Raw genomic sequence first — 72,089 nt, forward strand, 5'->3', positions numbered from 1 at the left:
TTTCTCATGCTTATAGTTTGTAATTCATAGACTATACATACTGAATTGTACTATGTATTCTTACAAATATATCACACATTCTTTTGAGACAAAGAGTGACTGGATGGCGTTACCTATTTTTCTGTAGTAGCAGAACACTTTTTTATTTTTATATTATTTTTTACTCTATTAAATATTGTTTCAAATCCCCATATTTTTTAAGGAGCATAAAATAGATAAGCTTATTTAAGCCCTGTTCTTTTGTATCTTAAATATATAACATTGCATAAAAGTATAAAATAACACAATATAACATATTTGGCTATGTGTTTATGTAATTTCAATATAAGGGAAATCAATTTTACAAAAATTATGTGACTTAGTTAAGTCTACAGGCTAGTGAATGGCAGAGCTAGGACTTAAACTAAATTTTTCTCACTTCTAATTTGGTGTCCTTTTAGTGGCCTCACAGTTTTAAAACAAAAGTATACTCCTTTTAGGACTGTAAGATAAGAATGAAACTGGTCCATTGAACTGAATAGGGGGAAAGCAATAGGAAAACAGGATAAATTCCTTCTTATTGGATGGCTCAACAATAGCTTCTTAACCTTTATAGATAGGATCTGAGTTAAGTCTGCAAAGAGGCAAGGACTTGGACAGAAGTCTTTGAGAAAGAATATTTTAATTAAAGATGTAAAAAATCTGGAAATAGCAAAATTAAAATCGCCAAATAAATAGTATTTTGTAAGAGTTTTTGTGCATATAAGAACAGTTTGAGGTAGGAGCTTTCAAGTTTAAAACTGATATAAAGCTTGGGGCATGATGTTTGATGATGGCTTATAAAGTAAAAATGAGGTAGCTATTTAATCTTTACAGTGATTGGTTGTTATAATGAGGGTTTTCAATAGTAGGGGACTGATTAAAGCTGATTATCTTCTTATACCATCTGGGGGAAGAGAACTTGTTTCTTTTAGGATTATCAGAGGCATTTACAAGAAATGACCTAATTTAAGTTTCACTTAGGTCTATGAAATAAGCTAGATTTAGTTTTGTATAGGTGGTTTAAGTGGTTTTATCTGATCAGGGAATTTCCAGTTCCACTCTGCATTTTGTATTTAATTTTAACAAAGGAATAAACTCCAGAAAAATGAATAGAAGGATCTGAAAAATTCAACTTGTTTTAACTGAGTTGGGAATGGGATTGGAATAATAAGATCTTAGCATTTGGAGGCTTAAAGACAAATTTAAATATAGGCAAAATATAGGGGAGTTAATTTCAGTTCCATTTATGTCATAAAGAACCTACTTGAACTAGGCAGCCAGGCAGTCTCCTGGGCTTTGAGAGGACAAAGAAAAACATACAGTGTTCCTTCTGTGAAAATAATTGGCAAATTTATTAATGGTTTCAGTATAACATGGTTAGAAATATGTTGCAGTAATGCTCAAGAGACAGGAGTCAAAAGGAGTGGCACATAGCACAACTTGGGAATTCCAAAACAGCCTTCCAGTAGGAAATGTTACCTCCAATGTTTTGTGAAGAGGAGAAGTCAGATTAACAAGATAGTGGGAGTAACACATGAAGTTTAGAGATGCTAAACCCCAAAGATGCTGGAGGGGTCCCTTGAGGCCTCCTGGGACACATCTTCCACTTCTTGTCCAGAAGCTGTGATTAGGACAACAGAATGTCTTTTAGATATCTTTCACATTTGGGAAACTTGTGCCTTAAATTGTATGCTCACAGCATTCCTTCTTTATGGTTCCTTATCCATGGGTATGAAATCTGTCTTCCCACACCCTCTTTGCAATTGCTCTTTCCTTTCGTAAAATATTCTCCTGAGGCTCTATGCTCTCTCTACTTCCTGGCTATGCTCTGGAGGTTATTTGTCTGACCTAAATGAACAGTGATGCAATTATTAAAGAGGGAGGAATTTATCCTGGTGATTTTGAAAGAATTTTTAAACACAGTAATCTTTATAATTCACAAGGGAAAAAAAGTATTATTGTGTCCATGTTATCAGTGGAGAGACAGAGCTTCAGAAGGGTAAAATGCCTGTGTACATGTAGCTCGTAACTGATGATGACATAGCAGGAGAGTAGGGTAACCTAGACTCCATCCCTTGGCTTCTGTATGTCTAAGCCTGTGCAGGGATGGATGCCACTCTCTCACTTTATCCCAGCTTACCCTTCCCCCTCCACGTGTCCTCAAGTCCATTCTCTATGTCTGCATCTTTATTCCTGTCCTGCCCCTAGGTTCTTCAGAACCTTTTTTTTTTTTTTCAGATTCCATATTTATGTGGAATTTTAATTAGAATCTTCATCTTTTCTGGATATATGCTCAGGAGTGGGATTACAGGATCATAGAGCAGCTCTATTTTTAGTTTTTTAAGGAACCACCACACTGTTTTCCACAGTGGCTGCACCAATTTACATTCCCACCAACAGTGTAGGAGGGTTCCCTTTTCCCCACAATCTCTCCAACATTTATTACTTGTAGACTTTTAATGATGGCTATTCTGACCAGTGTAAGGAGATGGCTCACTGTCGTTTTGATTTGCATTTCTCTAATAATTAGTAATGTTGAGCATTTTTCTTGTGCCTATTGGCCATCTGTATCTCTTCTCTGGAGAAGTGTCTATTGGGTCTTCTGCCCATTTTTTAATTTTATTTTTTGTTGTTGTTATTGAGTTGTATGAGCTGTTTAGATACTTTGGAAATTAATCCCTTGTTGGTCACATCATTTGCAAATATTTTCTACCAGTTTGTAGGGTGTATTTTCCTTTGTTTATGGTTTCCTTTGCTGTGCAAAAGCTTATAAGTTTGATTAGGTCCCATTTGTGTATTTTTGCTTTTATTTCTATTACCTTGGGAGACTGCCCTAAGAGAACATCGGTATGATTTATGTCCGAGGATGTTTTGCTTATGTTCTCTTTTAGGAGTTTATGGTGTCATGTTTAAGACTTTAAACCATTTTGTGTTTATTTTTGTGTATGGTGTAAGCAAGTGTTCTAATTTCATTGATTTACATGTGGTTCTCCAGCTTTCCCAACACCATTTGCTGAAGAGATGTTCTTTTCTCCATTGTATGTTCTTGCCTCCTTTGTCAAAGATTAATTGACCTTAGGTTTGGGGGCTTACTTCTGGACTCTCTATTCTGTTCCATTGATCCATATGTCTATTTTTGTGCCAATACCACACTGTTTTGATTATTGTAGCTTTGTAATATGGTCTGAAGTCTGGGAGTGTTATTCCTCCAGCTTATTCTTTTCCCTCAGCATTGCTTTGGCAATTCTGGGTATTTTATGGTTCCATATAAATTTTAGGATTATTTTTTCTAGTTCTGTGAAAAATGTCATAGGTAATTTGAAAGAGATTAAATCTATAGATTTCTTTTGGTAATATGGCCATTTTGACAATACTATTTCTTCCAATATAGAATGTGGGGTAAATTTCAGTTTTTGAATCATCTTCAGTTTCTTTTACCAATGTTTTATACTTCTCAGTATATAAGTCTTTCACCTCCTAGGTCAGGTTTATTCCTAAGTATTTTATTTTTGATGAAATTTTAAAAGGGTTTTTTTTTTTAACTTTCCCTTTATGATAGTTCATGTTAGTGTAAAGAAATGGAACAGATTTCTGTATGTTACTCTTGTATCCTGCTACCTTGCTGAATTTATCAGTTCCAATAGTTTTTGTGTGGAGTCTTTTTTTTTTTTCCTTTTTTTCAGCATCTTTATTGGAGTATAATTGCTCTACAATGCTGCATTAGCTTCTGCTGTATAACAAAGTGAATCAGCCACACATATACACATATCTCCATATCCCTTCCCTCTTGTGTCTCCCTCCCACCTTCCCTATCCCACCCCTCTAGGTGGTCACAAAGCACCGAGCCGATCTCCCTCTGCTATGCAGCTGGTTCCCACCAGCCAGCCATTATACATTTGGTAGTGTTTATATGTCCATGCCACTCTCTCACCTCATCTGGCCCACCCCTCCCCGTCTCCATGTCCTCAGTACACTCTCCACCTCTGCATCTTTATTCCTGTCCTGCCCCTAGGTTCTTCAGAACCTTTTTTTTTTTTTTTTAGATTCCATATATATGTGTTAGCATACAGTATTTGATTTTCTCTTTCTGACTGACTTCACTCTGTATGACAGACTCTAGGTCCATCCACCTCAATACAAATAACTCAATTTCGTTTCTTCTTATGGCTGAGTAATATTCCATTGTGTATATATGCCACATCTTCTTTACCCATTCATCTGTCAGTGGACACTTAAGTTGCTACCATGTCCTGGCTATTATAAATAGTGCTGCAATGAATATTGTGGTACATGACTCTTTTTGAATTACAGTTTTCTCAGGGTATATGTCCAGTAGTGGGATTTCTGGGTCATATGGTAGTTCTATTTTTAGTTTTTTAAGGAACCTCCATACTGTTCTCCATAGTGTCTGTATCAATTTACATTCCTATCAGCAGTGCAAGAGGGTTCCCTTTTCTCCACACCCTCTCCAGCATTTATTGTTTGTAGATTTTTTGATGATGGTCATTCTGACCGGTGTGAGGAGATACCTCATTGTAGTTTTGATTCGCATTTCCCTAATGATTAGTGATGTTGAGCATCCTTTCATGTGTTTGTTGGCAATCTGTATATCTTCTTTGGAGAAATGTCTATTTAGGTCTTCTGCCCATTTTAGGATTGGGTTGTTTGTTTTTTTGATATTGAACTGCATGAGCTCCTTGTGTATTTTGGAGATTAATCCATTGTCAGTTGCTTCATTTGCAAATATTTTCTCCCATTCTGAGCGTTGTTTTTTCATCCTGTTTATGGTTTCCTTCGCTGTGCAAAATCTTTTAAGTTTCATTAGGTTCCATTTGTTTATTTTTGTTTTTATTTCTCTTTCTCTAGGAGGTAGGACAAAAAGGATCTTGCTGTGATTTATGTCATAGAGTGTTCTGCCTATATTTTCCTCTAAGAGTTTGATAGTTTCTGGCCTTACATTTAGGTCTTTAATCCATTTTGAGTTTATTTTTGTGTATGGTGTTAGGGAGTGTTCTAATTCCATTCTTTTACATGTAGCTGTCCAGTTTCACCAGCACCACATATTGAAGAGGCTCTCTTTTCTCCATTGTATATTCCTGCCTCCTTTATCAAAGATAAGGTGACCATATGTGCGTGGGTTTATCTCTGGGCATTCTAACCTGTTCCACTCATATATATTTCAGTTTTTGTGCCAGTACCATAATGTCTTGATTACTGTAGCTTTGTAATGTAGTCTGAAGTCAGGGAGCCTGATTCCTCCAGCTCTGTTTTTCTTTCTCAAAATTGCTTTGGTTATTTGATGTCTTTTGTGTTTCCATACAAATTGTGAAATTTTTTGTTCTAATTCTGTAAAAAATGCCATTGGTAGTTTGATAGGGATTGCACTGAATCTGTAGATTGCTTTGGATAGTATAGTCATTTTCACAACGTTGATTCTTCCAATCCAAGAACATGGTATATCTCTCCATATATTTGTAGCATATTTAATATCTTTCATCAGTGTCTTATAGTTTTCAGCATACAGGTCTTTTGTCTCCTTAGGTAGGTTTATTCCTAGGTATTTTATTTTTTTGTTGCACTAGTAAATGGCAGTGTTTCCTTAATTTCTCTTTCAAATTTTTCATCATTAGTGTATAACAATGCAAGAGATTTCTGTGCATTAATTTTGTATTCTGCTATGTTACCAAATTCATTGATTAGCTCTAGTATTTTCTGGTAGCATCTTTAGGATTCTCTATGTATAGTATCATGTCACCTGCAAACAGTGACACTTTTATTTCTTCTTCTCCAATTTGGATTCCTTTCATTTCATTTTCTTCTCTGATTGCTATGGCTAAAACTTGCAAAATTATGCTGAATAATAGTGGTGAGAATGGGCAACCTTGTCTTGTTCCTGATCTTAGTGGAAATGGTTTCAGTTTTTCACCATTTAGAATGATGTTGGCTGTGGCTTTGTCATATATGGCCTTTATTATGTTGAGGTAAGTCCCCTCTATGCCTACTGTCTGGAGGGTTTTTATCATAAATCTGTGCTGAATTTCATTGAAAACTTTTTCTACATCTATTTTCATCATCATATGCTTTTTCTCCTTCAATTTGTTAATGTCTTTCTCACATTGATTGACATGCATATATTGAAGAATCCTTGCATTCCTGGGATAAACTCCACTTGGTCAGAATATATGATCCTTTTAATGTGCTGTTGAGTTTTGTTTGCTACTATTTTGTTGAGGATTTTTGCATCTATATTCATCAGTGATATTGGTATGTAGTTTTCTTTTTTTGTGATATCCTTGTCTGGTTTTGTTATCAGGGTGATGTCCTTGTAGAATGAGTTTGGGCGTTTTTCCCCCTCTGTTATATTCTGGAAGAGTTTGAGAAGGATAGGTGTTAGCTCTTCTCTAAACGTTTAATAGAATTTGCCTGTTAAGCCATCTGGTCCTGGGCTTTTGTTTGTTGGAAGATTTTTAATCACAATTTCAATTTCAGTGCTTCTGATTGGTCTGTTTATATTTTCTCTTTCTTCCTGGTTCAGTCTCAGAAGGTTGTGCTTTTCTAAGAATGTGTCCATTTCTTTCAGGTTGTCCATTTTATTGGCATAGAGTTGCTTGTAGTAATCTCTCATGATCCTTTGTATTTCTGTAGTGTCAATTGTTACTTCTCCTTTTTCATTTCTAATTCTATTGATTTGAGTCTTCTTTTTTCTTGATGAGTCTGGCTAATGGTTTATCAATTTTGTTTATCTTCTCAAAGAACCAGCTTTTAGTTTTATTGATCTTTGCTATTGTTTCCTTCATTTCTTTTTCATTTATTTCTGATATGATCTTTATGATTTCTTCTGCTAACTTTGAGGTTTTTTGGTTCTTCTTTCTCTAATTGTTTTAGGTGTAAGGTAAGGTTGTTTATTTGAGATGTTTCTTGTTTCTTGAGGTAGGAATTTATTGCTATAAATTTTGCTCTTTAAACTGCTTTTGCTGTGTCCCATAGGATTAGGGTCATCATGTTTTCATTGTCATTTGTTTCTAGATATTTTTTGATTTCCTCTTTGATTTCTTCAGTGATCTCTTGGTTATTTAGTATTGTATTGTTTAGCCTCCATGTGTTCATTTTTTTTACAGATGTTTTCCTGTAATTGATATCTAGTCTTAGTAGCATTGTGTTCAGAAAAGATACTTGATACGATTTCAATTTTCTTAAATTTACCAAGGCTTCATTTGTGACCCAGGATATGATCTATCCTGGTGAATGTTCCATGAGCACTTGGGAAGAAAGTGTATTCTGTTGTTTTTGGATGGAATGTCCTATAAATATCAATTAAGTCCATCTTGTTTAATGTGTCATTTAAAGCTTGTGTTTCCTTATTTATTTACATATTGGATGATCTGTCCATTTATGAAAGTGGGGTGTTAAAGTCCCCTACAATGATTGTGTTACTGTCGATTTCCCCTTTTATGGCTGTTAACATTTGCCTTATATATTGAGGTGCTTTTATATTGTGTGCATAAATATTTACAATTGTTATATCTTATTCTTGGATCGATCCCTTGATCATTATGTAGTGTCCTTCTTTGTCACTTGTAATAGTCTTTATTTTATAGTCTATTTTGTCTGATATGAGAATTGCTACTGCAGCTTTCTTTTGATTTCTATTTGCATGGAATATCTTTTTCCATCCCCTCACTTTCAGTCTGTATGTGTCCCTAGGTCTGAAGTAGGTCTGTAGACAGCATATATATGGGTCTTGTTTTTTTTTATCCATTCAGACAGTCTATATCTTTTGGTTGGAGCATCTAATCCATTTACATTTAAGGTAATTATCGATATGTATGTTCCTATTACCATTTTCTTAATTATTTTGGGTTTGATATTTTAGGTGTTTTCCTTTTCCTGTGTTCCCTGCTTAGAGAAGTTCCTTTAGCATTTGTTGTAAAGCTGGTTTGGTAGTGCTGAATCCTGTTAGATTTTGTTTTTCTGTAAAGTTTTGAATTTCTCTGTCAAATCTGAATGAGATCCTTGCTGGGTAGAGTAATCTTGGTTGTTGGTTTTATCCTTTCATCACTTTAAATATGTCTTGCCACACCATTCTGGCTTGCCGAGCTTGTGCTGAAAGATCAGCTGTTAACCTTATGGGGATTTCCTAATATGTTATTTGTTGCTTTTCCCTTACTGCTTTTATTATTTTTTCTTTGTATTTAATTTTTGATAGTTTGGTTAATATGTGTCTTAACATGTTCCTCCTTTGATTTATCCTAATGGGACTCTCTGCACTTCCTGGACTTGACTGACTATTTTCTCTCCCATGTTAAGGAGGTTTTCAACTGTAATCTCTTCAAATATTTTCTCAGACACTTTCTTTTTGTTTTCTTCTTCTTCTTCAAACCTTATAATTCGAATGCTGGTGCATTTAATGTTGTCCCAGAGGGACAGTCTGAGACTGTCCTCAATTCTTTTCATTCTTTTTTCTTTATTCTGCTCTGTGGTAGTTATTTCCACTGTTTTATCTTTCAGTTCACTTCTCTGTTCTTCTGCATCAGTTACTCTGCTAGTGTTTCCTGCCAGAGAATTTTTAATTTCATTTATTGCATTCTTCATCATTGTTAGTTTGCTGTTTAGTTCTTGTATGTCCTTGTTAAATGTTTCTTGTTATTTTCTCCATTCTATTTCCATGAATTTGAGTCATCTTTACTATCATTACTCTGAATTCTTTTTCAGTAGGCTGCCTATTTCCTCTTCATTTGTTTGGTCTGGTGGTTTTTTACCTTGCTCCTTCTTCTGCTGCATATTTCTCTGTCTTCTCATTTTGCTTAGCTTACTGTGTTTGGATCTCCTTTTCACAGGCTGCAGGTTTGTAGTTCCTCTTGTTTTTGGTGTTTGTCCAGTGGGTAAGGTTGGTTCAGTGGCTTGTTTATGCTTCCTGGTCGAGGGGACTGGTGCCTGTGTTCTGGTGTATGGGGCTGGATCTTGTCTTTTTGGTGGGCAGGGATGTGTCTGGTGGTGTGTTTTGGGGTGTCTGTGAACTTAGTATGATTTTAGGCAGCCTCTGTGCTAATGGGTGTAGTTGTGTTCCTGTCTTGCTAGTTGTTTGGCATGGGGCATCCAGCACTGAACCTTGCTGGCCGTTGGGTAGAGCTGGGTCTTAGCATTGAGATGGAAATCTCTGGGAGAGCTCTTGCTGATTGCTATTACCTGGGGCTGGGAGGTCTCTGGTGGTCCAATGTCCTGAACTCGGGCCTACCACCTCAAAGTCTCAGACCTGACACCAGGCCAGAGCACCAAGAGCTTGTCAGCCACACAGCTTGTGGAAAATAAGATTTCTATTCCATGTAAGGGGCTTGGGAGTAATGTATGGCAGTAATCTGTTCATCCTAATAGGCAGTGCTGCTAATTAAAAGTGTTAGGAAGGCACATCCATCCACCAGTCTGTGATTCATTCGGCATTATCCCTTTGTGTTGTGCAAAAGGGTCCCTCAGTCATGAAGATGTAGAGTCAGAGTTCACCACCATGTCTTGCTGAATGGCGTGTGCTAGGAAACCATTGGGTCATTGAGTCCAGGCTGGGTGGGGGTGATGCTGGGGAAAGGGAGGCCCCAGGATCTGGATCCAAGAAACTGGATGATGTTTTCCCAAGATTGCCAGTGCCACAAGTCAGGAATCATCATAAAGTGAAGCCAAGGACATTGTTGGGGATCTTGTTAAAAGGCAGGTTCTGATTCAGGAGGTCCGGAGTGGAGCCTGAGATTCTACATTCCTAACAAGCCCCAAATTTTTCTGACACTGCTGGTGCAGGTATCCCACCCACTTAAATTTTAAATAGAGACTCCTATCCTTAATGAAACTTGATTTTGATTCTTTAAAATAAGTTGTACATTTATGGAGAGTGCTAAAAACTGAATACAAATGTTCAGTTCAAATGTTTCTTATATCGTGTATTATGTTACAACAATATATAATTTCTTGTGCAGTCATAAGTAAGATGATGAAAAAAATTTCAAAGATGGTCGTATATTAGTAGAATCTGATTCAAAATTTCATTTTGCAATGGGGAAATTTACTTATCTTCTATAAATCCTATTTGCTCCAAATATAAAAATTGCTATTTCCTTTATTAAACTGATATGACATGAAATATACCTAAGAAATATAGGACAAAATAAACACTCATATGATATGCATTGACATTGTTTTATCCTATTTGTTAGTTTACATACAACTTTTTGCTAACTATAAACTATTCAAGGAAACTGGTAATGTGTCTTCACCCTGTGGTCCTCTACAACCAACACAGTATGGCCATATAATAAGATAATTTATGCTATTTGGAAAAGTTAGAGTCAAAACTAATATAAACAGTGCTAATGCTTGGAATTATGAAATTTTTCTCTGTGACAACAAGTGAGTAGTAGTTTTAAGGAGCCAAGGACTTTCTTTTTCATCTTTGTTACAAGTTTGCTGCTTTGTTAAAAAAATGCAGTTTTACCATCAACATTCTCAAAATATTAATAAATATTTTGAGTAAACCATATATAGCAGTGGAACTGAAAAATGTTTTAGGATGAAGGTATGAGCAGAATGTTTGGCAATGCAAATGAGCATATTATATTCAAATAAGCTTCATTTCATAATGTATTTTATGGAATTAGATGGTACAGTGCTTTTATATAATTATTATGATGATAGATATGGGACAGTGCCTTTTAGAGTAAATTTTGGCAGGAGATCTAGAACTGAGGTAGAGAATCGAGCAGGGAGGGTGTATTGACATTGGTTCTGAGTTATCTAGGAGATAAAAGGAATATGGACAGTTTATCCCATCATTAAACTTCCTACATATGGTCATTCATATTAACATCTCAATTACAATATCTTCATAACAATTACAATGCAAGAACTAATGCTGCCAACTAATCTGTTTCCTGCTCTCAAAGGAGGATTCCCTGGTGACCTAGGCATCTTCATTCTTTATAGATGTGAAGGTAGTGATTTATCTCAGTTTATAACTTGTTTGCTGCTGAGTTTCAGATTTCAGTTAATACTTTCAAGGAAGAAAGCAAATGTGGCAAAATGACCAAGCTAATATGGTGTTTGCACTAATTATGTTAGTTTTTGTAGCTATTGGTAAGCTTCAGTAATTAAAGATACATGGAAAAGAGATACTATCTCTCCTACAATATCACTACCAGGTATCATATTAAAAGTAAAATATAAGAGTGATTTTTTAAAATAAATCCAACCATTTATTAAAAAGCAGTTTGGATACACACACACACACACACACACATACACATATTCATTAGCTTTACAGTCTCATCTAGACGGTCACATACTTGTTCTTGTAGACACTGCCAAGCCTCTAGGGGAAAAAAGTTTGTTTAAGGCAAAGAGATGATGGTTTAGTTGTAAAATTCAGTAAAAGTTTATTAGAGTCAGATGATAGTCTCCAAATGTGGAATGCTCCTGGAAAGAAGGTGTATCTTGGACCAAGGATAATTTCCATGGAGGGAGTCAGTTTTGTGCCCTCAGTAGCCAATAATCCCAATAATCTGGGGCATGCATGCCTCAGTCCTGAAGGGTAATCTAAGTAAAACATGACAATATTCACTGCAGCCTATGCTTTGAACCACTTGAATTCGCTTGTATAATAATTTCAGTACATCTGGGAAGGCATCTCCAGACATTTTGGTTAGTCTCTTTTTCTGGAGAAACTTAAAAAAATAAATTTAGTGGGGGAAACTGAAGTCCTCACTACCATAGCTGGTTTCAAAATCCTCATTATCCCCCTCCTCTAATATCAAATCTAAATCCCCCTGATTGTAAGCTCCCACCTCTGCTGATCTAAGTGGCTTACCTAGTAAAGAGACCCAGACTCTCATCTCTGTGGTCTCTGAGCTTCTCATCACCAACTCCTTAGCATGCTGTGACTGTTGAACTAAGTGATTTAAAATTAATATTAGTCAAGGAAGTACAAAGTGATGGCCTAGAAGCTCACCTGGTTGAAATTATGTGCTGACAAAGGCAAACTTTAGCTCTCTGGAAAGAAAGAAAATCAAATCCCTGCTTTAAAGCACTTGCTGATTTCTGTAGTAAAATTCTCCAACCATGGCTACTTTAAAGCTACCAGTATTGCTTAATGAAAAGCTGGGAAGGGACAGGAATAATAAGCTTTGATGAACAGGTTCGAGAGCCACACCAGCACACCGCTGCCCTAATGCCAAGTGTCTTCCTGCCTGCCCGCTGTGTAGCAGCTGCTGTACTCCTTCTGATGATTGGAGTCAATAATCTGCCAGGGTAATGTCTTCTTTCCTTGCCTGCTGGTCCCTTGGCACAAAGAGTCCAGATAATTGAGTGGCAGCCATAGCATAAAGTTTATTTCTTGCTCTGTCCACTGATGGAAGCGATCACCCTCTGGGAAAGAGGAATTTTAAATTTTCTCAGCCCAGAATGCAAAGACAGGAAGCAAAACCCCCCTAATGCATCACGAAGAGTTACCAGACCTTGTGTTCCACATACTGGGGACAGAGCACTATACAGTTGCCAGTGAGCATAGCAGCTAATCCTCTCAAGGGATCATCTCCAAGCTGGCACCACAACAATGTCTTCAAAAGGCTTACATTGCTCTATCAGAATGGCCGATTTTCAGAGGTATGGCATGTGGAATAATTAAATCCCATAATCATGTATGCAATACCATATTTCCTTAAAAAAATCGTTTCCTTGGTCTATATTTATGTTACATATGATCCCTTATCAGTAAATCAAATACTCTGTAAGTCTCCAAATTGTAGTACTGTCAGAAGAACTGTGAGAAGTAAAGTCAAATCCATATCTAGAAATATGTGTTTATTTCAGTCAAAATGAATCAGTCCTCCCTCCAGTGTGGAAAGATTGCACTATAATTAACTCTTCAGCAAATGGCATCTTTATCTGAGAAACTGAATTCGGGGTTTACCATTAGACTCTGTTGCTGGCAAGTTTGACATTGGACAGCAGTACTAGTTAGATCAGACTTGGTGACTAGGCTGTTAGGGCCATTCACATCCTCCACTCCTGCCCCCAAAGTTCCTGTATTTGTGAACCCACTGCAACTGCAAAACCAGCTCAAACTGGCCCTATCCTGTTTCTAACCAGAATGCTCAATTTTTTGTCAGAGAAAACAGAGCAAATACATAAATCATGGAGCGAGGGCACATGCAGAGGAGAAAATTTTGACTCAACAGCTGCAACCAAAGTTTTACCCCTCCCATGGAGCCAAAGGGCCTGAATATGACCAGAACTTGAATGTCAGATCTCTTTCAGAAGCAAAGCGTCCACTGTACAAGAGGCCTCTTTACTACCTTACTGTAAATGACTGAGTTCCAAAGCCCTCCAAAGGAAACCTGCACCACCACCACTTCAGCATACCAACCTATTCTCCCTGACTCATAAAAGTTTGAACAGATCCTAGATCGGGGAGACGAATTTGAGCCCTGCCTCCTGTCTTCTTCCTGTTGACACCTTGCAATAAAGCTCTTTCTTTTCTCAAAATCCTGTGCCATAATATTGGCTTTTATGCGTATCAGGACAGTGAGCCCCTTGCTCTGTAACTATGTGCCAGCCTGCAGTAGTCAATGACAGATTGCTGATGTCAACTAGCATAGTCATTCTGTCTACCTGGTTGGTTTGTAGCTCTTGTATGGTAGATGATTTCTGGTGGGTGATAACATATGATAAGAAGATTTTCACATTTTGTTGAAAGAGCACTCAAGTTCAAATATATTCTTACATTTAAAAAAACTAACGTCAAGGTCTTTTTAAGACTTCATAACCCAAAGGTACTAACAATTGGAAACATCCCTCCATATTAAGCATATCACAGAAATCTATATTAGATAGGATATTTTGGCCAGAAAATATTGAAATTATTTTTATAACTTTGCTTCTGAAATTATTTGACTACAAGTTACATTAAATTCACAGTTGGTTAACTTTTGGCCGTCATTTTGCCTATTCAGAAATTGTTTCAAAGTAGGAACAATGGAATTAAAATTGGTTTTCAAATATACTGACATGCTTAAAAATTTAAACAACTAAAGCTTTTTGCATCACGTTACTTTTTGTAGACCTTTTGTACTTTACATGATTTTGGTTGTTAGACTACTTTTTTGTATTCTGAAGAACATAATTCATTTTTTAAGCCCCAGTTTTTTGTTTATTTGTTTGTGTGTTTGTTTTAGAAGGGCAGGAATAGCTCAAAGTCCTGTGCCCTGTGTGACTCAGGGGCAGATTGTCCTGTTTGTAGTGGTCATGGCCTTCTCTCCAATTTACTCTTTTCTTCTCACTAATTATTCACTGTTTATTTCATTCATAACAAAAGTTTCCCTATCATTTGATTTTTCAGGTATTTTGCTTTCTGTACAACATTGAACATATTGCAATGCAAGCTTGTTGAGTTTGGCAAATGTATCAAACCTGAATTTTCTCTTTATAAAAATCCTCTTATAAATTCTAAAAAGTAATCTCTAAAATATGCACTTGGAGAATAATTCAGTGCAGTATAGTATTATTTTCTGAAGTCAGTTACCCCTTTTCTAGTGGTCTTGAGGTTTCGCTGTTTGTGGGAATAAGTGTAATCAAAAGTAGGAAGATTTGCTGCAAAAATAGAGTGGGTCTGCTCTGAATTCTTTCTTCCTTTGACTTAACATTTGTTGGCATCTTTATGATGTAGGTTTGTTGATAAAATTCCTCTGGATGACCTACAGCGTATGTAAAGACTTTCACATATATTATGAAACTCTCCATAAAAGTGTCTCCAACACTGTAAACCACATATTATTCATGTTCTGAAAATGCAAAGATGAATAGGACCATTATACAGGAAGGCTTTACTTTGGGGATCAATAACAATGACAAAAATATAAACTGTACAACACCAGTGTACTTCCAATAGCAGTTTGTATAGTTAATCAGCAACATCAAAATATACAAATTAAATCATTGGGAATTATAACCTTATTATGTCTTAGCCATGGCCATATGCAACTATATATATGTATATATACTCTCCACAACCCATAGGGTTTTATGGTTGTTTATGATGACTGGAATAAAGAGACACTTATCCTTTTGAAGACTACATTTATTTGCTGTGATTAGAACTTTTGTTCTTTTATGACAAAGTAAAGGTTTTTGTCTCCCAAATGCTTGGATACAAAAAGATAAAGAAGTTAAAAATAGGGTATGCTAGTAATAGAAATAGTGTTTTAACCTACCAAGATTCATCCTGTGGATGATTAATAAATGGTGTGTCCTTAACTACTATTCCAAGTCAATGCCATAGGAAACTGGTAGTATGAGAAACTTGCACTGAAAATAGAAAAATGCATTGGAAATAGCTCATATAAGAATTAGAGCTTTCCATATATATTGTTGTAGAACTTTGCAGTTATAAAGCAACACTATGTGCAACAATCTACAGATTATTTAAAAGCTTCTCTCCTTAAAAGAACAAAAAAATAGTGTATGTGACTATTAGAAATGACCTTTTGTGCAATTCGTATTATATCTATCTGACTATTTAAAATTCTAAGTAATTAATTTAAATAATATGTTACAATTATTTGTAACATTCAGAATGTTTTTATTAGAATAACATTACTTCACTATTTATTCATATATTTATTCCACATTCAAAATAATTTTTAAAATATTTATTTAGTGCCTTTCATATATGCAAAACAATGAACTGTGTCCTGGGAGGGCTATATAAGTGAATAAACTCAGTCTTATCACTTGTAATGCTTTTAATAGAGTGGACATTAAACAATAGACTCTGAATTGATAGTAATACAAATCAGAATGTGGTGTATATTGTGAATGGAAAAACCATAAGTAGTTGAAAAGGAAGAATGAGGTAAATAATAAAGCTCTAAATGAAGAAAAGGGGATTTTATCTTGTCACTAAATAATGGGATCATTTTTCAACTGGAAAGATGCTCTAGGACAAGAGCACATGAATAAATACATGGAGATGGGAACTGTAAGGTGTTCTAGAAACAGCAAGTTTCATGATTTGGCTGGTGTATAAGTATTGGGAAAATTTTTTTAAATGAGCAAATGATGGTTGAGCCCTGACTACTATCAAGAGGAGAGGAGAACATTTAATATTGTAAAATTTATCTTTATTTATTTGTCTTGGGAAGTCACTGAAATATTTGAAGGCCAAAAAAATTTTTTCCTTTACATTTCACAAATATTTATTGAAAAAAACATTACATTGAAGATTCTATAAAATTTTTTGGAAGATGGGAAGGGTCTCAAAGTAGGCAAAATGTATCCTTCTCCATAAGAAGATCTTACCATCATAGGGAGGTAAGTCTATTCCACTGACAACCACAATATAAGAAACATGACAAGAAGTCTCACAAGAGAAAGACAAAGATAGCTGGGTGGAAGAATCAGAAAAAGTTTTTTGAAGGATGACATCTGAGATAAATGTTTGAGGATTTTAAAAGTTGATGGGAGGTAGAGGAGAGTGGTACATTTCAGGTCCAAGTAGTAATCTGTAGAAACTAGTAGAGAATAAACTTGCAGGATGATATTAGGTAATAGATAATGGCTCTATGGTTAGAGCAGAGGTTATATGCAGAGTAATAGAAGGCAACAAGTTTGGAAACTGGTGTGTGGCATACTGCAGAGTTATTTACAGGGGCTTTGGATTAATTCAGTTACTGAGATAGTGATAAAAATTAATGTTATAAAAGCTTAGTAATCAAAGGATAAATTAGGGTTTGAAGAATTCTTCTTGAAAATGATGATGTAAAGCTGAATCACAAAAGTTTCCTCTTCTAAAACCTTATGAACTAATAAAAAATAATAATACCACTACTACTAGCACCAGCTATGAATGTCTGCTTGAATTTTTAATGCAACTTATATTATTTTATAAAAACAATGTAAGAAAAAGAAAGAAAAGAGATTCTGCTAGTGCAAAGGTTAATTTGGAAGTTATTATATAATGCATTGGGTAGGGGGTGGGTGACAGTTTGTATTGAAAAGAAAACAGTCCATAATTTTAACCTGTAGTTCAAAGGAAAAAAAATAACTTCAATAATGGACTAACAGATTTTTTAAAATTGGATACAGTAATAAGGAGAATTACTACTATGGAAAATTAAATTAGTGGCGGTAAGGAAAATTCTTGGAAGTGCAGAAGAAATGTAGAATAAAAATGAAAGCAAAGAGAGAGCATATGATAAATATGTAGGGAACCAATGCAGTTCAAACATTTTTTATAAACAATTTTAAAAGGAAATTAATAAAACGAAATGATCAACTGGAACAGAAGGAAAAAAATCAAAGGCTTAAATAAAAAAAGAATTTTCCTGAGATAAAGGAGAGGCTGGAATGCGGATGGGGAAAGGAATCACAAGTATATGGGCTAATTATCCACAAAGTATCAAAATCTAAATGGTCATTTCAAAAGATAAGGGAGGGAAAATACTGTTATCCATCAACTGTATTATCATTCAAGTTGTCTTTTTTGGGTGAAAATAAAAGAAAGATGTTTTAAAGATAATTAAGGCTTCAGAAAACATCCTACACACAGGTAAACATGTAAGGCACAGACAATATTTATTTTATTTATCACTTCACCACCAGCTATTAATGGGGAACCTAATAAATAATGGCTCTCTATAACCCCTTTATTGTATGCTACTGAGGTTTTCTATTGGTTATACTGCGTTCTGAGGTATAGATAGCTGACCCAGAGTAAATATATAATGTTTCAGACAGTGATAATTTCCAGGAAAAAAATAATAAAGCAGGGCAATGGGGACACGAAGCACTACAAGCAGGAGAATGTTGCATTTAATAGAGAGTGGCCAGGAAAAGCAAAATAAGTGAAGTGACATTTGAGTAGAAATAGGAAGAAAGTGAGAATTCCAACCAAGGTAACCTTAATGTTCCTCATACTGACTACATATGAGACATTTCTTTCTGCCTTTAGGCCTCTGAACTCCCTTTTCTTAGAACATATACTTTAGAAAACTTATAAATCCTTTCACCGCTCTTTTTGAGATACAAATCTTTTTTAAAAGCTTCTTTTCAGTTTTACAACTAGGAATGTCTTTTTCAAGGACCTGGGAGGCATCCCTTTGAATGCACTCTTCAAGGAAGACAGTGCCCCTACCTCCCAATTTTTTTGGGAGGGTAGGTGCCAAACTTTGGCAGATACCTTTCTTCAAACTTTCTCCAAGTTATAAAGCTACTTCTTGTCACGAAGGTAGGAGAAAGTTTACTTTTAAAGGTTCTACCTGATTTGCATATAGAAATTCTTATACTGGTATTTGGAAACCAGTACTAAATGTAAGTCATAGTGATTCTCAAAATGCTTTATTTATTTCTTAGTGCAGGAACATGATAGTAGGATGTGAATGTACTTTTCTTAGAAGATTAAATCTCTGAAATAATAATATTAATATTAAGTTTTATTATTAATAATATTATTAATATTAATTTTAGAAAAATAACCATATTCAAGTATAGGTCCAAGAAGTAAGCAGTGTGGTGTTGGTGCTGTTGGATTGTCCTCTGCACAAACCTTCCACATAACTTCACCTTAAAAAAGAAGGTACCTATCAAGATACAGATAGGGTAAAATTTTAACTAATTGGAGCCATTCATAGGGAAGCTATAGTCAAGTTTGGGTCCAGACAAAAAGACAGATAGGGAAGTTATTAGAAAGAGGAGTTCAAATGATTAGAATATGAGGTGTTTTTGAATTACATATGAGATATTATGGGCATGAGAGTATTGAGCATTTGGAGTAGCTGAGAGTAAATTAAAGGTATTGGAAAGGAGATGAAGATACAAAGCGGAGAGTAGAGAATCATTGAGGAAAACATTTTCACTATGGCAGGGTTAGAGTTTTCCTTTCAAAAAAAAAAAAACTACTTTCAGTGTACTACATTAAATCAGTCAACATATTTACCTTGTCTCCACTATCCGAGAGCCTATTAGGGAAATATTAATATCACTCTGCATACTATTTCCATGGACTTCATTTTCTTTATATCAACTAGTTAATTTTTCTCATGATACATTAGCATTCATTAAATATTATATATTTTCAGTAAACGTGTTATTTCATAAGGTTACAGTTGCCTTGTAATGATATGAACAGCATTAAGAAATCTTGTAGAATAGTGATCTGACCTAGTTTGAGTTTAGGCCTCACCTAATGCGTATTTACATACCTGTTTTCCGGGCTACAGCAGCCCTCCTAAAGAAGCAGAGATACTTAGCAACAATGTGTGCTGTGGGGTGGGGAGGGCAGCTGGACAGCCCCTTGGAGCAGCTACTCTTAGGTGCACTTTACCTGTGGTTCATTATACCTGTTTCCCAACTGCTAAGTATTGACTCCTAAAGGCTTCTCCTTGATTGTTACTCTCAGCTGAAGGGAATCACCTCAACTGGAAACTTATCCCTTCTACCCCTCCCAGGACAACCTACTGCCAAGGATAGACTGATATGTGGATTCAGAAGTCAAACTCCCTTGCCTCAAGGGAAGAAGGGCAACTGTGTAGTGCTTATGTGTTGAACCTTCTCCTTGTGGGTCAGACCAAGGCTGAGATTCCACCACTTCTCATCTCTTTCTCCTCCCATAGCCTGCTCTACTCCATAACTTAAAGGTTTATACTGAAGAGCACTCCCTCAATTAATGTGTAACAGAACCCCTATCTCACATCCTGTTCTTGGGAATTTCACGTGAAAAGATAATTTTTCGTGTTGCTTGTGGACACAACACAATGCTTCTCCTCCTACCTACAACAGGAGACTCTGTGCTCTTACTCCAAGACTTCTCTTGGAGCTCTTGGGGCACAAGATACTCTTAAGCTCATTTAACATCTATGAGTGAAAGACTAGAAAGTAGAGTGTGGGGGAATTAATGCCCTGTGGGTCAGATTTTACTAATGGGAGAAAGAATGCTATAGATAAGGTATTATTCCTTCTTTCTGCCTTGCCTTCTCCTGCCCGTGGATTGTTGGGAGATGCAGTCTTCATTTTGCTCTCTAAATACATCCCTAAACATAATGTAAAATCAAATAATCAGCTTGTCAAAAGGTGGCGCTCTCTCTCTCTCCCTCTCCCTCTCTCCCCCTCTCCCCCTCTCCCTCCCTCCCTCCCTCTCTGACCTCACTCTTCAGCAAGGGATACCATACCAAATCATAACCTACAATCTATGACAAAATTTGTTTTCGGTAATTTTTCTGAGTATAGCATTCATATTATTCCCAAAATGACCATTGTTCTACAGGTAATAAAGTAAGAAGGTAAAAGGCAAGAAGAAGAAAATGAAAAAAAAAAAAAGAAAATTCTGGGCAAAAGAAAGTTAAAAATTGAAGATAATTAAAGGGAATCAGAATAGTTAAAAAAGGGACACTCGTGGAGAAAAGATACATATATATGCTGTAATAGAAAAGTAAAAGAAAATATTGTATTTCTCATAGATGGAAACCAAACTGACATTGAAATAGGTTCAGACACACATTAGCATGACTGAGGCCAGTGATTTCTTGGGACTCTCTTTGGATGAAAGGTGACATTCTGAATAAGGATGCATTTTCCTTGAATGGAGAATTAACATATAGGTAAATTACATACATATATAAAGGCAATGCCTCAGTATAAGAGAGATGCCACCATTCTGAGCAAAACATAGTGTCTAACACTCAACTCATAAGAACTTGCCTGAGCCTTATGAAGACTCAGAGTAAAGGAGAAAAAGTTACTTGCTGGTACACACTGACTAGGAACATACCACCGAACTTCTTTGTAGCCTGCGAGTAAGTGCAGCACTCTAGAGGTTAATGTACATTTTCTCTATTTGCGGGTAACAATCACAGCAAGTGGGGAAACAAAAAAAGGTGAATTTAAAGGCTTACAGCACAGACTAGAGATACCATGAAGCAGGAAAGGATATAATTTTCAGTACCCTTTAAGGAGGAAATGATTGAAACCGTTTAAGTGGCAGAGATAATAACTTTTGATAACATTAACAGCATCTTCAGTTTCTCAAAGGATGTTTACACTTTTATTCTAGTTGTGTTGTTATTATTTTCTTGTCTATAGTGAGCATCTATCCTTTAGAGTGAACTGTGTGCCAAGAAACTTTGGCCCACATGAGAGACCCCAGGTGTCCACCAAGAAGCAGGACATAGCAGTAAAACAAGAGAGAGGACAGGAGCAATGGAAAATGATAGATATCATGCCAAATGCAATAGGAGTGTTTATAAATATAGTGAGACAACTGCCAGAGATTTCTACCAAAGGAAACAGAAAGGCATCCATCATGAACAGAACTAGTAAAAAAGATATTGAGTCGAAGAGAGGAAAAGTCTTGGCTTTCTCACGGTAATTACACTTTTTTATTTGGTCAATTTGAAATTTTCCCTCTATAATTTTCTAACACATTTTGTGTCAACGGAAGAGGACTGGATCCTCACCTAAAAGAAGGAGAAAAGGGAGTTAATTGATGCTGTTGTCAGGTTTCCAACATGGAGTCAGAAATATGAAAATCAACATTCTTTTTAATCATAGATAACGTGAGGTAAGCATGGGGGCACAAGCAACCACAGTCAGGACTGTTCATGTTCAGGATTTCTTACGTGCAGCTGCAGGAGCTGGAAAAATGATGCTGTTTAGGCTAATGAGCCAAAACAGAATAAAGGTCAAAGTCACAGCAGAGAGGGTCTTAAATGAACAGCCGTAACTACTTCTGTCTCTTTTCCCACCTGGTCTTCAATTGCAGGTTAATTTTTTCTCTGTGCAATCAGTTTGCTTCCTTACAGGGCCCCCTAACATTTTCTGAGTTCGTACCAAGCTGCTATTGATAATTTATTGTGAGTACCGTTACTGATAAAAATTGATTTTCTCCTATTGGTGGGTCCTGAGCTGAAGTTAACTGTGTTCGTCAAATCCCAAATTTCACGTTAGATACAACATCACCCTAAGTTGTAAAAGTCCATTTTAACCATCAAACATGATTTGGCTTGAAACTATGCACGCGCGCACGCATACACACACACACACACTTCACTTATTATAAAAGGTATACAATAGATAAACAAGGCATGAGCTGGAGTTTTAAAAGACAATAAATAATTTTTCTTTATCATATTTGGAACAAATTGATGTATATAGGAGATGAACAGATGGCTATATTGCTGTCAATGCTGTTTTGGAAATGTGGCTTTAGGTTATGGCCAAATGGGCATGCTCATATTTGATGTTTGAATAAGAAAGACTTCCTATCTTATTGACTGGTGGAAATGGACAACTTGGGTTTCTCATGGTAGGTCAGAGATTTTACCACGAAGCTCACTCAAAAGAATATGTTGTCTACAGAAAAGATAATAATTACTATATAATAATAATAATAATAATAACAGTAATAATACTAAAACTATAGCACCAAAAATAAATTTTCACAATGTCCCTTGAGAGCCTGAAGTGAACATGTTGTGGATGTTCCTCCTCCCCCAGTAAAGTCTGAGAAAAAAAAAAGAAAGTAATGAAACTAGAGTTTTACTCCTGAAGTAGAAATGTCCTCCTCTCCCTGGAACCTTGAGGAAGGAAGGACTGTTTCCCCTTCTGTCTTCCTCCCAACAGGGCAGGGTTCCTCCTGCATGGAGGAGCCTCTACACAAGCTAAGGACATAAATGGTGCAGTCCAGAAGACCCAGGACACAAGAATGGACACTTGCATGTGGCAGATTTCCCACCAGGCCTCCCTCCCATCCTTTGAGTCTAGGGCAGTGTTCAGGCAAAGCAGCTGAACAGGAGTCACCTTCCTATCACCCTGAGAGCTGTTTCCTCGTGGGATATTTATGACATCAATGCATACACACAGAAACTCCTATTGCACACACATCTTTAGCCTTCTGTTAGCATATGCTTCAACCAGTCTTTGCAAAGAACAGATTTCTAATTCCCCTGAGGTAAACTGCAAGCACATCTTATTGAAGAGTTTTTAGTAAGCTCAGTTTCTATCGTAAGTTATGTGAATTCTTGAGTTCCTCAGAATTTAAATCCTTCATTTACTCTTAACTCATACTAAAGTGAGGTTTAATGACTGAAGCCACCTTGATTTTCCTAGATTACTCTTTTAAATTATAATGAATATATCCTCATGACAAATTCTTCTAGTCTCTTGTTTCTAACAAAACTCTCTACCTGGCAAATATTTTAAAACATTTTTAATTTCAAATTTGGGGAGATTTTTGATGCAGTTCGATATGAGTAGGAGAACATGAATTATTTTTCATAAGCCTGATGACTCAGGTGTAGAAAAATATAACATTATCTTTGATATTTCAACTTAATTACTATACTGAGTCTCCATTTCACCTGAAGAAAACAATTAGTCAACTCTAGGTAAACTCAGTTGCTTTGGTGCTTTTTATGAGCATTTAATTATAGTCAACTGAGACTTTTTCCTTGTTTGCTCTAATTTCCCAGGGTGGTATCTAGGTTTTAGAAGTTTATGTATTGAGAGTGTCTGAACAAATAAATGGTTGATGGCCATCTTTTTTTTTTTTTTTTTTTTTTCTTTTTGCGGTATGCGGGCCTCTCACTGTTGTGGCCTCTCCCGTTGCGGAGCACAGGCTCCGGATGCGCAGGCCCAGCGGCCATGGCTCACGGGCCCAGCCGCTCCGCGGCATATGGGATCCTCCCAGACCGGGGCACGAACCCGTATCCCCTGCATCGGCAGGAGGACTCTCAACCACTGCGCCACCAGGGAGGCCCTGATGGCCATCTTTGATACTAAGCTGGTGAGATAACACTCGTAGTCTCTGATTTATCCCTTTAGAGCTTATCTTCAGTGTCACCCCTTGAGCTATATGTAGTCCTGCCATGGTTTTCAGTCATCAGACCTTGTATCTTCCTCATTTAGTCCTCAGGATTCATGAGGATTTGCTAGCCATGTCACTAGCCTTTATTCTCTTTCCAAGGGAAGTTTGAATTTTTCAGTTATTCCCCCCTACCTCTGTGGGGCAGCAGGAGACTTGGGGAACTATCTCAGCTCTCTGCCCAGACTTTTTTTAAACCAACATTTTTACTTCTTATGCTCCCTAATGTGAACAGAACTTTTGTGAAAATCACTGCCTTCTCAAAAAAGTAGAAGCACAGTTGTCTGACAAATTTCCCAAACATTTGTGATTTCCATTCTCCCTCCATCAGTGGGATTTTGAGGAGAACTAGGGGGAAATAATAGTAAAGGGAATAAAGCCCAGGATGAGTAAATGACATTTATAAGAAGCCTAGGGTAATAAATTTAGACCAAATCTCAATTCAGAGATAACTCACATTCCAAAACCAAACTGTTAAACAATAAGAAAGGAGCGTAGCAGGGAATATTTGAATAGAGTGAAACTAAGAACTATTCCTTATTTTTTCTACAAATAGAAAGAAAGTTCAGCCAGAGTACCAAAGGTGAAGAGCAGAGGGTACAGGTCTGGTACAGTCAGAAAGTATTGGGTACAGGTCTGGTACAGTCAGAAAGTATTATGTACAGGTCTATTTTTTTTCAAATGTAAATTATAAAACCTGAGTATTTTTGCATGGAAAAAATTTAGTATTAAGCTAGTCTTAAAAACAGAATATGTTGACTCAAATTTATAAAAGTTTTTAAAAAAATTATTTCATTTACTTTCAATGGAAGAAGGTTGTGAAATTTTGTTTTGCTTTTTCATTTTGTTGCTGAAATCACTCTACTAATGAATTGTAAAGATATAAAGCAGTATCTTAAATTAAAAAAAAGAAAATATGTATTTCTAATTTAAAACACATTGTGTAGCATTTATTATTTTGCTATTTAAAAAGGAATGCAGCTGAAGTTTCCAGATCGCGCAGCCAGTAACCTGAAGTTGGGTATATTCAGGGGAAACCTTAGGCCCAAAGAGCTTTCTTTGACCTCGGCCAATTCTTAACGGCACCTCACTTGGCTGACATTAGCTTTCTTATTCACATTGTATAGAACAAAGTTAGGGACTGATCTTTCTCTTTTTAACATTTCTGTCTTTCCAGTTGTGCATTTAATGTAACCCACCTTTGGTATATGAACAATTCATAAAGGAATCTATATAACAATTTTGTAAAACATGAATCCAGAATTTCTAAATATCTAGCTCAAACTTCATGTGAGGCTATTACAAAAGAAACATTGCTTTTATTTTCTTCATAATTGTTCTTTATAGAAGGAAAAATAAAACCCATTATAAAATGGGAAGAAGAAAACAGCCCAATGAATCAGTTAATAATTTTTCTCCAATTCTTTATCTTTAAAGGAAAACGAATACTCTTACAGCAAATTGCTTTAATCTGTGTTTACTAGCAGAGACTCTAACAATCATCTTTCAGGTGGTCAGTTCCACTCCATGAAACCAACATAACATGTGAATTTAACCAATCTCATACAATTGTATTAAAATCCTTCAGATTACATATGTTATTGAAATAAGATTCAATTTTTTAAAATATTGGTTTTCACTAAAAACATTCTCATATGTATTTTAGAGGGAAATTGGAAAATAATATTTCACGAACTGCCAGCCAAGTGTTATTTGAAACAGATAAATTTAAAATAGGTATCAAACCAAATTATTATATCATGATTCAGTTTTCTCTAAGATATTTTATTGTCTAAATATCAGAAATGGGATAAAATAAAAATACTTTTATCAGTATTTATCTCAATTGATGAAACATTTGAAATTTTTATTTGAAAATGTGAAAACTATTTTGAAACCCTTAAATTTTCTATAAATACAATGTATATAAATAGAAAAATACAATATTATTTGAACTGCAGACAAACATTTTTATTCTAAAGGATTATTGCCAGGTTGTCTTATAAAAATTATTTCTTCCTATCACAGAAACTTTGTTTATTATAAATGTCAGAAAAAATGAATATCAAATATCTATTTTTCTATCTAGTTATGAAGTTCATTAGAGACTTTGGTAATTTTTTTCATGATATATCAATAAAATTCTAAAATGAACTTTAGTAAAGACAATGGATTCTAGCAAGGTATCATAAAGAACTGGGTAATTGAGCATCTAGATTAGTAAATGCTAAAATATTCAAAGTTCTGACATGCTTCATGAAAGCCTGTCATTCTGTAGTTAGTTGTTAATGTAAATATGACTTCTATGTGGACCTCCATAAAAAATTGCTTCTTGGAATTATAGAATAACATAGAGCATTTGAAATAATCTCATATAATCTTCCATTTTGGAAAAGAAATAAATGCACACACATTAAGAGCACAGTTGAATGCCTCAAAGTTGGTATATATGGAGAGTAATGTATAAAACCCAGGTAATCTATCCCCCAAGAAGATATTTTTAAAAGTGATAAAGTTTTATGTCATTCATTTTGCCACTTAAATATATTTATTTTAATATATATAGTAACATTGTTGGTAATAAATATATTGACTGAATATGCAAATAAAATCTTTCTAAGTTTTATTCCAATGGGTCATTAACTATTTCATGTATGACTCAATGATTAGGATTATTAAAATTAATAGTTACAACATAACATTTTTAATAATAAATTGATACTATGAACTCAGTCTAAAATTAAGATATACAATGTTTATAAATTTTAGAGTCGCATTCATTAAACTACATATATTATCAATTAATAACATTCTAAAGTTATTTTTGAGATTTAGATAAGTAAAGGTATTTTTATTTAAAGTTCTTAATATTTTAAAAAATAGTTCAAGTATCTGTTTATTTTAATATTCAAAAATTATTTTTAAAAATAGTGCAAATAATTCCAAAATTAGAAATTTTCCACTAAATATGTCTTTGACAGCATGTTTAATATATACTTCAATGTATATTTAATATATGTTATAACATATAGTGTAATGTTTACATAACATATAACAATCATAAAAATAATATAAAGTATAATTGAGGGATTTGACTTAGGAGGAATGATTGACAGTGGTTAAAAAATGAAAGAAATAGGGGCTTCCCTGGTGGCGCAGTGGTTGAGAGTCCGCCTGCCGATGCAGGGGACACGGGTTCATGCCCCAGTCTGGGAAGATCCCACATGCTGCGGAGCAGCTAGGCCCGTGAGCCATGGCCACTGAGCCCGCGCATCCGGAGCCTGTGTTCCACAACGGGAGAGGCCACAACAGTGAGAGGCCCACGTACCACAGAAAAAAAAGAAAGAAAGAAAGAAAGAAAGAAATGGTTGAATTAGTGTACTAGTCTGTGTATTCACATCACATTAAATGAGTTTTGTTTGAATTTTTACTTAAGATGTCTTTTTTTTCTCAAAAGACATTGCTGTTTTAATAGAATGGCAATTTCCTTGTTCTTCTTTTCAAGATGTCTTGCATTTTTCCTTTAATATATCTTATCTCAACTGATAGAATAATACAAAAAAAGAAACCAACCAAAAGAATAATAATTTCCAAGAAGAAATGGATATATAAAAATATGAATCATTTTTCTAGAGTATCTCATTAAACACTATCTGAAATACAAACATCTCTACCACAATTTGCATCTGTATGATAGTGGATTTAATACTAAAAATGGAGTTAGAGAACTAGTTCCAGAAATACCTGTAAGTCTTAGTGAGAACTTGGGCATGCCACAGATTCTTCAATATAAGGTTATTTATATTTAAAAATGTATATAATGGCACTGCATCTATCTATAGGTTTTTGTGATTAGTATGTGGAATCAAGTATGAGAAAATGCTAATAAGCTAAAAATCTAAAACTACATCTGCTATTAGGAGTTTTCCAAAATTAATATTTATTCATTTATCTATAGACCTGTTTATGATATTCATATATTCTTGGTCACTGAAAAAAAACAAATGGTATATAAAATTTTTCATACTGAAAATGTCTGGCTTAATGATGCTTGAAGCTTATATAAATGGTACATTTAGATATATAAAATTAGTGAATCATTTTTTTTTAGTATTAAAGGAGGCAATGTATATAAATTACTTAAGCTAATTCCCTGCATGTATTATGTACTCAGTAATATGCTAAAATCATACTATTGGTCCCAATAGAATCGAAAAATTTTTAATGCTTCTGGAATTAGTGTGAGGAGGTTAAAATTCAACATTTGCTCCCTTTAATATATAAAGCATTTCTTGCTTAATCACCTTTTACTCTTCAGTTAAGAAACTGAATACAAACTAAACAAGTATGGTTGAATGTGAAAGGCAATTTAAAAATGCCTCCAGAACTTTTTGTTGTCTTTAATAGAAGCCAAAAAACAATACCAAGAGTTTATTGGCATATGTAATACTTTGAAATTTGTAATCACCTTTGTTCTCTAGTTCCAGAGTTGTTTAGTGAGGGTCTTGCTATTTTATGATTTGATAGGAAAATTAATCTCCTGAAAGTCCTCAAACTTGTTTCTTACCTGAAGTATGAGTTCAGAGAGTTGTAGGTTTTACTGCATCATAAAAAATTTAAGAGTACCAACTGGACCTGAAAGCTGCTTAGAGTTTTCACTGAGCCTAAATTCTGTAGTTACCTGATTACCACCATTTACATATTCAGTTTATGCAAAATAGAAAAGTCTTAAAATCAAAACTAAATATACTTAACATTCATTACAATTTTCTCAGAATTTGCATTCCAGAATCATTTATGTTTTAGTTAAAAGAAATGTAATTTATATGAAATTAGCTGCATTCTTTAATAATAAAGTTAATCCAATATTTTTTTTTAATTTTTAATTTAATTTTATTTTTTTTATACAGCAGGTTCTTATTAGTCATCAATTTTATACAAATCAGTGTACACATGTCAATCCCACTCGCCCAATTCATCACACCACCAGTCCCACCCCCATGCCGCTTTCCCAGTTTGGTGTCCATATGTTTGTTCTCTACATCTGTGTCTCAATTTCTGCCCTTCAAACTGGTTCATCTGTACCATTTTTCTAGGTTCCACATATATGCGTTAATATATGATATTTGTTTTTCTCTTTCTGACTTACTTCACTCTGTATGACAATCTCGAGATCCATTCACGTCTCAACAAATGACCCAATTTCGTTCCTTTTTATGGCTGAGTAATACTCCTTTGTATATATGTACCACAACTTCTTGATCCATTCATCTCTCGATGGGCATTTATGTTGCTTCCATGACCTGGCTATTGTAAATAGTGCTGCAATGAACATTGGGGTGCATGTGTCTTTTTGAATTATGGTTTTCTCTGGGAATTTGCCCAGTAGTGGGATTCCTGGATCATATGGTAATGCTATTTTTAGTTTTTTAAGGAACCTCCATACTGTTCTCTGTAGTGGCTGTATCAGTTTACATTCCCACCAACAGTGCAGGAGGGTTCCGTTTGCTCCACACCCTCTCCAGCATTTGCTGTTTGTATATTTTCTGATGATGCCCATTCTGACTGGTGTGAGGTGATACCTCATTGTGGTTTTGATTTGCATTTCTTGAATAATTAGTGATGTTGAACAGCTTTTCATATGCTTCTTGGCCATCTCTATGTCTTCTTTGGAGAAATGTCTATTTAGGTCTTCTGCCTATTCTTCGATTGGGTTATTTGTTTTTTTACTATTCAGCTGCATGAACTGTTTATATATTTTGGAGATTAACCCTTTGTCCATTGATCCATTTGCAAAAATTTTCTCCCATTCTGAGGGTTGTCTTTTGGTCTTGTTTATGGTTTCCTTTGCTGTGCAAAAGCTTTGAAGTTTCATTAGGTCCCATTTGTTTATTTTTGTTTTTATTTCCATTACTCTAGGAGGTGGATCAAAAAAGACCTTGCTGTGATTTATGTCACAGAGTGTTCTTCCTATGTTTTCCTCTAAGAGTCTTATAGTGTCCAGTCTTACATTTAGGTCTCAAATCCATTTTGAGTTTATTTTTGTGTATGGTGTTAGGGAGTGCTGTAATTTCATTCTTTTACATGTAACTGTCCAGTTTTCCCAGCACCACTTACTGAAGAGACTGTCTTTTCTCCATTATATACCCTTGCCTCCTTTGTCATAGATTAGTTGACCATAGGTGAGTGGGTTTACCTCTGGACTTTCTATCTTGTTCCGTTGAACTATGTTTGTGTTTTTGTGCCAGTACCATATTGTCTTGATTATGGTAGCTTTGTAGTATAGTCTGAAGTCAGGCAGTCTGATTCCTCCAGCTCCGTTTTTTCCCCTCAAGACTGCTTTGGCTATTGGGCGTCTTTTGTGTCTCCATACAAATTTTAAGATTTTTTGTTCTAGTTCCATAAAAACTGCCATTGGTAATTTGGTAGGGATTGCATTGAATCTGTAGATTGCTTTGGGTATATAGTCATTTTCACAATATTGATTCTTCCAATTCAAGAACATGGTATATCTCTCCATCTGTTGGTATCATCTTTAATTTCTTTCATCAGTGTCTTATTGTTTTCTGCATACAGGTCTTTTGGCTCCCTAGGTAGGTTTATTCCTAGGTATTTTATTCTTTTTGTTGTAGTGGAAAATAGGAGTGTTTCCTTAATTTCTCTTTCACATTTTTCATCATTAGTGTATAGGAATGCAAGAGATTTTGTGCATTAATTTTGTATCCTACAACTTTACCAATTTCATTGATTAGCTCTAGTAGATTTCTGGTGGCATCTTTAGGGTTCTCTGTGTATAGTATCATGTCATCTGCAAACAGTGACAGTTTTACTTCTTCTTTTCCAGTTTGTATTCCTTTTATTTCTTTTTCTTCTCTGATGAGGCTAGGACTTCCAAAACTTTGTTCAATAATAGCAGTGAGAGTGGACATCCTTGTCTTGTTCCTGATCTTAGAAGAAATGCTTTCAGTTTTTCACCATTGAGAATGATGTTGTCTGTGGGTTTGTCGTATATGGTCTTTATTATGTTGAGGTAGGTTCCCTCTATGCCCACTTTCTGGAGAGTTTTTATCATAAATCGGTATTGAATTTTGTCAAAAGCTTTTTCTGCTTCTATTGAGATGATCATATGGTTTTTATTCTTCAGTTTGTTAATATGGTGTGTCACATTGATTTGCATAGATTGAAGAATCCTTGCATCCCTGGGATAAATCCCACTTGATCATGGTGTATGATCCTTTTAATGTGCTGTTGGATTTTGTTTGCTAGTATTTTGTTGAGGATTTTTGCATCTATATTCATCAGTTATATTGGTCTGTAATTTTTTTTTTTTTTTTTTAGTATCTTTGTCTCGTTTTGGTATCAGGGTGATGGTGGCCTCATAGAATGAGTTTGGGAGTACTCCTTCCTCCGCAATTTTTTGGAAGAGTTTGAGAAGGATGGGTATTAGCTCTTCTCTAAATGTTTGATAGAATTCAACTGTGAAGCCATCTGGTACTGGACTTTTGTTTGTTGGAATATTTTTAATCACCATTTCAATTTCATTACTTGTGATTGATCTGTTCATATTTTCTATTTCTTCCTGGTTCAGTCTTGGAAAGTTATAGCTTTCTAAGAATTTGTTCATTTCTTCCAGGTTGTCCATTTTATTGGCATAGAGTTGCTTGTAGTAGTCTCTTAGGAAGCTTTGTATTTCTGTGGTGTCTGTTGTAAATTCTCCTTTTTGATTTCTAATTTTATTGATTTGAGTCCTCTCCCTCTTTTTCTTGATGAGTGTGGCTAATGTTTTATCAATTTTGTTTATCTTCTCAAAGAACAAGCTTTTAGTTTTATTGACCTTTGCTATTGTTTTCTTTGTTTCTATTTCATATATTTCTGCTCTGATCTTTATGATTTCTTTCCTTCTGCTAACTTTGGGTTTTGTTTGTACTTCCTTCTAGAGTTCCTTTAGGTGTAAGGTTAGATTGTTTGAGATTTTTCTTGTTTCTTGAGGTAGACTTGTATAGGTATAAACTTCCCTCTTAGAACTGCTTTTGCTGCATCCCATAGGTTTTGGATCATCGTGTTTTCATTGTCATTTGTCTCTAGGTGTTTTTGGATTTTCTCTTTGATTTCTTCAGTGATTTCTTGGTTAATTAGTTATGTAGTGTTTAGCCTCCATGCGTTTGTGTGTTTTACATTTTTTTCCCCTGTAATTCATTTCTAATCTCATAGCGTTGTGGTCAGAAAAGATGCTTGATATGATTTCAGTGTTCTTAAATTTACTGAGGCTTGATTTGTGACCCAAGATGTGTGCTATCCTGGAGAATGTTCCATGCACACTTGAGAAGAAAGTGTAATCTGCTGTTTTTGGATGGAATGTCCTATAAATATCAATTAAATCTATCTGGTCTATTGTGTCATTTAAAGCTTCTGTTTCCTTATTAATTTTCTGTCTGGATGATCTGTCCGTTGGTGTAAGTGAGGCATTAAAGTCCCCCACTATTATTGTGTTACTGTCGATTTCTCCTTTTATAGCTTTTAGCATTTGCCTTATATATTGAGGTGCTCCTGTGTTGGGTGCATATGTTTTTCAATGTTACATCTTGCTCTTCGATTGATCCCTTGATCATTATGTAGTGTCCTTCCTTGTCTCTTGTAAAATTCTTTATTTTAAAGTCTATTTTAGGGCTTCCCTGGTGGCGCAGTGGTTGAGAGTCCGCCTGCCGATGCAGGGGACACGGGTTCGTGCCCCGATCCCGGAAGATCCCACATGCCGCGGAGCGGCTGGGCCCGCGAGCCATGGCCGCGGAGCCTGTGTGTCCGGAGCCTGTGCTCCGCAACGGGAGAGGCCACAGCAGTGAGAGGCCCGCGTACAGCAAAAAAAAAAAAAAAAAAAAAAAAAAAAGTCTATTTTATCTGATATAAGTATTGCTACTCCAGCTTTCTTTTGATTTCCATTTGCATGGAATATCTTTTTCCATCCCCTCACTTTTAGTCTGTATGTGTCCCTAGGTCTGAAGTGGGTCTCTTGTAGACAGCATATATATGGGTCTTGTTTTTGTATCCGTTCAGCAAGCCTCTGTCTTTTGTTTGGAGCATTTAATCCATTCACGTATAAGGTAATTATTGAGATGTATGTTCCTATGACCATTTTCTTAATTGTTTTGGGTTTGTTTTTTTAGGTCCTTTTCTTCTCTTGTGTTTCCCACTTAGAGCAGTTCCTTTAACATTTGTTGTAGAGCTGGTTTGGTGGTGCTGAATTATCTTAGTTTTTGCTTGTCTCTAAAGCTTTTGATTTCTCCATCAAATCTGAATGAGATCCTTGCCAGATAGAGTAACCTTGGCTGTATGTTCTTCCCTTTCATCATTTTAAGTATATCATGCCACTCCCTTCTGGCTTGTAAAGTTTCTGCTGAGAAATCAGCTGTTAAGCTTATGGGAGTTCTCTTGTATGTTATTTGTCATTTTTCCCTTGCTGCTTTCATTAATTTTTCTTTGTCTTTGATTTTTGCCAATTTGATTACTATGTGTCTCGGTGTGTTTCTTCTTGGGTTTATCCTGTATGGGACTCACTGTGCTTCCTGGACTTGGGTGGCTATTTCCTTTCCCATGTTAGGGAAGTTTTCAACTATAATGTCTTCAAATATTTTCTCTGGTCTTTTTTCTCTCTCTTCTCCCTCTGGGACCCCTGTAATGCAAATATTGCTGCGCTTAATATTTTCCCAGAGGTCTCTTAGACTGTCTTCATTTTTTTTCATTCTTTTTTTCTTTATTCTGTTCCACAGCAGTAAATTCCACCATGCTGTCTTCCTTATCACTTATCCGTTCTTGTGCCTCAGTTATTCTGCTATTGATTCCTCCTAGTGTAGTTTTCATTTCAGTTATTGTATTGTTCATCTCTGTTTATTTGTTCTTGAATTCTTCTAGGTCTTTGTTAAACATTTCTTGCATCTTCTCGATGTTTGCTTCCATTGTTTTTCCGAGGTCCTGGATCATCTTCACTGTCATTCTTCACTGAATTCTTTTTCTGGAATGTTGCCTATCTCCACTTCATTTAGTTGTTTTTCTGGGGTTTTATCTTGTTCCTTCATCTGGTACATAGCCTTCTGCCTTTTCGTCTTATCTGTCTTTCTGTGAATGTGGTTTTTGTTCCACAAACTGCAGGATTGTAGTTCTTCTTGCTTCTGCTGTCTGCCCTCTGCTGGATGAGGCTATCTGAGAGGCTTGTCTATTCATTCTTTTTTAGATTCCTTTCTCATATATGTTTTCACAGAGTATTGAGTAAAGTTCCCTTTTGTATACAGTAGATCCTTGTTGGTTATCTATCTTATAAATAGTACTGTGTGTATGTTCATCCCAAGCTCCTGATTTTATCCCTCCAGCCCACATTTCCCCTTTGGTAACCAAAGTTTGTTTTTGATATCTGTAAATCTGTTTCTGTTTTGAAAATAAGTTCATTTGTATCATTTTTTTAAATTTAGATTCCACATATTAGTGAAATCATATGATATTTGTCTTTCTCTGTCTGACTTACTTCACTTAGTATGATAATCACTAGGCCCATCCATGTTGCTGCAAATGGCATTATTTCATTTTTTTTATGGCTGAGTAATGTTCCATTGTATATATGTATGACATTTTCTTTATCCATTCATCTGTTGATAGGCCTTTATGTTGCTTCCATGTCTACCTATTGTAAATAGTGCTGTAATGAACATTGGGTTGAATGTATCCCTTTGAACCATAGTTTTCTACGGATATATGCCCAGGAAAGGGATTGCTGGATCATATGGTAGTTCTATTTTTAATTTTTAAAGGAACCTCCTTACTTTTCTCCAGAGTAGTTGTACCAATTTACATTCCCACCAACAGTGTAGGATTGTTCCCTTTTCTCCACACCCTCTCCAGCATTATTCATTGTAGACTTTTTGATGATGGCCATAGTGACTGGTATGAGGTGATACCTCACTGTAGTTTTGATTTGCATTTCTCTGATAATTAGTGATATTGAGCAACTTTTCATGTGCTTTTTTTCCATCTGTATGTCTTCTTTGGAGAAATGTCTATTCAGATCTTCTGCCCATTTTTGGATTGGGTTGTTTGTTTATTTGATATTGAGCTGCATGAGCTGTTTGTATATTTTGGAGATTACTCTCTTGTCAATGTCTTCATTTGCAAATATTTTCTCTCATTCTGTGGGGTTTTTTTTTTTCATTTTGTTTATGATATCCTTTGCTGTGCAGAAGCTTTTCAATTTAATTGGGTCCCATTTGTTTATTTTTGTTTTTATTTTCATTACTCTAGGAGGTGGATTGAAAAACATCTTGCTATGATTTATGTCAAAAAGTGTCCTGCCTATGTTTTCCTCTAAGTGTTATAGTGTCTGGCCTTACATTTACGTTTTGATCCATCTTGAGTTTATTTTTTGTATATCATGTTACAGAATTTTCTAATTACACTCTTTTACATGTAGCTGTCCAGTTTTCCCAGCACCACTTTTGAAGAGACTGTCTCTTCTCCATTTATACTCTGGCCTCCTTTGTTGTAGATAAATTGACCATAGGTGTGTGGGTGATTTTCTGGGTTTTCTATCCTGTTCCATTGATCTATATTTCTGTTTTTGTACCAGTACCATACTGTTTGATTATTGCAACTTTGTAGTATAGACTGAAGTTAGAGAATCCGATACAGCCAGCTCCGTTTTTCTTCCTTAGGATTGCTTTGGCTCATCAGGGTCTTTCATGTTTCCATATAAATTTTAAGATAGGGTTCTTCATGTTTCCATAAAAATTTTAAGATTTTTTTCTTCTTGTTCTGTGAACAATGCCATTGGTAATTTGATAAGGACTGCACTGAATCTATAGATTACCTTGGGTAGTATAGTCATTTTGACAATATTGATTTTTGCAATCCAAGCATATTGTATGTCTTTCCATCTGTTTGTGTCATCTTCAGTTTCTTTCATCATCATCGTATAGTTTTCAGAGTACAGGTCTTTTGTCACCTTAGGTAGGTTTATTCCTGTGTATTCTATTCTTTTTGATGTTATAGTAAAATGGATTGTTTCCTTAATTTCTCTTTCTGATATTTCATTCTTAGTGTTTAGGAATGCAAGAGATTTCTGTGTAATATTAAAATTGTATCCTGCAACTATACCAGATTCATTGATGAGCTCTAGTAGTTTTCTAGTAGAATATTTAGGATTTTCTATATATATAGTATCATGTCATCTACAAACAGTGACAGTTCTGTTTCTTCTTTTGTAATTTGGATTCCTTTTATTTCTTTTTCTTCTCTGATTGCCATGGCTAGGACTTCCAAATCTATGTTGAATAAAAGTGGCACCAGTGGATCTCCTTGCCTTATTTCTGAACATAGAGGAAACACTTTCAGTTTTTCACCATTGAGAATCATGTTAGCTGTGGGTTTGTCATAAATGGTCTTTATTATGTTGAGGTAAGTTCCTTCTATACCCACATTCTGGAGAATTTTTTATCATAAATGGTGTTGAATTTTGTCAAAAGATTTTTCTGCATCTGTTGAGATGATCAGATGCTTTTTATTCAGTTTATTAATGTGGTGTATCACACTGATTGATTTGCATATATTGAAGAATCCTTGCATCCCTGGGATAAATCCCCCTTGATCATGGTTTTATGATCCTTTGAATATATTTTTGGATTTGGTTTGCTAGTATTTTATTGAGTATTTTTGCACCTATGTTCATCAGTGATATTGCCTGTAATTTTTTCTTTTTCTGTGTGTGTGTTATCTTTGTCTGGTTTTGGTATCAGGGTGATATTGGCCTCATAGAATAAGCTTGGGACTGTTGCTTCCTCTGCAATATTTTAGGAGAGTTTCAGAAGGATAGGTATTAATTCTTCTCTTAATGTTTGATAGAATTCACCTGTGAAGCCAGCTTCTCCTGGACTTTTGTTTGTTGGAAGTTTTTAAATCACAGTTTCAATTTCAGTACTTGTGATTGGAATGTTCACATTTTCTATTTCTTCCTGGTTCAGTCTTGGAAAGTTTTATCTTTCTAAGAATGTGTCCATTTCTTCTGGATTGTCCCTTTTATTGGCATATAGTTGTTTATACTAGTCTCTTATGATCCTATGTATTTCTGTGGTGTCAATCCTCTCCCTGTTTTTCTTAATGAGTCTGGCTAAATGTTTATCAATTTTGTCTATCTTTTCAAGGAACCAGACTTTAGTTTCATTGATCTTTGCTATTGTTTTCTTTGTCTCTATTTCATTTATTTCTGCTCTGATCTTCATGACTTTATTCCTTCTACAAACTTTGGGTTTTGTTTGTTCCTCTTTCTCTAATTGATTTAGGTGTAAGCTTAGGTTGTTTATTTGAGATTTTTCTTGTTTCCTAAGGTAAGATTGTAGTGGTATAAACTTCCCTTATAGAACTGCTTTTGCTGCATCCCATAGGCTTTGGATAATTGTGTTTTAATTGTCATTTTTCTCTGTATTTTTAAATTTTCTTTTTGATTTCTTCAGCGCTCCATTGGTTTTTTAATAATATATTGTTCAGCTTCCATGTGTTTGTGCTTTTCACAGTTTTTTTCTTGTAATTGATTTCTAATCTCATAGTGTTGTGGTCAGAAAAGATGCTTGATATGATTTCAATTTTCTTAAATTTACCAAAGCTTTATTTGTGACCCAAGATGTGATCTATTCTAGAGAACATTCCATGTGCTCTTAAGAAGAAAGTGTATTCTGCTGCTTAGGATGGAATGTTCTTTGAATATCAATTAAGTCAATCTGGCCTAATGTGTCATTTAAGACCTGTGTTTCCGTATTGATCTTCTGTCTGGATGATCTCTCTATTAATGAAAGTGGGGTGTTAAAGTCTCCCACTATTATTGTGTTTCTGCTGATTTCTCTTTTTATGGCTGTTAGCATTTTCCTTATATATTGAGGTGCTTCTATGTTGGGTGCATATATATTTCCAATTGTTATATTTTCTTCTTGGATTGATCCCTTGATCATTTTGTAGTGTCCTTCTTTGTCTCTTGTAACATTATTTTAAAGTCTATTTTGTCTGATATGAGTATTGCTACTCCGGCTTTCTTTTGATTTCCATTTGCATGCAATACCTTTTTCCATCCCTTCACTTTCAGTCTGTATGTGTCCCTAGATCTGAAGTGGGTCTCTTGTGGACAGCATAAATATGGGTCTAGACCCATAAAAGTGGGTCTTGTTTTGTATGAATTCAGCTAGTCTGTGTCTTTTGATTGGAGTATTTAATCCATTTACATTTAAGGTTATTATTGATATGAATGTTTTAATTGCCATTTTGTTAACTGTTTTGAATTTTTTTTGAAAGTCTTTTTTCTTTTCTTCTTCTTTTCTCTTGTGATGTGATGTCTATCTTTAGTGTTGTATTTGGATTGCTGTTTCTCTTTTGTCTGTGTATCCATTGTAGATTTTTGGTTTGTGATTCCCATGTAGTTATGATATAGCAGTCTATATATGTACGAGATTGTTTTAAATTGCTAATCTCTTAATTTCAGATTCATTTCCAGTATCCTGCATTTGTACTCTCCTCTTCTTACGATTGCTGGTTTTGATATCATATTTGTGTGTGGATGATTTCCTACCTTTACTTTATGTTTGCCTTTACTGGTGAGCTTTCCTATTCATAATTTTCTTGATTTTAGTTGCAGCCTTTTCTTTTCTCTCTAGAGAAGTTCCTTTAGGATTTGTTGTAACATGGGTTTGGTAGAGTTGAATTGTCTTAGTTTTTTCTTGTCTGTAAAACTTTTGATTTCTCTGTCAAATCTGAACAAGAGTCTTGCTGTGTAGGGTATTTTTGGTTGTAGTCTTTTCTCTTTCATCACTTTAAATATATCATGCTACTCCCTTCTGTAAGTCATTGTTATTTTAAGTAATACTTTGCTTATATGCAAATACATTTTATAGTCATAAGTAAATGCTTAGAACAAACACAGTTGATTCTAAATAATTCTTATAAGATGGGAATCACACTCTCATTCTCACTTTTCTAACTCTATGGCTCCCTCTATGCTCTTTTCTTTTCTCTATCAATTCAGAGAAAAGAATTAGTAAAACCTAAAAGAAATTCTTTATTATACATCTTTCATCCCATCTAACAATTTTAACTTTAATTTGGCAACTTTGAAGTCTTTAAGAAGGAATTATGAAAGCATTAAATTTAAATTATATCATTTTTCAAAAAGGAAGTCTTTTAATTTCCAGATTGTTTTTATCTCAGAATATTATAGGAAGTATATATTTGTAATTAAAAGAAATGCTAATATTTTCCAAACATGAGAGAATCCAAGTTACTCATAAGAATATAATATAATTGAATCAGGGTGCATTTAATTTATTTAAATTCTATTGTTAATATAATTAAAACAAAATGAAATTATTATTTTAGTGATATAAAAAATTGTTTCTATTTATACATTTTTCATTAAGGTTTCTATATAAAACAATATTCAGAGTGAATTGTGCCTTCAGTGTTCAGTAATGTTTATTCACTAAAATGCAGCATACTTAAGTTACCTAATTATCAAAAACCAGTTAAATCATTAAAAAACTTTTTAAAAGAACAACTTTAAAATAAAGTCAGAACCTAAGGTCTCCTTTGGCTGTTTCTGATTTGAAACATAGAAGTTTGAATTAGCAGCTGCAACAGCACCAATTAACGTAGAGAACCATTTTTAATACAGTAGTTAATCCATCAACATAGAGCACAAAGTGGAATGTCCTGAAAAGGCTCTAATCAGAGAGCTTCATTTATACAAGTGACTCATTTTAAAATGTACTTCTCCCTTTAAGCTCTTTTTTTCATGTGTGTGCACACTATTTTACTACTTACCAAACTGTTTTGATATTTTCCTTTCATATGCCTGCTTCTCCACACTTGACTCTAGACTCCTTGAGGGCTATCAGAGTCAATGGATGAATAATCTTTGTTCCGTAAGGAACCAGCTGTGTCTGGCATGAATATCTGTAGAACTAAACTAAACTACATCATAGAAAGAGAGGTTACTGTGGTGGTAGGTGTCTTCACAGTTTTGAGAAAAGATGAATCAGAGGAAAGAGGCTGGTTTATTGAGTTACCCTCAGGAAAAAAAATCATAAAGGAAATCCAAGGGGACTTTCTAAAATCTCATAACAGTCAGGAATTTGAGAAAATGGAGCAATACGGAGACATTGGGAAAGATTTCTCAGGTTTATAACTTCCTCATATTTGTTATTTTTATAACCTGTATGTTTCCCTGGAGCAATTAGGAAATAAACAAAAACCTAAAAACCGACTGGGTTTATGACCATTTGTAAAGAAAGCAAAGAAGTATAAAATTGAAGGGGTTCAGAACAAGCCTTCCTCAAATGTGCTACTCTGCATGGGGATTATTTTGAGCTAAAGGCAATCAAGACCCTGCAGGCTCCAGAGAAACTTCTGCTCCTCCTTCAACTACTTAGAAGAATTTAAATTGGGAGTCCTTCCCACAGTAAGAGTTATTACCAGAGAGAAATTTTATCTGAGTGGCCTATATGTATAGCAGGGCAAACATCTATTTACCCAACATCTGCACTTCTTCTTACCTCCTGGTGAATTACCCTCCTGTTCCTGGAAGCACCAGGCCCCTGTCCATTCTTTAGTTCAGGGTGATATATATACCTCATTTTATCTTTCTGTGTTTGAACCTCTCATGTATGTGGTGTCCCATACTTATGAAATTAAGTTTGATTTTTTTTTCCTGTTAATCTGTCTCATGTCAGTTTAATTCTTAGACAAGCCAGAAGAACCTATAAGGGTAGAGGAAAGCTTCTTTTCGTCCCACACAGGACAAAGTTAGAGTGATTGATATCACAGGTTTAAAATTTTATACCATAGAATGCCCTCCAGGGTCCATTTAGGAAGCCACGGAGGGCCAAGAATTTTCAACCCTAAGCTTCTCACCCCAACCTGCTTAATATATTTTTACTTACTGAAGTTCATAGTAACACTTCACTTGAAGGTGTATCTTGACTTTAAATTTTGAAAGCCACGATTCTTTATGAAGGCAAGTAATTTTGCTTTCTGTTAAAACAAACAAACAAAAAACCTTGCTCTTAGTATGTTTATTTTTCTTTCCCTTAAGTTACTTCTTCTCCTCCAGTATGCAACTTATATTATTTATAAAGAGAAAGAGAAAAAGTTTTGTGAGGTAATCACCTTCAATATGAGTTTCACTAAGTAAATACTTTAAATTGTTGTAAACCTAGTAGATATTTTCACACAAAAATAGTCTTCTGGATGCAAGGAGTGTCTATTAATGTTAAAGGTCATTTGATGCCCTCTTTGTGGAGTTTATGATGTATGTTGTTATTATACTAAAACTCAACTGTTTTACAGCAAATTATGTATGCAGTCCCCGGGGCATTGTTTAATTATATTTTATAGGACTGTTTTCTTCAGAACTGTCTTACCTTGAAATAATGGCTCATTTCAATGGTACCAAATCACCTAGCAATTGTCAAATGCAACTGTCTTCATTTGTGAGCTGCTGTGGGGGATTTAATCAAGGAAAATATACAATTAGATTATAGAGATCTCTGTAGACTTTTCTTACAAAAATGGTTTTCCTCTTTTGGTAAATTTATATATTTAATCCAAGGAAACAATAAGAATAAAATGGTGCATCATTATCAGTACTCTCAGAAGAAGCTAGTATCAGTTTTTGAAAAACTTTTGCAGATCTGTGAGACTCTGGTAGAGTGATGAACAAATGTTTCCATTCTGCACAATATTCAGTGTACTTATGTAAGAATTCAGTGATTAATGTAATTAATTAAAAATTCAGATAGGAGATAGTGCTACTCTACCTAACATAGTACACATATTAAACCAAATCTTGTCTTTTCCTTTAGTTTCCTTTTGTATTAAAACTGAAATAGAAAGTACATTAAGGAATCCTTGACTGTGTGTTTTTTGAAAGAGCTTCTCAGTATATGAATTTTCCAAATTGGTTGTAAATATTAGATGGCTACACTAAAATTTAATATTATTTTATCAGTTTCATATAGATAATGAGATTTCGGTTTCTTATGTAACATTACAGCATTGTCATATTGCACAAATAAACTCTATCCTTCAACACACATGGAACAGATTTTTAGCAGTCATTTAAACGGCTTTGAAAATATGCTCTAAATAAAATTGATACCTATCAGTCAATTTTCTATTACCCAGCACATAAAAATCATCTCATTTAATGACAACTTGATTTCTTAAACGGGAAAACACCACATTATTTTTTAAGGTAAGCTAAGAAAAGTAGTAGCCTAAGGGCATGAGATGTGTAGAGTGCAAATAAGATAAATTCACAAATATTGAGTTAATTTATAACATTAAAAAATATTCTCAGGCTTCCCTGGTGGCACAGTGGTTGAGAATCCGCTTGCCAATGCAGGGGACACGGGTTCGTGCCCCGGTCTGGGAAGATCCCACATGCCGCAGAGCAGCTGGGCCCGTGAGCCATGGCCACTGAGCCTGCGCGTCCGGAGCCTGTGTTCCACAATGGGAGAGGCCACAACAGTGAGAGGCCTGTGTACCACAAAAAAAAAAAAAAAAAAATCTCTATTCACAGGATTAGACATCTGTGAGAATGCAGTAAATGGATGATCCAAGATAAAAGAAATGCAATAGATAATAATGTGTTAACTCCTATACTTTGTCTATTAGGGGTTCTTCCCAAACAGTCTATCATTTGTCACGTCTGTCTCCTGCTCCATACCACCAGTCAATATCTTCAAATGGATAGATGGCATATTAATAGATGAGAAAATTAGAGTATAACAAGGTCTTTTCATTGTTCTTTCCTTTAAACTAAACCTTGAAGATTCTCCATATTACATAACCAGATTTTATCTCAACTTATTCTTTAAAGGTCAGAATAAAAAGAAGAATAAGTGATAATGTAAACACATCACATAAGAAACAATTGTTGATATATTTCTCAAATTCCTATCTTCCTTAAAAATTTTCCCCAGAAAACAAACATATAAAAATTCTAAAAGAGGGTAAATAAAACAAAATATGAAAAAATTTTCCTAGACACACATATTAAATGGGAGCAAACTCTTCTCACATAATGAACACTGTGGAATAGACATTTCTGTCATGATGGAAAATGCCTATCTCTTCATGTTGGCCATGAACAGTTGAAACATGGCTAGTACAACTGAAAACCTGAGTTTTCAATTTATTTAATTTTAATTTAGATTTAAATAGCCACATGTGGCTAATAGCTACCATATCTGACAGTTCAGTGTACTCCTGTGAAAGCCAATATCTATCATCCATTTTTTTTGGAAGGCAATAAACTCTTGAAGGCCAAAAACAAAATACCCGCGTTTCTAGAACATGCAAGATATTCCTTGCTGGTGTCCATGACTCATTCCCTTTCCTCTTCTGCCTGGTTCATGGCCCTCATCTTTGTTTTCATGCCATCCATTGCACGAATCACATTTCTATTGAGTATGTGTTAGTTCTCTCTAAGGCCTAAGCTTGAAATAATCCCTCTGGTTCTCTTTAATTCTGTCTACCTTGGATACCTCATGATACATGATAGAAACACAATAAATATATGTTAAATACCTGAAAGAATATGAAAGACTGGACATGCTATTTAACTTTTAACTTTATTTTTCTAAAAAAATTTTAAAGTTTTCTCTAAAACTGATTTATTTTCTGTATACATATATTATACATAAAGAATATTACACATGAAGTATTAGACATTCGATGTTCTTATTTCCTGGGAAATTGAGCAATATTCTCTCTTTCTGCAAACACACACACGTGCATGCACACACACACACATCCACACACATACGTATGTATATATACATTTGTCTTATTTGTCTCTGTGAAAATGAGAATAGAACTCTTACAGTTTAAGAGACTACAATATGATGTTTTAATACCCTCCAGAAGTGGAAACATAACACAACCCCACAATGAGAAGTAAAGATCTTTCTAATTTCCTGACACATAGACATACAAGCACATAGAGAGTTTACAGTTTCAATTGTGCAACTTAAGCCATGTGTCAATGTTAAACACAAAAGCATTAAAACTAAAAAGAAATCACATGTTCAGTTATCAAATAGCTATTTTATTCCAGGTAGAAATGAAATCCTTAAGTGATTTGAGCTCAAAACATAAAAACACACAAGCAAACAAAGAAGACTAACACACCAGATTCTCTGTGGTCTCTAACCCCACAGAAAATAGATGTCTAAAACATACAGAGCTCACCATATGGTCAGACCATAAAACTAAATCTTCAGTCATTGTTGCCACCAATGCAAAATAATACATCAGTTGTAAATGAACCAAAACAGAAACAAAACACAAAACTAAAATTAGAAAAACAGAATCATCAAAATTCTCTTCTCACTTTGGAAGTGAGTTTGGAAAAGTTCTTGCTTGGCTTAAGCAGCCCATGGGAGGCATCATCATAAAGATGAAGTTTATATGGCTTTATCAGGTCAATGTACTAGTCATCTTGATGGGACTTCTATAATTATTAAAAGGTACATTTCCTGAAAAAGAAAAAAAAGGTTAAGTCTCAATTATGCATGTATTATCATAAAACAAAATATGTTTTAGTTGCAGCTCTTGTCCTAAAAAAAATGCTATTTTTTCCTTTAATATTGAATTAATTTCTTCATTTGTAAAGTAAGGACATTATGTACTATGGTAAGCACTGAATAAGACATTTAGAAGTTATTCTCTCATCATTTGAAATCAACACATTTATTATGTGAGAAAGGCATAAACAGTGAGAAAAATAAAAGGTAAATTCAATGTACCATAGATGTCTCATGCTAATTTTATTCCATGTTTCTCAAATCATTACATATAAGAATATTGGCCTCTGAGAAACTGAGCAAAATATTAAAAATCATGGCCACTAAGTGACAGAGCTGAAACCTGCAACAAGTGTTATGATTTTGACCTTTTTTCACCAATTTACATTTTCTTCCTTACTTTCAGTATTTCAGTAATTGGAAGTCATAAATACCCACTGCGACCATATTTTTTTTGTTCTTTAAAGAGGCCCACATTTCCTTGCTGTCCTAGTAGGAATGGGTCAGATTTTTTTTTTTTTTAATTTGGCTGCTTCAGGTCTTATTTGCAGCATATGAGATCTTTGTTGAGACATGCAGGATCTTTTGTTGTGACACGCAGGCTCTTCGTTGCGGCACGCAGGCTTCTCTCTAGTTGTGGCACATGGGCTCTGTAGTTTTGGCGTGAGGGCTTCTCACTAGTTGTGGTGTGGGGGGTTGCTCTTCTCTAGCTGTGGCCCGTGGGCCCCAGAGCACATGGGTTCTGTAGTTTGCAGCATGTTGGCTGTCTAGTTGAGGCACACGAGCTCGGTAGTTGTGGCACACAGATATATGCAACCATATTTTTAAACATGAAAGCCAAACATAAGCTAATTTATACCTACCAAATTATAACACTTAATATTGAAAATGGCATACTTAAGTAAATATATTTTCTTGAATAAATACATTTCTTTTTAGCAATGAAATATGACAATCACAGTTATTATAATTCTGAATTGTACTGTGGTCATATGTATTACACATTGAATTCTGAGTATTTGAAACTAATCATTGCATCTGCTTAATGAATTATATAAACTCACTTTGACTTTATTTCAAACCAGATATTTATAGAAATACGATTTTTACTGTCATTGTGTCCTTATAATTTCCAAACTTTCCAAATGAAATACTCTAATGCAGCTTACTGAATATTATTTATAATGTCTACTCTAGTCCCAATCAATAAAATTGTGGTAAATTCACAATACAATGCACTTAAAAGCTTGATTATTATTATAATACTATTTAAAAAACTAAAGAATTATGTTAAGTAATGAAAAAGGATAATTTGTATGAAAAGCTAAGATTAAGTATATTTTGCTTTATTCACTCTCTCTGGATTACCTAACAACTATGGCAAAGGAAATTTAATAGATTATACATAGATGCTATTATCAATTTTAGTGAGCAGATTTATTTTTCAGAATAGACAAACATTTCTTTTTTCGGCACTGAACTCAAAGAGGAATAAATAGTATTAATTTTATTTGTTTTTAAACAATACAGTGAACAATGTGTTTAATCACAGTTTTACAAAAGATTCATCAATATTTTGTTCATTAAAAATTTTATATGACTTCTGATATCTGTGAACATATTAAATTTTAAATGCATGAAGACATTTTCCTAAGATTGTATAGTGTAGATATGGAGCTTTGTTCACGATGCAATTTATTAGAAAGGCAGATTTAATTTTATATAAGAATTGATGGTTAGCATGACCATTTGGCAATTCTTTTCAGAGATCATTTGTTTCTAGGTGCCATTGCAAGCATACTTTATGATTTAGTGCTTTATTATTCCCCTCAACATATTATAGTAAAGATATTTGTTCTAATAGGAAATTATCACTGATTCATAAACACATACTTCATTATTATCTAATAAAAGTAATATGACAAAAATAAAAAGTGGACCTTCCACTGAGCCTACTCTGTTGTCCCACCAGACAACAAATATTTCTATAGGAACATCTAACTTTGTTCTTCCTTTCCTTAATTCAATTAATTTCTCTATCAATATAATTATCATTATGGGCCATTATAATGTCACTTATTTTATTTCTTAATACTTTTTTCCTTCAAAATTTATTTTTCTGACCTTCTTCTATTTACCAATTCTTTCATTATATTCATACCCTAGCTCTTGTGGGTGCTTAGACTAATGGGTCTCATTTGAAACTTCACAGTAGATAGTCTCTGGGCAAATAAGGTCACCTTTTCTGGAGGTGCCTTGAGCATTATATCCACTCACTCCCATTCCTTATGGTCTGTGTTCAGCGACTTACTGGTGCATTGACTGACTGTGCTAGAGTCTACAAATCCCCATTCCCGTATCTCAAGGTGGGAAAGACTCTGGAGCTCCCTATGAAGTAAGAATAAAGCTTAACTTCACCTGAAATCACATTTTTAGAGAGCTCCTTCCTCTTCTTTATTCAGCTTCCCTACTCCTATCTGTCTCTCCTGAGAGTACTCTCTCAATAAATCCCAAACAATTTCCATTTTAGGCTCTGAACCTAGGGAATCCATCTTAAGACAATAATGTTCTGAAAGATTTGAATGTATTTCTCTGTTACCATTTTTACCTTATTATGGTTCATTTTTCATACATCAGGCAGAGTTATCTTTCAAAACATAAAATCAGAGCAGTCATTTCTCGGAAAAAAAAAATCCCATGACAATGAGAATGGTATAAAAAGTCCTTACCATGGTTTATAAGGATTGATAAAAGCTGGCTCCTGGTTAATTCTCTGCACTAATTTCCTGGTACTATTTTAATTCCTAAAACCTTATCTACAACTAATACTGTCTTGTCGTTTCTGAAAATTAGGAAGCTTATTCCTGTCTTGGGTCATTTGCATTATACATAGTAAAGTCTTTTCCAGGGTTTTTCCTCTACTTCTGACCGTTTATTTCTCAGAATGTCTTCTCACCATTCAGATCTCTCCTTAAATGTCTTCACTTTAGGTTAGACTTGCTGGAGGACAATATTTAACTTACTCCCTCATATCCAGTGATCTCTTTCTCATATTCCTGCAATTTTATTCCAGTCAAAACTATTTGACAGTCTAGTTTAGTTTTATTCCATCTTTCTTCATTGGAATGTTGGGAACATTGTTTCTTTTACATACACTGTATTTCCAAATCCCAATTAGTGCTTTATGCAATATAATCAGCCAATGCATTTGTGGAATAAATGAATGATTTAGCATTAACTGAGTGACTCAAGTAGATTCTAAATGTAAAAAAAAAAAGGTGTTTTAATTTAGAGACTTGAAAATAAATTTTTCTCTGCCCATATTTACTATCCTCTTTTTCATTATAACTTTCCTTCTTACTTTTGCATTTACAACTTGTATCATATGCAGACATGGAGGGAACATAATTTATTCTACTTGTAAGAACAAATATAATTATACTGGTGATGTAGGTACTTATTTCTGTATCCTCAGAGAGAGAGAGAGAGATGTTAAATAATAACCTGTAAAAAGACATATTTTTGTTGTTTAATTCAATAATAACGTAACTTTCCTCTACTACTGTAGTAAAAATATCTATCAGCATTTGCCTAGTTTATTGTATTTTTAAGTATTAGTAAGAAATAAAATCCAGTTATTATTTTATCAACTTGTAATATCCCATACTTGATGAAAAATATCTTTTTATAACAATACATGTTCTGCTTTAATTCAATTATTTTCTCCATTAATATAGTAACTCTCAACATGAAGGACTTATAATGGCACCAATTTATTATTTCTTAATAATACCTTTCTTTCCTTTGAAATTATTTTTTTCTGGCTTGCTGATGCAAGATGTCAAATTTATCCATATATATATCATATCCAATCACTACAAAATTAGTAAACAAAGGGCAAATGAGTACTTGAAAATATACAATAATATCATACACAGTCAAGAGAAATTGAAGAACAACTACCCTTTAGCATAGGATTTGTCTATAAAATTATCTCTTCAGGTTCATGTAACTTTTCCCGGTTTATCACCTTTTAATTCTAGGAGTGATAATGACTCCAGGATATTTCAGTCCTGGGGTACTGCACCATCTTTGTTGCTTTTCTTAAATCCTGCCTTTACTTTCATAACTAATTTCTTTATTAAACTATCTCAAAATTATCTCATTTGAATGTGCCATCTGTTTCCTACCAGGATTCTGACTGCTACATTTTTAAATTGATACATTTTGAAATAATGGAGATCATATTTCCTATGGACATGCAGTAGAATTAGAACTTAATAACAAAGTTATTGAAATGAAAGTTTTTAGAACTAGGAAAAATATATTTTAGAATAATGTTTGAATCAGAGAAGAACTTAAAGTGTTAAAAAATTAGGATAAAGATGTTAAATAACAACATTTATAAATTGTTAGCCAACTCTTTAAAGTAAAGGTCCTTGCAGATTAGGAAATCCAGTTATATACAGCATCTACTTTGATCCAGCTGGAGTTTTCTATTTATAGCAGTCTGGATGACTCATCCAATTATTCATAAGCCTTTGTTTATATAAGTTTGAAGGACTAATTTAATGTGGGTATGTGTTTGGGACTGTATAATACATACATTTAAATAGTGCTTTTAATGTTACAGGGTGTATCAACCCGGCACTAATTAGACTGGCATGAAAGTGAAATATTTAAAGATCAATCATTTTTTTTCTCTACCTAAAATGAATTTCATGAAATAGACTAGTATTTGAGTTTCCCTTATGATTAAGAACCTAAGTACTGCATACAAGTTCTAAATTAGACTCTATGCAGAAATTCCCTCTATAACATATCATGATAAAATAAGTCCAGAGTAGAAAATTACCATTCTAACAGAAGCAAAATAATTCATTTTATCCCTATTAGATGCTCTTAGATCATGAGAATATGCTGTTGTTCTTTAAGTTTAGGAGATTTATTTTCATAAAAGAGGTTTTCTTGAAATCAGTTCTTCTCAATCTTATGTCACTTTGAATGCCCTTGATACCTTTTTATAACCAAGTACTGTAATTTCAGACTATTTAACTGTATTCATAGTTTTCATGTGTTATATTTATTTTTTAACTAAATAAGTGATTTGAAAATTCATTTATTGTCAAACCTGTCATTTAAATAAGTTTTTATTCATTTGCAATATGAAGAATGCTGATAAAATCCTATTCTTCAATTGTTTCGTTGTCACTACATTTAAAAATAACCACACATCAAATTTATATATTAATCTATAGATTAGAGAAGTCATAATTTGTGTGATTTTTATTTTAAGATAGTATATATTCTTGCTCTAAACCATGTTTTCCTCTTGTTCTAATTCATTTTAAACAACTGCTTTTGCAATACTCAGTATATTATCATGATGAAGCATCAATATTTTGTAAGTCCTTTGGAAGCCACATGAAATTTATAAGAATTCCATGTAAATTTCTTATGACAGGGCCTACATATTATTCACCATTGAATCTGTCTCCCTAAGGAGAGAAGACAGTGGGTGCAGAAAAAGTAAACTTAACAGACTCAGTTGAAAGCTACAAACTCATACATCTAAGAAGCTCAGGAAATCTCAAAGTTATTGAAAACAAACTACACTGAGATACTTGACAATTAAATTGCATCAAACCATTGAAAAAGAGAAAATCTTAAAAGCAGGCAGAAAAATGGACACATTAGGTGCTCAGAAACAAAGATAATTATGGTGAGACATATCTCTGAAAAAAAAATAAAGACTGTACAGCAGCATATTTAAATAATTAAAAGTGAAAACAAAACAAAATCCTGCCAATCTGTTATTCTCTACCCCAAGAAATGAAAGTGAAGTCATTTAAAATCAAAGTGAAATAAAAACTTTTTCAGAAGCTAAATAATTCATGACCAGAAGGCTCATGTTATAAGATAAGGTAACAGAAATCCTTCAAGCAGAAAAAAAAAGTTAGAATCGGTACTTACATAAAGAAACGAGAGTACCAAGCATAGTAACTACCTGGATCAATGTAAAGACTCTTTTAATATTTAAATCTTGTTAAAAGATAATCAGTTTAAAGCAAAATACTAACCATGTGTGTTGTGGTGTTAATAACTCATGTAGAAGGAAAAAATTGTAAGGTAAAACTAGCACAAATGCAGGAAGGGAGAAGTATACATATTCTGGTCCTAGGTCCTTACACTATACTTAAAAAACATAAATAATAAATATTATTAATATTTTATATATATTTATATTATTTAAAGCTAGATTGTGAATAAGTTTAAAAGGTATATTTTGAAATCCAAGACAATTATTAAAATAACAAAATAAAAAGTTATTTCTAAGGAGACAACAAAGATGATAAAATGGAATCATAAAAGAGTACCCAATTATTCCAAAAATGGGGTGAAAAAGAGGTTATAAAAATGAACAACGAACAGATGAGAAAATGGGAAAAAAATTAGCAAGATGGTAGATTTAAAGAATGACTCAAGTATAAACAACCTACAAAAGAAAAATCAATTTAAATATAAAAATAAAAATATGTTAAAAGGACAGAATGTGATATATCATGCATACACTAATCAGAAAAAAACTGGAGAACCTATACTAATATAAGAGAAAGGAGATTTCAGATCAAAGAATGTTACCAGGAATTTTTTAAGAAGTGACATTTCATAATAATAAAGAGGCTCATTCAACAGGAAAATGTAATTCTAAACATATACACACCCAATAACAGAGCTTCAAAATACTTGAAGTAAAAACTGATGGAACTGCCAGGAGAAAATGACTAATTAAAAATTAGGATTCAAGATTTTAAATGCACTTTCTCAACATTTTACAAAATAAGCATGGAGAAAATCAGTAAGGATGGAGGAGATCTGAAGGGCACTGTCAGTCACCTTGACCTAATGAACATTTATAGCACACACCACTGAACAACACAGAATATACAACGTTTTCAAATGTAAATAAATAGGTCATATTTTGGACTGTAAAGTATGTCAATAAATTTTAAAAGTTTCAAGTCATAAAAAGCATATTACTTGACCACAGTGTAATTAAATTTAAAATCAATAATGGAAAGATATCTGGAAAATGCCCACATTTATGGTACTTAAATACCACATATATGGTACTGCTTCTAAATAATCAGTAGGTTAAATAAGAAATAAAAATATAAGTTCAAATAATTTTGAACCAAATAAATGAAAATACCATATCAAAATTTGTGGGATATAGATAAAGTATTTAGAGAAAAATCTAGAGAAATAAACACATTAGAAATGAAGAAAGCTCTCAAGAAAGGATCTCAGATTCCATAAGAAATTAGAAAAAGGAAAGGAGACACAAATTATCAATGTCATGAATGAGAGACGTGACATCTCTATGATATTAAAAGGATAAAAGACAATATTATGAACAACTACATGCCAATACATTTGACAATTTAGAAGAAATGAACAAATTACTTAAAAGATGCAAACATATATCTAATAGAGAAATTAAATTATTGAGAAAAACCATAACAGAAAAAAACAAAAACAAAAACAAAACAAAACAAAAGCCTTAGGCCAGTATGGCTTCTCTGGTGAATTCTACTAATTTTTTAAAAAATTTTGCATTTTAATGAATGTTTTAGATATAAATATAGGTGACTATAGGCCCAAGTTTCCTGCACTGGAAATTGTGCCTTAAGTGTCTTTCACCTCTCCTTACTTTTTGTTTTAATTAATAAGCTTTATTTTTCAGAAGTTCTAGATTTATAGAAAAATTGAACAGGTAGTAGAGAGAGTTCCCATCTGTGACCCTTCCCCTTAGAATTTCCCTTTCATTAACATTTGCATTAGTGTGATACCTTTGTCACAACTGATGAACAAATATTGATATATTATTATGAACTTAAGTTCATAGTCTATACTGTTTCATTCTTTGTGTGAATTTCTGTGGGGTTTGTCAAATGCATATTGCCATGTATCTACCTTTAGAATATCAGTCAGAATAACTTCATCATCTAATTATTCCCCATGCTTCATTTCTTTTTATCATTGAATAATATTTCATTGTTTGGATGTACCACAGTTTGTTTATCCATTCACCTATTAAAGGGCATCATGGTTGCTTTCAGTTTTGGCAAATTTAAATAAAGCTGCTATAAACATTCATGTGTAGGTCTCTGCATAGACATAAATTTTCAGTTCAATTGGGTTAGTATGGTAAGATTATGTTTAGCTTTTTAAGAAACTACCAAGTTGTCTTCCAAAGTGGCTGTACCACTTTGCATTTCCACCAGTGATGAAAATTTTCATTAGAAGCACATAATATATTTCTTAATTGTAAAATGTTTTCTTTAAAATCTCTGACAGTCTTTTTTTGTGGGGGGTAACTCCATCATTTAATAAAAGCTTAGAGGTACAGAAGTACCTCTGTACTGAAAGGGATGAAAGGAGGAAAAGAGCAGAAGTCTATGGAACATTAGGATGGGAAATGTCCAGTTTCCTTATTTTTACAGTGAAGAGACTAAAGTCTAAAATGGTGCAAAATAGACATTGTTCTCATCCTAGTGGTACCAATTAGAAGCGGGGCTACCTTGGGAGGACAGATGTAGCCTCTCTAACTTTATCTACTACTCAATAAAATGAGGAAAATGATCATTGCTGATAGGGTCATTGTGCAGGGGAAACAAGAGTGTCCTTATGAGAGACCCCAAGGACTCTGCATATGCAGAAGATGCTTGCAAAGGCAACTCTTTTTTCATCCACTTATCTGAACAGTTTTAAAATTTTTAGTGTAGAGATCTTGTACTTTTAAATTAATTGCTTCTTTTTTTTTTTTTTTTTTTTGGCGGTACGTGGGCCTCTCATGGTTGTGGCCTCTCCCTTTGCGGAGCACAGGCTCTGGACGCGCAGGCTCAGCTGCCATGGCTCACGGGCCTAGCTGCTCCATGGTATGTGGGATCTTCTGGGTCCGGGGCACGATCCCGTGTCCCCTGCATAGGCAGGCAGACTCTCAACCACTGTGCCACCAGGGAAGCCCAACTGCTTCTGTTTTTATGTTTTTGTAAATACACAGTTTTTTTAATATTCACTGATGTTGAAATGCATAAATTCAACTAATTTTTAATATTGATGCTGTGTCCTTGCTAAATTTACTTCCTAATTCTGATAATTTATTTTTCATATTACTTGGATTTTTCCATGTTTACAATCATGCCATCCCAAAATGGATAACTTTGTTTTTTTCAATTCCAATCTTTATGATTTTTTCTTGCTTTGTTTCACTTGCTAGGAATTCCAGTATAAATGGTAGAATAAAACAAATGAGACTGAACATCTTTTCCTACTTACAACTTAGGCAAAAGAGTTTGTTTCACCATTAAATATGATGTCATCTATAGAATTTTCATGTCCAAAACTTTTTTTCATGGAAATTAATAAAATAATTTAGTTACAGACTTAAAATTACTTTCATAAAACCACTTAGAAAAGTTTTAGTGTTGTAAATATGTAGGTAAAGAATTCATGATTTATTGAAAAATAGAGTAAGGGACAAATGTTGGCCTTGACTAATATGTGGTTCTTTTATGGGTGGGAAGTTTTTGTATTTCTCTGAATTTTGAGTTTTTCTAATATTTATTAATAATATTACTTAATAAACTTATAAACACACTTAATAAAAATATAGTCCCTAATAACAATTTTTAATGTTGGTAATTGTAACAAAAAATATCAACATAAATTATCTCTAAAAACTAAAAAAAGCTTCAAAATTTGGAGAATTACAAAATGACCCCAGCAGATACTATCAAGACTCCCCCATATCTTCTTCAGTCACCAACACTTAAATCTTTGTGCTGGTGCAATTCCCTCAGGGCACTGGGACAAGTTTTATCTATGGGCAGCAAGACTGGAAATCCCTGGGCAATAACACCTTTCTGCCTCTTTACCTTAGCTCTTAAACAATGACTGGAGGGTGAGGAAGAATTAACGTACTGTTGCTTTTACCCCCTGATGGGGACAACCCTAAGTGTGATTATGGTCTCCAGAGCTCCCAGGTGCTTGTTTCCCAAAATAGTGAATACAAGTTAACTTCATGGTACTTTGGCTTACTTCCCTTCCCAAGGCCCCACTTTCCACCATTTACAACTGGAGAAAGGAAATCCTTAAATAAATCATTTTCACATGAATCTCGTATCAGAGTCAGTTTCTGGAGACCCAAGCTGAGACTGTGGCCATCTTTACTTTTTAGCCAATAAGCAGGTTAGTAGTCATATGTACCAACAATAAATTGGTATTTTGCATCAGTGAATATTTTGCTAAACTCATTGATTTTGATGCTTAACTAGAGTACCCCATTTTATGCATTTGTTAAAGAGATTAGCTGAAGGTAGTTCTAGAAAAAAGACAATCTATTAACATTTATTCACTAGCTAGCCAACTGATGCTGCAATTGTTAATATTATCAAGAAATCATTATGGGGCTTCCCTGGTGGCACAGTGGTTGAGAGTCCGCCTGCCAATGCAGGGGACATGGGTTCGTGCCCGGGTCTGGGAAGATCCCACATGCCGCAGAGTGGCTAGGCCCGTGAGCCATGGCCACTGAGCCTGCGTGTCCAGAGCCTGTGCTCCGCAACGGGAGAGGCCACAACAGTGAGAGACCCCACGTACCGCAAAAAAAAAAAAAAAAAGAAATCATTATGTCATTTAACATTGTCAGAATGAACATAAAGCTAAAGATCTCTGTGCTTCCAAATTGCTCTTTAATAATTTTAAATTATTACTTTAGAAAATTGTTTCTTTATATTTGACAATTAGATACTTGGAAACAGGAAAAATGTTTCATTTATTTGGAATTAGTACATCTTTTTAAAAAAATTCTTCTTTTTTTAAATCAGTGAAGACATGAATGAATGGATAGGTCAGGATTTGTGGCTTATGTGGCCTTGAGAGTTAACAGACAAAATTAAGTCTCAAAATCATATATCTAGAATCAAAACAATTCACAGTAACTGGAGTGCTTGGTCAGCTCTTTGCTTCTTCTTCAACTAGATATTACCTAAAACTGTAATAAAACCAGAATAAATGAAATACTTCTTTCTCTTGTTTTTATAGTAAGAGAAAAATGCTCAGAGGTGAACCTCATCTGGATGTATTTTGGCTATAGCAGTTTATCATCATACTACTTTCAGAGCTTAAAATTGATAATATGTAGATTGATGACAAAGGTTGACATTTCTTAGTTTTTGACTAATATCTATGTTGGAGGTAATAAAATAGCAGCAATAAGCAAAAATCAGAACATTCAGTGTTTCCCTAGTGCAGCTCTGGCTCCAGTGATATCTCCAAAACTTCCGGCTAACAGACTGACAGTAAGATAATTTTAAGCCTTAAGATAATGTCATTTGAAAGCCAACAAAATGTCAAGCTTGTTGTATACCATGAAGCTGAAGTGAGTCATGGGAAAAATTCCTTAAGTGAAAGAAATAGAAAAAATTCTGAAGAGTATTTTAATATTTACAAAAATACAGAGTGACTTTATAGTGGAATTGAACATTTCTGACTTTATCTTATAAAGGTTCACTATGTTCATATTATAAATTATATTTAAGGGTCAGTATACCTCTTCTCTTACACTGTAGTTACATAATATATTTTTCATGCAGCTCACCAAAATGCCCCATTATCCACTTCTCTATTTATATTGAGATATCACTTTTGTAATATGATTTTTTCTTAATACACTTCTTTACTACTATGAAGTTTCCATAATTGGAATACCAACTCTAACCTTTTTTTAATTGAAAGTATTTGAACTATAAAATAGCAAAATGGAATATCTCTTCAAGAAATTCCCTTTTATCTTTCTGTTCATAAAAGAGCCCTCCAACAATCTAATTAGTAATTGCGTTAATAGCTTTGGGAATATATTAGAGCACTAAAATTTTTGGTAGGACTTACAAATAGTGGCAGCTATTTTACAAATATGATATTTGCTGATCAGTATTAGATTCTAATGGGTAATTATAGTTGAAGGAGTGGATAAATAATATTTGTATATTAAACAAGTTAAAATTATATTACAGAATTATGCATACGATCTAATATGTCATTTAACATCCTCTAGATTTTATATGTAAAAAAGAGTAGTTAGCAAAATGTGTTCAACTGTGCAAGTTTATAGGGTACACACATGCATTTAAACATTCAAAATTTAAAACAACATGCTGCTTGTAAGTTCAAATATTTCTAAAAGCAATAAAATTTAAATATTCATACAATCCTGTCTAAAGCAGTACTCAAAAAACCCACTCTTAAAACCCACTGTTAATCCAAATCGGAAAAGAAAAAGGGAAGCTGTCACTGTTTGCAGATGACATGATACTATACATAGAGAATCCTAAAGATGCTACCAGAAGACTACTAGAGCTAATCAATAAATCTGGTAAAGTAGCAGGATACAAAATTAATGCACAGAAATCTCTTGCATTCCTATACACTAATGATGAAAAATCTGAAAGGGAAATTAAGGAAACACTCTTATTTACCACTGCAACAAAAAGAATAAAATACCTAAGAATAAAACTACCTAAGGAGACAAAAGACTTGTATGCAAAAAACTATAAGACACTGAGGAAGGAAATTAAAGATGATACAAAGAGATGGAGAGATATACGATGTTCTTGGTATATTGTGAAAATGACTACAAAGCAATCTACAGATTCAGTGCAATCGCTATCAAACTACCAATGGCATTATTCACAGAACTAGAACAAAAAAATTCACAATTTGTATGGAACTGAAAAAGACCCCAAATAGCCAGAGCAATCTTGAGAAAGAAAAACAGAGCTGGAGGAGTCAGGCCCCCTGACTTCAGACTATACTACAAAGCTACAGTAATGGTACTGGCACAGTATGGTACTGGCACAAAAAACAGAAATATAGATCAATGCAACAAGATAGAAAGCCCAGAGATTAACCCACGAACTTATGGTCACCTTATTTTTGATAAAGGAGGCAAGAATATACACTGGAGAAAAGGCAGCCTCTTCAATAAGTGGTGCTGGGAAAACTGGACAGCTACATATAAAAGAATGAAATTAGAACACTCCCTAACACCATACACAAAAATAAACTCAAAATGGATTAAAGACCTAAATGTAAGGCCAGACACTATAAAACTCTTAGAGGAAAACATAGGCAGAACACTCTATGATAAATCACAGCAAGATCCTCTAAGACCCACCTCCTAAAGAAATGGAAATAAAAACAAAAATAAACAAATGGGACCTAATGAAACTTAAAAGCTTTTGCACAACAAAGGAAACCATAAACAAGACCAAAGGACCACCCTCAGAATAGGAGAAAATATTTGCAAATGAAGCAACTGACAAAGGATTAATCTTCAGAATTTACAAGCAACTCATGCAGCTCAATATCAAAAAACCAAATAACCCAATGCAAAAATGGTCTTTAGAAGACCTAAATAGACAGTTTAGATCTGTCAATTTAGGTCTTTAGAAGACCTAAATAGACAGTTCTCTAAAGAAGATATACAGTTTGCCAACATACACATGAAAGATGCTCAGCATCAGTAATCATTAGAGAAATGCAAATCAAAGCTACAATGAGGTATCACCTCACACCAGTCAGAATGGCCATCATCAAAAAATCTACAAACAGTAAATGTTGGAGAGGGTGTGGAGGAAAGGGAACCCTCTTACACTGTTGGTAGGAATGTAAATTGATACAGCCACTATGGAGAACAGTATGGAGGTTCCTTAAAAAACTAAAAATAGAACCACCATATGACCCAGCAATCCCACTACTGGGCATATACCCTGAGAAAACCATAATTCAAAAAGATTCATGTACCGCAATGTTCATTGCAGTTCTAATTACAATAGCCAGAACATGGAAGCAACCTAAGTGCCCATCGATAGATGAATGGATAAAGAAGATATGGCACATATATACAATGGAATATTACTCATCCCTAAAATGAAATGAAATTGAGTTATTTGTAGTGAGGTGGAAAGACCTAGAGTCTGTCATGCAGAGTGAAGTAAGTCAGAAAGAGAAAAACAGATACTGTATGCTAACACATATATATGGAATCTAAAAAAAAAATAAAAAGTGGCTCTGAAGAACCTAGGGGCAGGACAGGAATAAAGATGCAGATGTAGAGAACAGACTTGAGGACACGGGGAGGGTGAAGGGTAAGCTGGGACGAAGTGAGAGAAGTGAGAGAGTGGCATGGACATATATACACTACCAAATGAAAAATAGATAGCTAGTGGGAAGCAGCCACATAGCACAGGGAGATCAGCTTAGTGCTTTGTGAACACCTAGGGGGATTGGATAGGGAGGGTGGGAAGGAGACAAAAGAGGGAGGAGATATGGGGATATATGTATATGTATATGTATAGTTGATTCACTTTGTTATAAAGCAGGAACTAACACACCATTGTAAAGCAATTATACTCCAATAAAGATGTTTTAAAAAAAAACCAACCACTCTTTAAGGTACATTATAATCTAACCTCTCTCTAACTGCATCTCCCCCTTCCCTAATTCTCTTGCTGACTTCTGGCCTGCTTAACTGCCTCCTTTCTCTTTCAAGAATTTTTGGAACACTTAGTTTGTCTTGGGACATTTTCAGTAGCTGTTCCCCCTGTCTGGAAAACTATTCCCTGAGACAAAGCCACAGCTCTGTCATATCTAAATGAAAACTGTCTCAACTGTAACATTTAAAATTACAACCTGTTTTTCCCTCCCCACATTTCTAAATTATTTTGCCATTCTATTTTTTCCACAGCACTTTTCTTCCTCTTACGTCTTGTAAAATGTATGTACATATTTTGTTCATTGTTTAGTCTGTTTGCCTCACTCACTAGAATGTAGCTCCTTGAAAATAGGGTTCATTTTAAACAAATATATCAGGCTCTGAATGAAGTGCTCAGTACATAGTAGATGCTCAGATAAATGTCAAATGAATAACTGAATTGAACAAATAAGCAAATAAGAAGAGCAGACCTTAAATCAAATAATATATAAATGTGAGTATATCCTAGGTCTTTCTTACGCTAGGGACTTGATATTGTATTAACTGCCTAGTTCCCTCAGGCTGTTCATGAACTAAAGCTAAATATATTTTCAGACTAAGATTATTCACTTATTTTCCTACACATTCATTTCCAGTAGCTTCATAATTAATCACATATGTACTATTAGAAAATACTGTGAGGAACAAGGCTTCCATTTCATTGTGGTTTGACCTATCATTTGAAGAGCTGGAGAAACTAATTATAAAATGAGAAGTTCTCGAATACTTTAATCATGGATCTGTAAGCATTAAATTCTTTGCTGTGAATGTGAATGTGCTTTCACATTTTTCTAACTGGAAATATTCCACAGTAAATTAGAGTTGCCCAATCCTGTTTCAATTCTATTTGTAGTTAATGACTATATATTATTCACACGGAGTGAATCATAAGGTGACAAAGAAGTAATTTTTTATATGGATGTGGAAAATAACTTTGAGATATGAGAAAATAGGTGTGCCATTTGAGAGAAAGTTTTTGAAAGGGTCTGAAGGCTTAAAAAGGCATGATGTGGTCAGGAAATGCTGAGTACTCCAGAAGAATCAGTCCTCATGGTGCTTGCTAGGGAGCAGTGGAAGATTAATCAGGAAGAGTAAAGTATGAGGGGAATTTTATGCCAAGCTAAACTTGAATTGGATTTATCTGAATGCTTTTAAACACAAGAAGGTGAGAACTAATTGGATAGAACTTGAAACAAAATATGTAATTTTTGACAAGCATTTTTTCATTACACTCCATATATTTTGTATGAGAGTTTTATTTGTGCATGTTTGTTTCAGTGTTGGATATAAAAATGTTAATTAGAAAAAAGGTGTAAGGCACATTTAAAGACAAACTTTGAAAGGGTAATAAATTTGAGTCATAAGTGCAGAAATAGTAAAATTATTGTTATAACAGAGACAGATAGGGGACCTATGTCTTTTTTGATCAGTATCACTATCAAGATACTTGAAAAATGCCATAAAAAGAAGGTCTTTAATAATTATTTAATCATTAAGGTAACATTCATCAGAGAACACGGATTTGTTAATATTTTGCAGGTGCTTATAAAAATGCTCAGTTAATTAAGAATAGAGAGAGTATAATCAAAGGTGATATATGAATAGAGAGATGAAACATCTACAGGAAACACAGATAGATGCATAGATTAGATAGACAGAAAGATGATAGCTAGAAGATAGATAGATTAGATAGATAGATAGATAGATAGATAGATAGGAGATAGGAAAGAATACTTAATTCCATCCTTTAAGAGCCGTATATCCTTCTGTACTTCACAAGCAGTTTAAATCACTTAGTATCTGGTGTGAGAATTCTTCGGGGTTTTCATTAAATCAAAGAATATTGCAATAATACAAATCACCTATATTTGATGACCAAGTACTTAATTAGGTAGCTCTGCCAGGGAATTTTTAATAGTTTTTACATAGGATGCATTAAATTAGGTGATTTCAGCACTACTTTATATAAAGAAGTGACTTTTCTTTCCAGTGGAATCAGTTATACCACCCAACCAAAGTTATACCACCAGACCAAAATTACGAAAAAAGAAACCCAAAAAGAGAATCAGAACTTTCTCGGTGCTCATTTGTGTTAGAAAGAGTCTCAGGCTATGTAAATAAACAAATAAAACAAACTGGAAAACAAAATCAGAGTAAACACAAAAATATGAATTTTTCAGAAAATATTACACATGTAAAATCGTGCATGAGCATCAATTAGTATAAATTATATAAGAGATTACATTATTGAGAAAGCCAGATTAGTATAATACATTAAGTATCTCTAAAGAGAAGTCCTTTCAGAATTTAACATATAAAAGAAAAATCTGCAAAATCAAATATGATTTATTTGGCAAAATAATTATAAAGCAAACAATATCTTGGGGAAAGTGATTTCAGCATATGTGATGATCAAATGATGTTACATGAACACACACACAGATTTCTAGTGTGCTTAAAAGTGTAGAGACTTGGGCTTCCCTGGTGGCACAGTGGTTGGGAGTCTGTCTGCCGATGCGGGGGGCACGGGTTCGGGCCCCGGTCCGGGAGGATCCCACATGCCGCGGAGCGGTTGGGCCCGTCAGTCATGGCCGCTGGGCCTGCGCGTCCGGAGCCTGTGCTCTGCAACGGGAGAGGCCACGGCGGTGAGAGGCCCACGTGCCGCAAAAAAAAAAAAAAAAGTGTAGAGACTTATGCTCTTCTGTTTCTAGCCAGGATGGAGTAACAAATTTATCTCTATAATAAACAAATAAAAAGTTAAACTATATTAAATAATGATTCTCAGACACTGGAAAACAGTAATCACGGGACAATGATCCCTAAGAGAAAAAAAAATACAAATTATATGTAAGTCATACTATTTCTCCAGCTTACTGAAGAGAGTTGTCAGACCATAGTCTGACAACCCAATAGTCTCTATTGGGTTTCCATGTAGGCACATGGAAACCCAATAGAGACTAATGTTTTCCCTGAGTTGGAGAGACAGAGTTGAGTATTCAGGAAGTCAAAAATACCTTGAGGGCCTCCCTGGTGGCGCAGTGGTTGAGAGTCCGCCTGCCGATGCAGGGGATACGGGTTCGTGCCCCGGTCTGGGAGGATCCCATATGCCGCGGAGCGGCTGGGCCCGTGAGCCATGGCCGCTGGGCCTGCGCATCCGGAGCCTGTGCTCCACAACGGGAGAGGCCACAACAGTGAGAGGCCCGCATACCGCAAAAAGAAAAAAAAAAAAAAATACCTTGAATTTTTAGGCCTGAATGGAGGTATCCGTAAAGCTATAAGAAGGTGGCAAAAGGCAGAGCTCCAGATATCTACAGTTTCTCTTCAAGTCTACAGCTGAATACTACAAATAAATGAACAAAGCATCAGTAGTCTTCAGAAAACCTTCTACTAATATAAAGGTATATACAGTTTCTGTAAGAGGAGAGTGGGAGGTGATAGAAGAATAGTTCAAAAATAAAGACCAAGTATTTTTCTAAATTTGATCAACTCATAGATTCAAGATTAATAAACATAAAACTCAATAAACATGAAGAAAACCCCATAAAGTTATATCATAATCAGATTGCTGAAAGCAAGTAATAAGGAGAAGCTCTCAAAAGCAGCTAGAAAATAGCCACGTTATATACAGAAGAAAAATATATAACAATGTCAGCAAATTTTTCATAAGAAACAATGCAAATGAGAAGACAGTAGAACATCTTTGCTGAAAGGAAAAAAAGAAAATGCTAAATACTTTTATTCTATAAAAGGTATTTTTTTTTTAAACAGGCTGCTTTTTTTTTTAATTTATTTATTTATTTTGGGCTGTGTTGGGTCTTCGTTTCTGTGTGAGGGCTTTCTCTAGTCGTGGCAAGCGGGGACCACTCTTCATCGCGATGCGCAGGCCTCTCACCGTCGCGGCCTCTCCCGTTGCAGAGCACAGGCTCCAGATGCGCAGGCTCAGCAGTTTTGGCTCACGGACCCAGCTGCTCCGCGGCATGTGGGATCCTCCCAGACCAGGGCCCGAACCCGCGTCCCCTGCATTAGCAGGCAGACTCCCAACCACTGCGCCACCAGGGAAGCCCCTAAAAGGTATTTTTTAAAGTATACATGAAAATAGCCCTTTTCAGACATAAAGAGAAGCTGAAGGAATTAATCACCAAGGGATCTCTACTAAAAATAAATAAAGGAAGTTCTTTAGTATTAAAAATATACCAGATGGAATTCTAGCTCTACAAAGGGGAATCAACAGCAAAAGAAATGGTATATATTTATATAAGTAAATAAAAAGTGCTATATTTCCTTAATTCTAAATCTCATCAAAGATCATTAAAAGCAAATTAAAATGTTTTAGCATTTATATTACATGCAAATACATGTAAGGCAGAAATAGAATAAAGACATGGAGAAATGAGATGGAAGGAAGACTTAAATGGTAATTTTGATGATTTACTAGAGTCAGGATATGTACTGACTTGAGAGCGAAAAACTTCTAGGGTCTCCAGTTTTAGAGGAGTCCCCTCAATTATATCCAGGAACCCCACTAGGTTCTCACATTAAAAGAGTCAGGGAAAATCCCCTAATTTTTCAAGCAGGGATAGAGAAAAAGCAACTGTTTGGAATACACCCAGAGTATTCTCCATAACAAAGGCCTACTCTAAAGGGGGAAAAGAATTTACCAGAGCCTTGTTTACCTGGGACAAGGGCAATTACCCAACTTCAGCTCTCTCTAGCATTCCTGTATCATATATTGATACAAGGGGGAAGAAGAAAAAAAAAAAAAGAAAGAAACATTTGTGAATGTCTCAGTGCAGGGACAGAACAGTAAAAGATGGAGATTTAATCATTAAGATTATAGAAAGCGTCCGTCCCCACCCCCCCCGCATTTTACAACCACATCAACAGGCCTCTGGTAAAACAATGGTAGATTACAGGTTAAAGAACTATAAGATGCAGACTATTTTACAAGAAGTTCTCAGGGACCGAAAAACAACAGGGGAGAACAAATGAGGACCCTAAAAGGAAAATGAAATCTGAGGCATCAATAGGTATATCAAACATAAAACACTCCTAGCCAGTAACCTAACTCAAAGCCAAATAAACATAGAACCTCACAAGAAAAGCCTATTTACCTATTTTTCAACATTCAAGAAAAAATTACAAGGCATGTTAAAATGTTAGGGAAAAAACAGTATAAACAAGGCAGGCATCAAAAATGGATTCAATTATAATACAGATCTTGAAATTATCAGATAGAGAATGTATACTAACTATGAATAATATGGTAAGGGGTCCAGTGGAAAAAAACGCAAAAAGACTAGATAGATAATGTTAGCAGAAGGATATTTCCTCTAAGAAAGAAAAAAATAAAAATAAATAAATGGTAATAGGACTGAAGAATGTGTTTGATAGGCTCATTAATAACCTGGACATAGATGAGAAAAGAATCTGTAAGTTGAAGATAGGGCAATAGAAATTTCCAAAACTGAAATGTAGAGTAATATGTTTAGAAAATACCAGAATATCAAAGAACTGTGAAAAACTTTAAAGTAGAATTACAAAACTTTAATTAGATTCACAGAAGGCTAAGAAAAACAGAAAGGAGCTGAAGAAATTACTTGAAGTAATAACGGCAAAAAGTTTTTAAAAACAATATCAGGCAAAAAACCACTGATATGGGAAGCTCAGAAAATATCAAACAAGATAAATACCCCAAAATATACCCTTAAGCTTATCATATTTAAACTGTAGAAAAGTAAAAACAGAGAAAATTTTGAATGAAGCCAGAGTAGAAAAATACCTTATCTATAGAGGGACAAAGGTAAAATTACATCAGACATATTGTCAGAAATCAGGCAAGAAAAAAGAGAGTGGAATGAAATATATAAAGTGTTGAAAGATAAAGAAATACCAACATAAAATTCTGTATCCATCAGAATTATCCTTTATAGGCGAAATATTTTAAAATAGAGACTTTATCAGTAGACCTGGCTGGTAAGAAATGTTAAAATAAGTTTTTCAAGAAAAAAATGGTATAGGTCAGGAACTCAGATCTGTATATAAAAGAGGAAGACTGAGGGAGTAGGAATAAATAAAGGTGTAATAAAATATTTTTCTTACTCTTTTTTTTTCAATTTAATTTTTTAATTTTTTAAATTTTATTTTTGGCTGTGTCGGGTCTTAGCTGCAGTACGTGGGATCTTCTTTGTGGCATGCGGAATCTTTTGTTGTGGTGCACCGGCTTCTCTCTAGTTGTGGTGTGTGGGTTTTCTCTCTCTAGTTGTGGCACAGGGGTTCCAGAGTGTGTGGGCTCTGTAGTTTGCAGCATGCGGGCTCTGTAGTTGAGGCGCACGAGCTCAGCAGTTGTGGCACGTGATCTTAGTTGCCCTGCGGAATGTGGGATCTTAGTTCCCTGACCAGGGATCAAACCCGCATCCCCTGCATTGGGAGGCACATTCTTTACCACTGGGCACCAGGGAAGTCCTCATTTTTCTTATTCTTAATTGATGTAATAGATAACTGTTCAAAATAATAATAGCAACAATGTATTTTGTGATTATATCATATGATGTGAAATGAATATAATGTTATAAAGGATGAAACACTATTTTATAAGGTACCTGGGTTATGCATGAGGTAGCGTGATACTATTTGAGAAATGATTTAGATTAGTACTAAGTGTATTTTGAATATTCTAGGGCAACCACTAAAACAAACTTTTTAATAAAGAAGTATAATTGATGTGCTAAGAGAAGAGATAAATGGAATTATATAAAATGTTCAATTAAAGCCAGAGAAGGCATAAAGAAAGGGGGGCAATAAAATGGAAACAATGAACAAATACAACAACCTGAAAATAGGAGGTAGATATTATTCCAACTATGTTAATAATTACTTTAAGTGTGAATGTTTTAAATATACCAGTTAAAAACAGAGCCTTTCAGAGTTGAAGAAAATATATGTTATCTAGAAGAAACTCACTTTATATATAAAATGCTCATAGATTAAAAGTAAGGAGATGGTGAAAGTGCAAACACTAATCAAAAGAAATCTAGAGTAGCTATATTAATTTCAAATAGCAGATTCAGAACAGGAGGAATTTTCAGGGATAAGGAGGGGCATTACATAATGATAAAGATGTCAATTCTCTGATAAGACATAACAGTCATTAGGATGTGTGCCCCAAAGACCAGCATGCCAAAATACATGTGACAAAAATGAAGAGATTCACAGGAGAAATAAACAAATCCACTATTAGAGTTGGAGGCTTCAACACCCCTCATAATATAACTGATAGAGCCAACAGGCAGAAAACCAGTGAGAATGTATTTGAACTGAACAGCACCATTAATCACCTGGACCTTATTGACATTTATAGACTGCTTTATCAAACAATAGCAGAATGCACATTCTTCTCAAGCTCACATGGAACATTTACCAAGATAGACCACAATCTGGGCCATAAAACACACCTAAATCAATTTAAATGAACAGAAATCTCACAAAGTATGTTCTCAGAGCACAGTGGAATTAAACTAGAAATCAATAACAAAAAGATAGCTGAAAAATCACAAAATATTTGGAGTTAAACATGATACTTTTAAATAAGCCATAGTTCAAAGAATTCTTAAGAGAAATTAATAATAGAACAAACTGAGTATAAGGCATATGGAAACTCTCTGTAATTATTCAGTAAATATGAAACTGTTTAAAAAAATAAGGGTACTCTTGGGCTTCCCTGGTGACACAGTGGTTAAGAATCTGCCTGCCAATGCAGGGGACATGGGTTCGAGCCCTGGTCCAGGAAGATCCCACATGCCATGGAGCAACTAAGCCCATGCACCACAACTACTGAGCCTGTGCTCTAGAGCCCATGAGCCACAACTCCTGAGCCCATGAGCCACAACTACTGAAGCCTGCATGCCTAGAGCCTGGGCTCCACAACAAGAGAAGCCACTGCAATGAGAAGCCCACACACCACAATGAAGAGTAGCCCCTGCTCACCGCAACTAGAGAAAGCTTGTGCATGGCAATGAAGACCCAACACAACCAAAAATAAAATAAAATAAATAAATTTATTTAAAAAATAAGGATACTCTTAATAAAAAATGATACTAAATGGGGGAAAAGAACAAGTAATAGATTAGACAAATATAAATCAAATAGGAAGATACTATATTTTAACACAAATATATCAATGATCATATCAAATGTAAATGATCTAAAGACTATAGTTTAAAGGCAAAAATTATCATTAGATTATGAAAGAGCAAGATCCAATTATTTGCTGCCTACAGTATTAGAGGGAAATAAAAGTAAATTAGATTAATTAAATAAGTTTAAACACAAATGCATCTAAATGAAAATAATGGGGAAAATATGCAGTGTTCACACTAATCAAAAGAAAAAAAGTTGAAAATGAAATCATTGATGTTAAAAATTAAAAAAGACCCAAATTAATGGAGAAATATACCATGTTTACAGGTTGGAAAACTCATTACTGTTGAGATGTCTATTCTCTCAAAAAACGATCTGTTGTTTCTAGTCAACTTCAGTCAACATCCCAGCAGACTTCTGTAGAAATTAGCACAGCAATTCCAAAAATTACAGTATAGAGTTCTCAGACACAGGTGCAATAAATGACTAAGATTTAATCAGAAGTTTAAAGAACATTCCTCCTTCACTTCAAAGTACCCCCAAAGCACACATAGGGCTGCAATACAATAATATATAAAGTAAGAGTAGGTTATAGCTGAAGTCACTTTCTCTGTGGAGAAGTACATAAGGAAGTCAATATGGGAGACAAGCATAAGGATAATATAGGAATTTGTAGCATCCAATATTGTCAAAGAAAAATTGCACTGGATGGAGTTAAACGGACAAGGAAGACTTTATGTAAGACTATTGCAATAGAGGAGAGAGATTGAACTCATCGCTGTTGAAACAAAAGCCTTGAAAGTTTTTAAGCAGTGGGGTGAGCTATTGGAAAAGAGGATTTTATTTATTTTTAGATGTATTCAAAGTAAGCAAGGCAAGTTCATCATTTCAAAATCAGTAGTCCACCATATTGTATCAATTGAAAAGAATAGTCATTTGATAAAATTTAACACTCATTCATGATTAAAAACTCTCACCAAATATGAGTAGAAGGAGAGCTCCTCAAAAAAAAATATCTGTAGATAAAGAATATCTACAAAATACCTACAGCTAAGGTTATACTTAATTGTGAGGGACTGGAAATTTTATTTTGTTATCAAGAAAAAGCCAAGGATGTTCTATCTCACCAGTGTGATTTGAGATTATAAATTGGAATTCCTACCTAGTGTAATAAGACACAAAAAATAAATTAAATATATCCAAATTGGAAAAAAAAAACTAAAACTAAAACTGCTTTTCTTTGTAAATGATCTCATTGTCTGTGTAGGAAAGGCCAAATAACCTACAAAGCAAACAGAGAAATCAAAATGCTTCTGCAATTAATAAGCAAGTAGAGCAAGGTTATAGGATACAAGGTCAGTATGCTTTTAAAAGTCCATTAATTTCCAGTAAATCAGCAATGAACAATTTGCATTTGAAATTAAAAAACAGTTCTATTTACAATAACACCAAAAAAAATACTTAGGTATAAATCTAACAAAATGTGCATAGGCTTTATAAGTGGAAAACTTTAAAACTGATAAAAGTAATCAAATATTTAACTAAATAAGATATTTTGTGTCCATGTATTGAAAGTTTCAATATTTTTAAGAGTTAATTCTTCCCAATTTGAATACAAAGCAATCAAAATCCCAGCAAGTTCTTTCATAGATATTGATAAATACTTCTAAAATTTATATGGAAATCAAGGAGCTAGAATAGCCAAGAGAAAATTGACAAAGAAAACCAAATTTGAAGAACTCACACTATCAGATTTCAAGACTTAGTTTGAAGATACAATAATATTAGATGGCATAATATTGGTTAGACATGAAAGAATGGAGCAGGGTAGAGATCCTAGAAATAGATTAACCCAGAGTCAGTTTTTGACAAGGCATAAGGACAATTCAATGGATAATGAAAAATTTTTAACAAAATATACTGGAAAAGTAAGCAAAAAAGAGAAAGCCCAGATACAACACTCATTCCATTCACAAAATTTAACTCAAAATGCATCATAGGAGAAATTGCAAAATACAAAACTATAAGCTTCTAGAAGACAACATAGGAGAAATCATGTTGACCTTGGGTTTGCTGATGAGTTTTTAAATAAAATAACAAAAGTATGATCCATGAAAGAAAGTAAACGTTAAAATAAACTTTGTTAAAATTAAAAACCTCTGCTTTGTGAAAACACTTATCAAAAAAATAAAAGGACATGCCAATACTGGGAGATAATATTTCAAAACACATATGATAAAGGACTTATCTCCAAAACTTACAAAATATACCTGGAACTTTGAGAAAATCAACAATAGGAAAACAAACCAATTAAATGTGGGCAAAGATCTGAAGAGACACAAAAGAAGGCACACAGATGGCATGTTAACTTATGAGAAAATATTCAACATTATTTGTCATTATGGAATTACAGATTAAAACAACTATGAGATACCTTTACACACATATTAAAATGGCTAAAATCCAAAATACTTGACAATGACAATTGCTGGTGAGGATTCAGAGTACGGGATCTCTCTTCATTGCTGATGGGGATAGAAGTGGTATAGGCTCTTTGGCAAAAGTTTGGCAGTTTCTCTAAAAAGTTAAACATAATCTTAGCATATAATGGAGCAGTTACACTACTAGGTGTTTACCCAATTGACCTGAAAATGTATGGCCATACAAAAACTTGTGAGAAAATGTTTATGACAGATTTATTTACAATTGCCAAAAACTAGAAGCCATCAAAATGTTCTTCAGTAGGTGAATGGGTAAACAAAGTATGTATATCCATAGAATGCAATACTATTAAGTGACTAAAAAGACATGCTTTATCAAGACAGACAAAAACATAAATTTATCTTATGCATAATATTATGTAAAAGATGCCAGTTTGAAAAGGATATATACTGTATAATTTTGCTTATATGGCATTCATAATTTCTCACTCCTTAAGTATGTAAGGAGTAAGTCAGTAAACTACACATATTGACTTCCTTTTAAAAAATGCGGTATAGAAAGTGAGAGAAAGAAGTTACTTTAGAGAAACCAAACAAACACTATCTCAGGAATGTGATCAGTGTCAACTTGAAGAGTGGTAAATCATGTTGATAGTATGTTTCCTGATATGATGTGATGAGGATGGCACTTTACCTCTGTAGTCTTGATCTTCAAAACCCAAAACCCCAGTATAATCATGAGAACAATATGAAACAAACCTTAATTGAGAGACATTCTAGAAAATAGCTTATCATTTCTTATCAAATTTGTCAAGGTCATCAAAACTGAGAAAATCTGAAAAACTGTCACAACAAAAAGAAGGCTTAGAACACATGACTGAATATAATGTTGTATTCTAGATGAGATTCTGGAGCACACAAAAAATATTTGTTAAAAACTAAAGAGTTCTGAATAAAGAATGGGCTCTAGTTAACAATAATGCATTTTTATTAGTTCAGGAATGGTGTCAAATTTATCATATTAATGTAAGATTTTAATAATAGGGGACACTAGGGCTTCCCTGGTGGCGCAGTGGTTGGGAGTCTGCCTGCTGATGCAGGGGACGCGGGTTCGGGCCCTGGTCTGGGAGGATCCCACATGCCGCGGAGCGGCTGGGCCCGTGAGCCACGGCTACTGAGCCTGCGCGTCTGGAGCCTGTGCTCCAGTAACAAAGGAGGCCTCGATAGTGAGAGGCCCGCGCACCGCGATGAAGAGTGACCCCCCGCTTGCCACAACTGGAGAAAGCCCTCACACAGAAGTGAAGAACCAACATAGCCAAAAATAAATAAATAAACAAATGTGGGTTAAAAAAAAAAAAAAAAAACTGGAAATAATAACAGAAAAAAAAAATAATAATAATAGGGGACACTGGGTATGGGGTATATAGTCACTTTGTACTATCTTTTCTATAAATTTTAAAATATTCTAAAATTAAATGTTTATTAAAAAAGACATTCAAGAAAAAATTCTTATAACTGCTTAAGGAATGAAAGGTAATACTTTCTATATTAGCCCTGTATTGAGGGCAATGGCATTAACCTGAAAATTATATTATGCAAACCTTGAGATTTTTTGTGTAACCATACAACAAAGTAGTTCCTTCCCTTTAAGTTATAGCTTCTTTGAATCACAATCCCATAAGCAACTGACTATCCCTAACATAAGGGGATATTATGGAAACTGTTTATTTAACAACAATGCCAGAGAACATAATGAAATGAAGAAGTTTGGAGTAAATAATTATTTTTTACTTTTCAATTAACATAGGGTAAATTTCTGGTGCGAGGAGATGTGACAAATTCAAATTGATTGTTCTATTTCTCATACATATTAATATGATCATTGTAATCTATTTTTCTGCTACCCAGAATATTTTTTCTTAAAATCTGTTTATTTATGGCTTTTATACAAGTTTTCTGTTGTGTCATAGTCCAGAAAAATATTATAATGATATGTAATTTGCTTACTCCTTGGATAAATATAAAAATCTATACAAACCTCTTTAAAATATTCATAGGTAATTTTATCACCTAATCCAATCATTCTAAGTGTGACTCAAGTTCTATACTTTATTTCTATTTTGGCTCTAGCAAAATGAATGAATAGCTCAATCAAAAAAAATATTCTTCAGAACGATTAACAGTAGAGACAAATGCCTGAAAATACACACACACACACACACTCACACAGAATCCTTAAACATAATTTGGCTTCAGTTTATTTTTTGGAACTGACCTTTCCTATTACTTGGCACAAATGGTAAGCCTAAATAAATAGTTTTATTAAGTGTGTCTTTATCCTGTCATCTATATTTACTCTTTCAAGACTTTGTTCATAATAGGAAATTCATCAATTACGCCTTCCC

This window comes from Mesoplodon mirus (assembly GCF_964341445.2).
Source record: "Mesoplodon mirus genome assembly, chromosome: 6".
NCBI classification, from domain to species: domain Eukaryota; kingdom Metazoa; phylum Chordata; class Mammalia; order Artiodactyla; family Ziphiidae; genus Mesoplodon; species Mesoplodon mirus.